We start from the raw sequence: 69,037 nt of genomic DNA on the forward strand, positions 1-69,037 counted from the left end.
AGGACCTACTTCTGCCCCAGCTGGGGAGCTGAGGGTGATGCACAGAATCCCAAAAGGGTGCTAGACTGGCCCAGCCTAGTGTCCCCATTGTAGAGGTGCAGGGGCTGAACCCCATCCTAAACTCTGCACTAAACTCAGCAAGTGTGCTGATGTAGAGGGACTTCTTTGCAATCCCCACCTCAAGCAGTTAGAATATGAATGATCACATCCTTTGCAAAAAGCTGAATTTTGTGTCTTAAGACCAATATATTTTGAAATAGCAAGAAATACTTTACTGCTAATGATTTAAACAGGTGCTTGCAGTATGTGTGTCTAAGGCAGAATACAACTCAGGAGTGTTTAGATAGACTTTGTTAGCAAAGTAAACTTAGGCTGCTGAAATTACCACACCTTCATGCTTTAAGCACAGTGAGTGTAGGGGCATCACACCTCCTGGATATCAGACAAACCCTGGTTCTGCACTGATCACCGTGCAGAGCAAGACAGCCTTGTCAGGGTGGGAAACAAAATAGTTCAGATGCTTTTATGTTTTCTAATATATCATAAATTCTTCAGTGAATGTCTCAAAAAACTGCTTGTTAAGATTGCAGAAAATAATGGGGCTTTCTGAGCAATAATTAAGTTGAAGTTGTTTGTAAACATTTTCAGGTTCTCTACTGCTTAGCTGAGCTGTCTGCTGTGTAACAGCGGAAGCCAGACTGTAAAATACTGTATGCTCCATTTCTTTGAAGTTCCATCAAAGATCACTCTCATTCATGTATAGCTGACTCCTGTACATCTGTATTGTTTTAAAATTTCAGATCAATATTCTGGATGCTTCCAGAGAAATTAATTAGTCTCACTGAGTTGCTTTCCTAGTTTGGAAAAAGCCCCCTTTGCTCCTGTTGGTATTGACTACACAGTCAACTGGATGGACACAATGTTTACCCTCCTAAGAGGTCAGTTTAACTGCTCCAGGCACTACAGCAAATGTAAGAATACACTTTTCTGCTGTTTGGTTTATAAGCATTGACCACACACAGACTCTTGGTTAAGTAAAAATGTTTCACGCTATTGTTTCACTACCCATTTTTTTGAATACCTATCCTTGATTCTAATATGATTCTTAAATTAGTAAGTTTCTGTTTAGAGATAGTCACTTCCCTAACAGCAGTATGTATAAAAAAATCTTTATTTATTTCAAGGGAAGCAGACAGATTTTATCAAAAGGAAGTTTTATGATTAAATAAGACATTTAAACACTTGAAATGATGGAATCCTACAATATGCATTAGAAAATAATTTTTGAGTACAAAACAAAAGCTCATTAATATAATTTGCATCTGTTGTCTCCACAACAGTACTAAGAATATTTATAGTCTCTAATAGTGTAGGAGTGATGCAATACTTTTCCCAGTCAGAGCTGTCCTTCACATTTTTATGTAAGATATTTCTGCAGGACTTCACCATGTAACTTAGTGATATGCATTTTTAAAACTACATTAAAAGTATATTTAAGCTGTTTATGCTTACATGGTACAGATTTTTATGAGAAATTGATGACTTCATTGTAGACTTTGGATGAGTGTTGCAGTGCATCCAGAACTGCAGTCCTCCCACCCCTTGGTCTCATGTAAAAAGTTTGGAAACTGGGAAATTTTATTTTGGTATTTCCTAATGAAATTGTTTTATTTTATTTATTTCATTTTCCATTTTCCGTCAGTGAACATTTTCCTAGAAAACACCCAGCAAACCCCACAGAGGAAAAATCCTAGCAAGCTTAAGTGGCCTGAAAATGAAAGGATGTTTGTTGGGCTGCCTTGCACGGGCTTATAACCATTGGTCTTAAGGTCTCCAGTTTATAATGTTAGCATGTCATCAGGAAATAAAACAAGTAGTGAAATTCTCCCCTTATCTGAAACGTCCTAGCTTAGCTGGAGTTTACTTCCCAAGAGATAATGTGAACTGTAGGACCACTGAACCCCTTGTTTCAGCAAATAGTTTGGTGTTTTGTGTGTCTCAGGAGCCAGTGAAGCTGTCCTTTATCTTACTGTTTTGGACACGTTCTGAGCAGAGAGGAGACATGGATCAAGGGCCCTTGAGCAGAAAAGGAACTCAAACACTGTTTTCTGAGGGGGAAGTTCTCTCACCTCTGGGGTCCTGCTGGCCAGGGAGGGACTGCTTGTGCTTTTTTTTTTTATTTTTTTTTCTTTTTTTTCTTTTTTTTTTTTTTAAGTCTTTGGTTATTTTGAGGTGAAACTGTAACTTTGGAAATAACTGAATAGGTCTTTGCCAAAAAAACACATTAACACATTTGATGAATGCTTCATTTGCTGAAAAATCCCTCAACTTTGTGTGAATAATTATGGATTTAAGTGAATTCTCTCTAGAGAGTATATCAGATAATTTTCAAGTGCATAAAGTTAGAAACCCAAAAAGTTCTGCAGTCAGCTTCCTGCATGTCTGTTAAAAGTGGGAAGCCCTGTTGGGTTTTCCTTCCTATGACAGCTTGCCCATAACTCTTTAATCAGTTTTCCATAGCTGAAAAGTGCTGTTGGCTTTGTTTATTACAGAGAACTGTGAGTTTGCGTTTTCTTCTTGGTATAGCCAACATGAATCATGGTTTATAAACATCCTGTTGGTATTGATGGAATAACTGGGGACTTAATAAGACTTTGATCTTTTCAAGTAGCTCACATATAAGGCACAATGTCAGTACTCTTCAAAGTGTTAACATAAAAGAACCAAAACCAAGAAACCCTCATACAGGAAAAAAAAATCCTCCTTGAGTGTAGGGTGTACACTGAAATGTTATTTCATGCACAGTGTTTCTAAGAATATATTTGAAACCCTCTAACATATTTGGATCCAAGGAATACAGAAACTGATTTGATTTCTTTCTGCTGTGAGAATATATTCAGGAATTTTGTTGCAAGAGGTATGAGAAGGATAAGCTATTTTGAAATCCAAAATTTTCAAAATTATTTTTCTGTTTTCTTCTCCATTTTTTTAATCTCCTATATATACAATGGCTGACATAATTTTTAGAAATGGTTATATATATATATGGCTATTTACATGGTAACATGATTATCCTTTAGCAAAGACCAATTTCTTCTTGGTTGTAAGGCTGGGAAACAGTTCTGCATGTAAAAACAGGGTTTTAAAATGACATAATTGATGATGCAAGTATTCTGAAAATAGAACATTTGTGAAGCACTCAACAGTTATGAAACAGATTTTAGAAACATCATTTACAAGGTGGGTTTTTTTTGTTGGTTTCTTTTCTGCAAACTTGACAGTCCTTTAAAGATGACCCTGTGGAGTACAATAGATGGGACAAACAGTGAGAGACAAGTTTCAGACTGCTTTTGAATAACATCTAAAGCTTCATGGTGGCCCCTTTGATGTGAGTCCAATGGGACTGACCACCTGTGTTGCTTTGTGCAGTGATGATTTGTTAATCAGGAAAACAAGAAATACAATACAGCCTCAAGTAAACCTTTAAGGAATCAGAGATTAAATTTAGTGTCTTTTTCATGATCTTTGTTGGTCTTTATATAAAATAAATAATTTCATCAACACTATTACTGCTTAATTCAGTGATTTTGCATCCAGACTTCCAAGATCATAGATTTTTTATTTTAAAAATTATTTTCCCTTTATCTCCTAGAATAAACTGAATAAAACAGGTTAGTCTTTTTAAAAGCACAATTAATGTATATGACCAGCTCCTTTTTACAGCTTTACAGATGTGAAATTTACTCAGGGATTTTTCACTTCACAAGTCATTACAGATTATTGAATATATTTCTGAAGGAGCCGCTACTATAGCAAAATTTCCCGTGGCCTGATTTGTTCCCTAAGAATAAACAAAAGGACTAACAATTATTATTTTACAGACATGAAGAAAGATGAAGTAACCTGATATTATAGGATAATACATGCTGATATCCACACTCTTTCTTGTTTCCATGGATTTCGATACTTATCAATGAGGCAATGACAGGTATTTTTCAATTTTTATACTGGCTGTAAATCAACAATTCTGCAGTCATCTGAAGTGGTAGTAAATACCACCTCTTTATAATTTCCTGAACATAAAAATTATATCTATTACTTCAACTAGGAAGTTAATGTCAAGAGGATATATTGAAGCTTGAATTTCAGTAATAGAGTGCTGGACTGGTGGGCATCATAGTATTTAAGATATTTGCCATTCACTTTTTCCTTTTCAAAGAGGAATTGCCAAGGGAGAGGGTTTGTTATAGATGAACCTACAGAATACTGTCTTCTAGAATGTGTAATGTTCTTTCTCTACAGAGAGTTCCAAACAATCAGTAATATAAGTTTTTCTTCAGTAATGACATTTTAGCTTGTCATATTTCTTTCTAGAACACATATCTGAAGGAAAGCTCATCAGGCTTAGGTGTATTTATAATGAGAAAGTTGCTAGGGAGTACTTAAACTACAGATATTCTTGGGTGAAGGGCAGAGTGATTGAGAAATGCCAGTTTAGTTCATGCAAGGACAGAGTTTGGTTCATGTCTGTAACCCTGGTATAAAAGAGGCTTAAGGCCACAGAGTTACACTCATTTGAGTGTTAGGGAGGAAGCATCAGTGTCCTCCAGACTTGTTTTACAGATTGCTAAGCTCCCGGGTGAATGTAAGTTACAAATGGCTTACAGGCCTTCCTCCTTATTCAGGACCTGAACTCAAAGCTATCTTTTAGGATTTAGGCTATTAAGGGACGAGGCCAAGAGGTTCTGTTCTGTGGTGTGCTGAATATCTGCTGAAAGAGAATATCCTAAAAATTCCTCCAGCTTTTGAGTCCTCACCATAGGGGCTGGGAGCAGCTAAGGAGTTGGGGCTGTAGCTGTCCTAGGTTGGCTATAGGGACCCCAGCTCTCAGTTCATGTCTCCAGAGCACTTTTAGCCCACACCTGGGAGTGCACATTGTGGCTCTTCAACCCAGACCTTGGAGCATTCAGAAACACAGGCATGGACAAATGTGGGAGCCCATGCCAATCAAACCTGTGTCTTTGGGTAAAGGACTTGGCTCCTTACAGAGTGGCAGCCTGCTTAAGAGGTGGGGTAGAATAAAATGACATAAGCACAAAAGGACAACAGTAATAAAATTGCACGGGCAAAGTTCTCTTAGTACTTTGTGCTGCAAGTTTATTTGTAGGCGTCATTCTTGTCTCAAAGTGTGCCTTTCTGATACAATTCCATGTCAAGGATATTCTACTGTCATCCAGATAAACATGTTTCTACCTCAGTGCTACTGCAAGCTCACAAATTCCACTTAGGATTTGTTTAGTTCTGTTTAGTAAATCTTTTCAAGTGAAGTGTTGCTGTTTTTGCCTTGCTTACTTTAAATCCACCGTTGGGATTAGTTTGGTTATTTACTCTTAATAATGGAAATAAGTCAAAGGGGAAATGCTTTTCTCACTGAGCAGGCACCATGTTCTTCTGGAATGAGCATTCTTTTCCTTTGTTTTTGAAACAATCTTTTGATTTCTTTGGTTTTCCTTTCATGACGTTTAGGAGAAAAGGAAACTGCTGTTGAATACGGGATGCCTGGGATTTCTGTTTTACATTAGGCTTTTTAAAATATTTGAACTCTGCTTTGTGACGGAACAAATTAGAGCTGAAACCACAGGGCGGGTAAGGAGTTTCAAGGTTTCCTTATTTGATTTTCAGGGGTCTATATTTACCCTACTCCATTTTATACTGTGAAGTACCCTTTCTGCTCATTCTAAACAGTCTTTTTATTGGTAGCAGGCTTCTAAACTCAGAGTTACCGGCACAGCAGCTGCCAATCGTCTCTACTACTATGTTTAAAGCAAACCAACCAAAAAACAAAACCCCAACAAAAATAGCAGATTTCTTCTGCTATGTGCTTTGGCAGACAGATGAAAACTTCCCTTATGCCCTGTTTCATTTTTGTTTATTCTCTCTGCCTATCTCAAAGCACAGTTTTTAGTAGCTTGATTTCAGCTCTATGAAAAGTTAAAGCAGTGTGTTTTCCCTTCCTTAGTAAGTAGCTGGTGAATCAGAGACCTGCATGTTGCAGTTTTGTTCAGTGGGACACAGCAGTGCTGGCACTGCAAACTGGTGCTTTCCCAGAGTCCCAGCAAGGCTCCATCTAGAAACCAGTACTCAGTTCAGATGCTTGTGACAAAGGGGGGTGAAATGTCCTTGCTTCCATATTGGGCATACTTGCTGCGTGATAGAAAGTTGAGAGAGATTCACTTGTTCAATAAAAAGGCAAGTGAGATGAAACTAATTTCCTAACATATTTTATCTATGCCAGCAGGTTGGTAGTTCTTATATACAGTAAGCAATAAAACTAGTTAAAAGATCATTAAATAACTCCCATGAAGTTATAACAATGCAATAAAAAATCTAACCAACACAGAGCACCTTGCATCATGGAGCCCTTTAATCAGTCTTTTCCTGGGCTGTGTTCAGACCAGTGACCATAAATCTATCAGCTATTCAATCTCCAGCACTGCATTTCCTCTTTTGCTCTGAGATCCTGGGCCACCATGGAAGGAGAGCTGAAATCTTGCTGTAGTTGCTGTGGTGTGCTAAGCAGCTGTTCAAAGCTAGAGAAATTGCTTTGAACAAGGCAGAGAGAAGTTCTGATTTTAAACTTCTATATTAAAGTGGTAATGAAATGTATTTTTGTACATAGCTTTGAAAATTCCCACTGTGGAATCGTGTGCTATCAAGGGTCATTTTAATAACATTGATTGTTAAAAGACACAGCTCCCAGTGTAAAACCAGAACTCATTAGAATTCAGGATAGAGCTGATTACAGAGGAATGCGTAAAACTGAATATTAAGAAGATTAAGAAGAGCTGGATATCAGTGCTATATTCCAAAGGGAAATCCACCATGTACTTACTGTCCCAATCAGTGGTACCCAAAGGCAATGTGTACCTCTGTGAGTGTACCCTACTGGAGAGGGAACTCTCAGAGTTTGGCCAAGGGTAACTATAAATATTAAAACCTTTATTAACAATGTTTGATAGAAACATAAAAAATTTATGGTTGTATACAAATTCTTTCTTTAGCAGAGGAGACACATGAGATTTTATACTGCTACAGTTAAGTCACTATTTTCTTTCAGACAAAATCTAATTATTTCCACCCAAATTTATTTAATTCTTTAACAGAGGTGGCATCATCCAAAAGAAGTAAAATAGAATGAATAGCTGAAGCCCTGTATATAGTTAAATAACAGATTCCATATCAAGGTCATTCAGATAGGCTGTTCTGCTATGTTTTGTTTATTTTTCTTTCCCCCCCCTTTTTTAGTTTCCAATCCCCTAGCCTCCCTGCCTCCTTTTGCTATTCAGTATGTGTTTGTCACAGACTCTCTCTTGTTTAGAAACAAATGCATTCAGACATTTTTGGTACTTGGAAAAGCAGTCTCAAATTATAGCAATCATTAACATACCAGGAACACACAGGAGTTATCCAGCATATGTAAAAAAAAAAAAACAAAACTGGGAAGATTTCAGTGCACTCCCTAACTGTAGAAGAGGGAAATTAGAGGTATCTACCCAAATGTGAATTTCCATGCCCCTATAACATGCAAATGGAGTTACTTTCCACATTGTTGAGAAAATTCATTGTGTAGATGTAGAATCTGAAGAGGGAACCTTGTCTTGTAGTGGGAAGCAGTATGAGATGTAGTAACACCAATGTATTTAAAAAATGATTATCAGAATTGAAATGCAGAATTAACCACCTTACACTATTTATGCTAATGGAACAATAAATGTAAACTTCCTGAAAAATACAATGTGCAGAGAAACTAATTTAGAAACTAACAGTCAATAGTGGCACTATATTAGTCTAGAAATATATTTCATAGCTCTGTTGTGAAGTATACAAAAAATCAGGACATACTGGGTTTCTACATTTTACTACTGTTTTCTACTTTCTCAGCTGGTGCCTTTGAAGTGGCCAGACAGTACTCACTGGGACCCTTTCCCCCTCCCAGCATCACCTCCAGGAAGGCCCCAGCTCGGCTGTATCTCTGTGTAACACTCTGCAACACATGCCAATATTCGCCTCCTTAGTTTGTTTTGGGCCCTCTGCAAGTCCAGAAACATTATTGTTGCCGAAGCATTTTAGAAATACAAAGAGGGGATAAAAAACCCCCAAACCAACAGAAACCAGACTTTTAAACTATTCTTCTTATACTATGCTGCCATGGTAGTACAGTTATTTTTCTTGTGGAAAATTACATGGATCCTCTTGGTTTTCATGCAAACTACACTGTGTGGCCAACAGAGTGTGAATTTTCATATAATTTGAGAAAAAATGTGCACCTAGTTGTGGCAATATGTTTGTAGTGACACTGCTATTGCACTAGTAAATTGCAAGATTAGTTTTACTTACATTGCTATAAGTTTATTTAATTTAGATTAACAAAAGCCATAATAGTATTAGGATAATCAAAACTATATATATAACTGAAGCTTCTTTTGAATAAATTAATTTTTGAATAGACAATCTAGGACAAAATGCTGTGTATAAAAGTTTCAGTAAGTGTCCATGGACAGTCTTTGCTGTAAATGAATGTTTTTGAATAACACCAGTAATCTGAAGGTAATGAAAGCAGTTTATGCAAGGTGCAATAAACAGCCATTGTTGTGTCTACAGAACATTACTTTATGCTACTGTGAAGATTATGTCTTTTTAGTCTTCCATCTGTTTTGAAAAAAAATAAAATTCAGAGGCCACTAGTTTGAAAGAAACAAGGACAAGATAATAACTAGAGACACAATCAATCCCTGTGCTTTGGAATAGGACAAACTGTTACAACAATCACAGCGAAAGCTGTACAGAGGTTACAGGAAGGCAAGTTAATGCAATGCTTAAAAAAGGGAACAAAGAGTGTTAGAAAGAGCTAAATTACTAAAGCAAAGAAATGAAAATACAGCTTAATAAGGAACAAATGTTGCATGCTGTGTATTAACAGTGGAATGCTTGCAGAAAATATGGAAAAGTCTTTGTTTACTCAACCCTGACTCACGGGCAAAGGTTTACATAAACTGAGCTTCTCTCCTGATCACAGGTATGTGAGAAGTCCTGTGGGGATGGGTAGTCAATAGGGCTTCTCACTCACTTGAAATCAGACAAACGTTTGGATTCAGTCACTCAGGGTACAAACTTGGTTGCATAATTGTCAGCAAAAAGCTCCTATTTTATCCCTGGGGCCAAGATCGCACCGGTGCAGCAGGCTCCAGCTCTGCTGCCAGCACTGGCTGCGGAAGGAGCAGCAGGGCGCTGCAGCCGGGGGCCGTGGCTGGATCCCAGCCCTGCTCCCGGGAGCTCGGCAGCGCACGGGGCCCTGCCTTCCCGAGCCGCCCCCGGCCCGGGCCCTGCCTTCCCGAGCCGCCCCCGGCCGGGGCCCTGCCCTCCCGAGCCGCTCCCGCGGCTCTTCTTCGCTCACTGACAGCAACGAGCTTTTGTCTTATGTGCAAAGGAGGAAATGTTAGCAATAAAAGTCTTGATTAATGAATATACAAAACACATCCTGCTTTCAGTCATGCCCTTGCAACCTCACTGAAGTTGAGGCTGTCTTGAATCTCATCAGGACTTTTTCAAGCCTACATCACCTCCAGAAATCCAGAGAGCCTTTGGGATGTTAAGGGCCAGGACCAAGAAAGCAGAGGTTATATAGTGGGACATCAGAATAGGGAAGAGAAAAAAGCACCTAGAAAGGAGCACAGCAGGTGATGTAAACTCTTATTACAGTCTAAAGCAATTTAATGAAAGTAAGACAGAATAAATAAAATAAATACCAGAGGTGGAACCAAGAGGTAGTTGACCCAGCCTGAATGGGAACTAAATTGCAGTTGACCCTATTGCATCACTAAATTACCCTCCTCAAAGGGAAGGAATAAAAGTTCCATGTTGTTGGGTTTTTTTCTGCTTTAAAAAAAGTTTTAATAATTCAAATAAATGTCTATTGTTACTAAATGTGCATGGTAAATACTTGATGGATTGAATTAATTCACCTCTTTGTGTGCTGACATCCTTCTTGCTGCATAGGGAGATCCTACAGATGTACAAAAATGCTGCACAGGATGGGATGTTTCTTTATGGCATTTCCTTGGGTTTAAATCTCTGAAGAGTTTTCTGTGTGTGTGCTTTATATTGAGTTGTTAAATACAAAAACAAACTTATTCACAAACCAGCTTTGATCTAGGCTTCCTGTGATTTATCTTGGCTGCCTATAGCATTCACTGAAATCCTACCTGCTTGTTATTAGCTCCCCAAATATTTATATCACTCCAGATAATCAATGCTTATCACAGCCAATACAGACGTTACGAATTCCTCGAAGAAAGGCACTGTCAGCATAATAGCATTTTAATTATTGCAGCATATGTTTTCAAATAAGTCTTTTCTTTCCAATATCAATTGAACAGAGTAACTATACACATCTTATTAATAGATGATGTTAAAAGCATTATACATGTAAATTACAGCTTTTCCCACTAAGTGTAAGAAGCAATAATGCAATGTCTTGGAGGTATTAATGTTCACTTAAGTTAAATGATGTTGCTAGTGCTGTTTTCTGTTCTCATTCCCTTGCGTTTGCACTCTCTACAGAATGTTTTGCATTCAACTGCTGTGTAAAACAAATTTGCTTGTGGGGGTTTGGTGATATAAAGTATCTGACTGGCACCAGTGCATTAGTTATTCTACATGTAACTGAAAACATAAATTCAATATTTGGAGAAGTAGAGATAGCAGCATCTACTGGTTTAGGAGATGCAGATGACATGGTTTTGGTTATCAAGTGTGCTGCAAGTTCATGGGGAAGTTCCATGGAGAACATGCTGAGCCCTTCTGTCCCTCAGCTTCCCAACTTTATGTAGCCTCTTACACCCTGCACCATTTTGAAGTTGTCCAAAAGGAAGTGAAATGCTTTTTTCTTTTTTTAAAAAAGATATTTCAGAGAAGCTAGTATTATTTACTTTGAAAGGAAGACCTGTCTCCCAAGAGCATCTAGGCTAGGAACCCTACGAAATACTTCTGTAGGTAGCATAGTCGTGCTTTGAAAAGGGGAATTGCTCTTTATCTCTTTATAAAAGTAATTGCTGCTCATGCAAGATATTAGGGACTCAGCCTGAATCAGAATTGTGATTCTGTCTTCTGGATAGATACAAATCAGAAGATAGATATACAAATTGGCATTAGGATTCTTCATGCCTAGACTACCTAAAACTTTGACTCTCACCTAAAAAAAAAACCCTACTAAATTAAAATTATTTTTGAAGTGTTTGAGCATATTTCTTTTATTACTGTTCTCATGCCATGAATCTGTAATTGTTTTCTCTCTGATGTATACAGAATATACACACATGTATATATATGCAGCCACATGCAGACATATAAAAGTTTGTTGAAATTCTTGGTTCTTCCAACTCCCTCTGAGTACAATAATAAAAAAATTTTCCTGAATATTTCTGTTCCTGAGGTCATTGGATTAGTTAAAAATTTCAGCTTCTGTTTGAAATGCAGGCTTTCTGCAACCTGAAAACCACCTGGTAAATTTGGACCTTTTATGACTGACTCCAAAAGCTGAAACGTAAGAGTATTAAGTTATCTGTATATTTAGACTGAAAGAATAATTTGGATAAACAGTTACTTGAAAGTTTATAATGCATCTGAATGAGACTTCTATTTTCTTTTGCAGGCTTACAGACATACCATTTTACAAATCATGCAATGTAATCAATGTAGGTCCCCACAGCCTATATTTCTAGTCATGTTGCCTGTGAAAGGCATGTTTCTTCTGCTGGAAAATATCTTATTTGTCATTTTTATTGTTACTTATTAGAATAATAAAATGATTTTGGTTAGAAAATACCTTTTAGCTCATTGAGTTCAACCGTAAATGAAAAATTTCACTGAGTGTGGTGGGTTTTTTTGAAGGAACACTTTGTTTTTCTGATTTTTTTGGGGTATTTTTTTTTTTTTTGGTAGATATTTTCTATATTGGTTTGAGGGTGATTTTTTTGTTTATTTGTTTTTTTTTTTTTCTTTTTTTTTTTTTTTTACTTTCCAGATTCAAAGTCATGGCTGGAGCTCACTTGTATGGTGATATTAGATCACTGATCACCATCACAGGACTGCAAACTAAAAAGAAGGCTAAAGTTAAGTTGATTTAATGCAGAATTGAATTGAATGTAAACTCTTGTTCCTAAAAAATAATTGCATGTAAGTGGGTAATTTTCAATGCAGTGAATAAACTTTATATTGAAATATATATATATATATATATATATATATATATATATATATATATATATATATATATATAGTGAATAAACTTTATATTCTTTCATAATCCATTTAATTGTTTCTGTTCAACAATCTGCCAGAGGACTCTGACAAAAGTGATACTCATGCTGTGTGAATGTCTCATTCATGTGCAAACTGTACCAATTCAGAGTAACAACCAGTGGGAATAAAGCACTACCTGCTGACCTATAAACATAAAGAGAAAAGAAAATTGGAAAATAAAGGACCATGTTGGTAATGCACATTCCATTTCAGAATTAAGGAAATAGTCACTGGAAATAGTTGTGGTTGAGAAGACTTCACCTCTGTTGATTTCTATTAGAAGTGTATGAATTATTTCCTTTACACCATTGAAATGTAGAAAAGGGGTTTTAATGCAGACAGTTAAATTCATGGTAAAGGGCAGAGGTGTACCTGGGAGCAATATCCTTGTGACTTGGTCTGTTGCATGGATCTCTGCGGACAAAAAATATCAGGAGATTCAGTGCCACTTGCACACACTAAAAGGGCAGTGGATTAAAAGTTGATCCACTGTTTTCCTTCAGCATAAATTGAGTCTCTTCAAGTAAAGTTTCACGTCACTTCTGGAGCATCACTGCAGGTAAATGAGCTCTGTGTTTATTAGTCTCTCTGGCAGATAAGGAGGTTTCAGTTTTAATGACTGCAAGATCAAATATTTGACAAAAAGTGAAAAGCAAAGACCGGACATATATATTCTGAAGTGGAAGAGGGAGGAGAATAATGAGTTTGAAAGGAATAAAACACAGGCTGCTCTGTGGAAAAGAATGCTACAAAGGTCTCTGTGTGAATCTTCGGTTCCTGGAGTTTCTGCCAATTCCTTTTATTACTATTTCAAGTAACCAGGTACATATGGCATGTTTGTAAGTAAAGCAGTCAATGAAGTTAGTTACACCTCTGCATTTATTACCCTACCCCTGAGTATTATTAACTTTTACATTCCCCATAAAATATAATTTATCACTTAAATAATTTGCTTTGTGTCAGGGTTCAGTGTGCTCCAGTGCTTTCCTGCTCATTAAATGAGATATTTTTACTTAATGAGCCCAGAATGTCCTTTGCATGTAACATTAGAATTGATTTCAAACACTCCATTTTTCTAACATATTTGTATGTAATTTCAGAATGTGGACTTCATTCCTCAGTCTTACTCTGAAGAAAAAAGAGCTACAAAGAATAATGACCCATGAATTCTGGAGAGGAATGCAGTAAGTATGTGTGAATATTTAAAAAAAACCCCTGTTATCTGCCTCCTCTTTGCATTCTTTCATCTAGTTTGAAAGTCTGAGTTAGTATTTGAGCCTGATCCTGCAGTTATTGCAAACATAATACTCCATTAGAAAAGTGTTTTTTAGAAGGGACTGCAAGGTATGTATTTCCCTGAAATTAACAGCATTTAAAATAACTCCACTCTTAGATGTATGTGTGTGATGCCCTGATTGATATAGCAGACAGCTAGTTGTTCAAATCTACACAGTTCACATATAAAATATATATTCACAGGATAAATAAATATCATAGAACTCTAACAGTGTGCACCTAATGGGATCTGGCTCATCTCTTCGCAATTGCAAATAATCACTTTGCAATTATTTAATAAAATCTGAGTAGAGAAACCCTCTGTTGTGCAGTAAATCATTTGCTCATAATAATCACTGGAACCAAAAACCAGCCCAAACCTCTGAGCTATCTCAGCAATTCCAGGATAAACACTGTGCCGCCACACTTTAAATGGAATTTTGCCACCAGCTAGGTTTCAAGGAGTCAGTGAGTAGTATGTGATGGATTCACAAGTGGGTGTTCATTTGAGTCCATTATAACAAATGTGACCATCTGTGCATCAGCTGTACACCACTGACATGCAGGGTGCGAGTCTGATCAGGTGCTCAGGATCTATGGCAATTTGTATGGCATGAAACACTCAATAAAGTACAGGAAAGCTGAAATTCAATCCCATAAAAATGCTAATATATGTAATATAGATTTTTTTTTCTTCTGTGTGAAAAAATATTAACTCGTGAAATAAGCAAAAATATATTTAACCGAACTTACAACTTTTTTTCAGAGTGTATTTGGCCCTCATTAAATTTCATATGCACATTTTCCTATGGTCACTTTGTCTCACCTGATTAAGAGCTTGGGGCTGTCTTTGTGTTTGCTCCTCTGGGCTGGGTTCCTTGGCTGATGTCTGTTTCCTACAAGGCACATGCAGCCATGTACCTGAGGTGCAGGTGTTTATTGTGGGATGTGCCGTGGCAAAGGAGCACGAGTAGGAGGTAGCAGTGGGTAGGCAGTCTGCACCTTGGTGTAGCAGCCTTCTTTAACACAGTCATGTTTGCCAAAGGAAATCTCAAAATTCTCATCAGACTGACAGAACCAGCCTATTTGAAAAAAATGTTTTTAAAATAGTGTAATACTGTTTCACAAGACTGGATCATGACTTGTAGGTCAAGGATAAAAAGAATATTTCCCTGATTGTGGCAATAGGAGTTAACAGTAGTGTGATTAACCATACAAGTTAATGAAATGTGAGATCTTTGTCATACAGGGAGAGAAAAACAAACGAAAAATTGGAATCAACTGTTGATTATAATTTAGTGAGGGGTGAATACACCCAGGTTGTTTATTAAGGCCATCTCATAATTGAAAAGGCTACTAAGTAACATAATAGCTCTGATACAGATTGGGGAAACCAGGTTACTGAATTTGTAAATTATGAGAGAATGTGTACTGTTCTCTTGCTGTTACCCATCAGAGGGTGCATCACATACCCCTAGGAAATCAGTTTATTTTCCTTTTCCTTACAGTCCTTCATCATTTTGTCCATTTGAGCTGCAGACAATTAAGGTTGGTGCACTCAAGCTGAATGTGCTTTTCTTTTTCATATTTTTTACTGTAACATGAGTGTTGGTGTTTTGTTTTATGCTTTATTTTGGTTATGTTCCCTCTCATTCCTTCCCCCGCTCCCCAAATAAAAAATAATGCTATCATTTACTCCAGGAAAATAGAGAAATATGACTTTAGATACTGAACTCTGTAATATTGTAGCATATTTATATTGTCTGATTAATTCTCAGTTGATAAGAGACTTTTTTCCCTTCTGATTCTATAACAGCAGTAGACCTGCCCTTCATTTCATTTTTTAAAGATAGACATGAAATATTTTAAATTTCATTTGAATTACTTTTCTAGATGATAATTATAATTGATTGTTATGTTTCAAATTCTAATGTCAAAGAATTGATTTTTAAATGAAAAATAAGTGATTTCAGTAAAATATCATTAAAATATCCAGCCAAAACAATTAATTTTTAAAATATTTTTTTATCTTCTGCACTGTGAATGTTTAGTTACTCTGGATGAATAATAGTTTGGTTGTTATATCATATAAATCCTGATGATGTCTCAATGTCTGCAGAAAGGAAAATGTGATGCACTCGAGAAATTTCTAAGATGGATCAGTAAGTCTTTTGGGAATGGGGGTTGCTGTGTTGGTTAGAGTTGAGACTGGACCTACTGGAGGTGCAAAACTGGAGCTTCCTCCCCTTTAGCATGTACCACTCCTGGAAACACATTATATTTTAAGAAAATTCAGGTATATTATAGAGGAGTCACACCTATAATATTTCCTTTATTCCTGCAATTCACAGTTTGCATTTTATTAGTATGTATACAGCTGATCTTGGCATGGGTATTAGGAAATAATTATTTTCATCAGGGAACTACCAAGGCTGTTGTTCTAGATCCTAAGCCTGGGGAAGAGCACAGTTTGTCGTGGAAAGTCTGTGGCCAGCAGTCACATGTGAGGTATTGCAGAGCTGCTCACTGGCACCACTGAAAAGGCACTGACAGGTGCCTGCAGCCCTGCTGAAGGGTGCTCATATGGGGCACCTCAAGAAAGTGAGGAGCACAGCAACCTAAGGTCATACTCTGATTTTTCTCTGATATTTGAGACCCTTGTCTGTGACTAGAAATGGTTGAAGAGGGAATAAATATCAGATGGATACAAGTGTCATTTAAGGGATAAGTGACATTGCTCTACTGGGCTTGTATCAAAGGGTCCATTATATGCATCTGCAGGCAACAAATATTACTTAAATTTTTTTTAAAATAGACTATTTGTATTTGAGAAATAATATCTGTCGTTTCAAGAGACGGTGCAATAATGGTGCTTATCAGATTCTTTTTGGGAATGGCAGTATTTTATAGCTAGTTTCAGTTAACATAAACTTTCCATAAATCAGATACATAACTTTTTACACATGTAGACTAAGGCCAAAGGTTCTCTTCACTCTTTGAGAGCATTGACATTAAAGGTTTTATTAGTACTCAGGATGAATAATGCACTTGACTTCAGTTTTAACAGTCCTATTGAGAGAAACTACTGCATGTTTCTTGCAGAAGTACCTAAATAGCCATCTTTAATGCTGAATAAAAGTTTATTTATTTATTTTTTATTATTATTATTAAAATTAATTATTTTCTCAGTTCATTACCTCCTGACAGCTGCAGCCTTTCTTGCATCAGTGTTCTCTGTGTTGCTGCCATCATATTGTGTGTTCATGGCTTGCTTTCAAGCTATCATTTCTTTGTGTCTTGGGGCTGTGTGGCATGGTTTTACAAAGGGATCCTGGATCTAGTATTGCCACTGCCATCCACTTTACCACTACTGTGTATACTTGCAGATGTCCAGAAAGTTTTGCAGAGAAATGTAAATTGTTATTCTTACACATAATCACAGATTTTCATATTACATACTATTGGCCACTGTGCCCAAGTTCATCTGCAGTTATTTGGGCACTCTCCTGCTTTTATAGCTCAGATTCTTCACACTTTTCTATTTGAGTCCTGTGATGCTTTGACTTCTCCGCTATGTTTGGGATGCTCTCATATTGTTTTCCATTTGGCTGGAATAGCTTTGCTTGCTTGCAAAATCCCAGGCTTTATTTTAGATCTTTGGTACACTCTTTCCATGTGATTTGATACACTCTCTGAGTGTTTTATACCAAATCCAAAGAACTATCCAGCATTCTACCAGGAAGCTAACCCTTCCCTTCATATTGTGAGGTTTATTGCAGTTCAGATCAGTTAAAGGCTTCTCTGTGATTTTTCTCTCCTTTTCTATTGCTTGCTTGAAATTGAATTTCTTGGGTTTTTTTGCATGGGAGTATTTTACATGTAGCCTGATTCATATCTCCTAACCACTGTAAGTTTTAAATGAGCATTAAATAGTTGCTGAAAGTTGTGAGTGGCACAGGGCAGATTTTCTTTGCATCCTATGTTCCTGGGAAGTTAAACTGCAGTAAGAAATTCTAAGCAGTACAAAACTTTAACCAGAACTTCTGAATTTTCTGATCTGTCATCTGAAAATTGTAACTTATAGAAAATAAAACCTCTGTAAATGAAATTGGTTCTGATGTTCATGAATCAAACTTTACTATTCTGCAAGTCTCCTTTTACATGTGAAGTGCAAAATGATTCCATGAGGAAAATGAGCTTGAATCTCATTAGACATCATCGTGTATTAATGGAACTGGTTCACTCATATTTTATTCATTAAATAATATTTGTCAATGTGTTTTTCTGTTTTAAACTCTTACTGTAAAAGAGAGCATTATCACCTCAAAGTATTTGTTTCCTAGAGTGAATGCCAATATTATCCAGTCACGCCATAGTCTCCTAATTATGCTGAGGGTTTCTTTCCTAACGGCATTTATTTTCGGGTGTCAACAATACTTCAGTTAAATGTAGTGTAAAGTGCACTTATTTAGCAAACTTGTCCTTCAGAAAAGGGTTTTTTTTGTCTTTAAAACACCACCAGGTTGTTTCTTTCTGTCAGCGCATGATACAATAGAAATCTTAAATCAATAACACTTCTTATTCCTATGCAATTGATGCATAACATCCTTCTTCACACACAGGTTTAATGTGTTGTAAATTAATTATCTGGAATGCATAGAGGGTCAATGGACCTTGGTATGACCAGGATGTAATGTTAAAGTGTTCCATTTCCTTCCAGCCCTGCTCAGCTCTCTTGCTGACTCTCTCTGTGTCAGCTCTGCCATCTTCTGCACTTTGGTCCCTTAAGTGTTGTTAATGCCCCTCGAGGGCTTGATCAATAGGAAAAATTTGCTTTACCATAAATTTGTCCAACAATTTTCTTTCTTCTGAAGATGGAGTGCCTTTCTAAACTGGGCTTGTATAATGTTCCTTAGTCAACTATTCTTACTCTCAGAGAAATTTAAAATAATAGCCTTATTTTAAAACATAATGAAATTGCAGAGATTCTGCATTAACAAATGCAGATGTAATTTTTGGTTTTTAGGTGCCAAGAAATGAATCAACTATGCTTCAAATGTCTGTCAGGAGGAGTTTTGCTTTACTGTATCTACACATTGAACCATATAGATGACTAAAACTGTTATTAACTGTGAAGAAACGCTGAGGGAGAGATTCTCAGCCATGAAGAGTGCAATTAAAACATGCATTCACTGGGTTTAAAATAGCCAATTTCCTTTAAAAATCAGAGAGGCCACCTCTATTATGATTTTTGAAGCCAGCTTGGCTATTAGTTGCTAGGGTAACAAGATCTAAGACAGTGAATGAGTCCTGTCCAGGCAGCACAGTGTTATGGGTGTCTGAGAAGAATGCAAAGAAATGCTGGTAGGAACATTCAGTTATGGATTAATATAATTTTTATTTACCATTCTTTACCTTGTAGTCCCTGACTACAAGGATGGTCAAAATATGTATATGTTTGTAATTAAAAAGGTGCTAGTTTATTTTAATTGCCTGAGTAACAGATTAAACTATTAAAGCAGAAGATGCTTCAAATCTCAATAAAAAAAAAAGAAAGAAGCGCTATCTAAAACTCCCAGCATGTTGGTGGGATCAATTTAATGTCCTGTGCTGTGTCAATGTCACTTTCATAAACTTTTGCTGAAGTGCTTTTCCTACTGTATGTTGAATGATGTTGTCAGGACTGTGAGTCGGGGGTATGGTGGATTTGAGTCTACTTTACTTCCCTTGATGAAAAGGTCACTGCCACTTGTAAATCTGTTTTACTCCCTGCACAGTTGTTAGTGTCAAAGTCTGTCAGCTCTGTGGGATGTTAAAATTATACAACTGTGGTAGAAACAAGGATCACAAATTCCCAAGTGGTACATCCCAAGAAAAAGTCTCTGATCTTTGTGTAAAAGTTCTGTGGAAAGTTTTTCATTCAGGATTTTCAGCTCACTTTGGCTTGATTGCAGAAATAAACAAAATTTCTGTTCTTCCCATCTGGTGGGCCTTCCCCACTGATAGCTCATCACAGGGCCACTTATGTCTGCAGCTCATGGTTGCAAGTGAAAAAAATCTCTGCTTTATTTTTTTAAGGCTGCAAGGGCTCCAGTTAAAGCACAATTAAAACCTGGCCTGTGTTGTGTTATATGATTATGTTTTGACAAATCATCACTTTAGATCAGCTTCACAATTATTCATAAGTTATTTGGAAAATACAAGGAATAAACACAAAGTAAAACAACTGGCCAATTTAAGCAACAACACCTGACCTCCAAACCAAGCTTTCAACCAATGTAAGAAATGCAAATGAAAAAACCTCCAGAAACCTAAACTCTCTTTTCCCTTACTCACAGCATCATAGAAACTGTTCTGTGTATATGCAAAGACAGTTTACTCAGCACTTTTCTCATGTGAGTTGTCATACTTTGCTAGTATGCAGCAAATGCAGTGGGAGCACAACCAGCTGGAGTGCCAAGAGCTGTGGCTGTGTCCTCTGAGCTTGATTGATTGCAGCATGGAGTTTTTGAAGTTTTATGTTCTGGCTGTGCAGGAGATGGACACAAAGTTCTTTGCATGTGAAGTATGGCCAAAGCTTTTAGGTGGTCAATTGCCTGCTTAATCCAAAGGCCCTTGCTAAGACAGAGTCAAGCTTTTCATACCGTGAGCTATTTCCATATGACCTTGCGACTAAATTGATTTTTGAACGGAGTAGTTTGCTGCTGAGGAGACAGAATGGGACCCGAAAGGGGCAAACACTGAATCTTTTTGGCTTGACTTTCAGTCAAGGTAACTCACTGGGGTCCTGAAGGTGATGCAAGTAAACATCTGCCAAGTGAATCTTCGTGTCAAGGCAGCCATTGTGGGCAAACTGGGATAGGCAGCCGTGGGTAAACATATATCAGTGTGCCAAGTAACCATCAGCATGATGGGGAAGAGGGCACACTATGATGCTGATTTTCTTTTGCTTTGACTGGAAAATTCTCTTTATGTGCTGCTGAATCTGATCTAGAAGCTGTCTTGGGCACTCTTTTCAGTGATGTGAAAGCAAAATCTTTCATATGCAATTTTTCTTATTGTCAAAGATTTGAATGAGAGGCAAACAAATGAGAGAAAAAAGAATAAAACCTGAAGCTTTAATTACTCTGAGAATAAAGTGACTGCTATCTCTATCAATCACTATCTTGGTTTTATAGATATCTTTAAAAATGTCATCCAATTTGCCTTTAAGATCACAAACACTTCTTAATTCTGCTTCCCTGTCTCCCAAGAGAATTGCAGCATAAAAATTCACCTATTCTTTTTCTTATCAGATTCATTTCTACTGTTTGAGATTGTCAAAATCCAAATGGCAGATATTTGTACTTACGTAATTAGAAAGCTGAATAGATGCCTGTCATATCAGTGCTCGTGTTTTCTGAAGGCTCACAATGTTAGACAGAGGACATGTCTGAGGATGTAAACGAACATCCACCTTATCAGGACTTTTACAACTGAGAAATAGAAAATAACATTTTTTTTTCCTACCCTCTGCCCTCCCTTATCCCTCCAATTCTCTAGACTTTGCTCAATTTTTTGCAGTTTCTAATTTTCAGCTTCTCTAGGCACAGGCAAACAAAGTACAATTACAAACTCTTGGAATGTTTCTTTTAAACAGGAAGAGTGGTTCCACACTCTGATGTCTGTACACACTTATATAATGGGTATCTGATATATAGCTGCTTTTTCACTCTGAAATGAAATAATGTGCATATGGTAATGCATCTGCATACACATCAGGGATATTTTTATTCTTTATAAAAACAGATTATCAAAAACTGATGATATTTCAAGATAAAAATCAGATATCTATGATATAAAAAATCAGATTTATTTAATTATTTTCTTCTGGACCAGTCTTCTACATATATTTCTAGGCAAAAGTAAATAGAGCTTAAAACAAAGACTCTGCCAGGATTTTGAGAGCTTTGGAAAAGTTACTTAAAGATCAAACCTACCAACTTATCTGAGATAATTTACAGACAAAAAAAAAAGAAAAAAAATTAAGGCCTTGTGTAGCACTTTTAGCCTTTCCAGAGAAAAACGTTGCCTAGTTGTACAAATACTCAGTATCAATGATTTAACCTTTCTCTTAGTAAATTAATTTGAAATACTGAATTTTAAAATGATTATAACACATTGTGGTCCTTGTGATAAAAGAGACAATATTTAGGTGCTGCTTATTCTTTGAGTCTCATTTAGCCATTGTAAGCATCGTACAGATGATCTAAAATGGGCTTGTCAAACACCTGCCCATGAGTATCTCCCAGGTATTACTGGGCTTTTTGCTTATGCTTAGCCCTTGCCTTTCTTCAAGTTTTCAGTCATGTTCTTACTGCTCCCTTTCATGGAAGACAAAATTGCATCCCTTTGGACTTCCTAAATGTATGTATTCTACATCAGCCTGCAGAGCTTTCCTATTTTCTCAGTCTCACGGTATTATTATGCATTGCATCCCCTCTCTTTTATTGTATTTTAAATAAATATTTCAACTTTTCTTTTTTTTTTCAATGCACTGAAACACCCTTTCACTTTCATCACAATTTTCCAGATCTCCCATCTGCTTGCACAGTCTGTGCTGTCCATGTCACAGCCTCTTCTCTTGGTATTCCAAGAAGGCACTTTCTCCTTGAAGTTTGTTTTTGTAAATCTTGCCTGGAAACTTTCCTTTCCCTCTTGGCTTACCAGGCAATATTTTGGGATATTCTGTCAGGTAGACTAGCATGCACTACTACTTTATTTTGTGGATCCAGTGACAGAGCCCAGAGGAGTGCTACAAGGTAGTTCTGTAGGTCTCAGCTGTGTGTGGATGAAGGCTGTCTCTTGTTTCAGATTATCTTCTGATGCTGGGGGAAGATTTCCCTTTTTTCTTGTTTATTTTGTTCTAGTCTCCAGACTGAATGTTGCCTTGGAGTCCTCTTCAGGTAATTGTTATTTTTATTCTGAGAATGAGGTCTTTTGATATACATGAGGTGAATCAGGCCAGGTATGAAGTGCTTTGCCCCAGTATGGGTTCATGTGAAGAATCCTTGTGTGGGTTCTCACAGGAGCAGCCTGAAGAACCCCTTAATTGTATGTCCAAGACTAAAGAACTTGCAGTAAGTTTTGCAATATCTGATATGAAGCATCAATATATTTGTGTTAGGCTAGAGGACTGCAGGGTTTTTTTTTGAGAGAAACAGATGTATCAGATGTGCATCATGTTACCCGTGGTAGCATGGACAGCATTTTTTGAAAAAACTTCAGCTCAAAAATGTGGCTTAAGCAGAGGCTGAAACTGAAGCCTCTGCTCAGCTGAGATGGGAAATTGTATTTGGAAAGAAGTGAATAAATACCCATGACAAATCTTCAGCTGCTCTAATTCATAATGGAAGTTCATTCCCATAATGGAAGATCATTCATAAATGATCATTACCCCAAACAGAAGCTCTCAGTGGCAAAAGTAATTAAGGCTGTAAGCAAAAACTATTATGTTAATCAAACTATATTAGAGGAGGAATTCTATAAAATTATCAATTTGTGACAGACTTTCTGCTCTGAAAAAAGGTTTATACTGATACTTAAATTTGCAGAAGCATATAGTCTTTATAAAACCCCAAAGAACCCCTAAAACCTTTAATGCTTTACCCAGCCTCACTGAATTGCTCTTCTGCAGAAATTTTGAAGGAAAAACAATTAAGAGCTGGTGTATGCATAAGTGCTACATGTGTGGAACATTCCCAGCCACTGCCACATGACAGCACCCCTGTCCCTGGGGTCAGGCTACTCACTGGTAAATTCACTGTGAGGAATCTCTGGGACAGTAAAGCTGCTGAACAGGGGAAAACTGGTGATCTGCCACTCCTAAACCAGGATATACTCTGCTCTTATACTTGTTCATTCAAAAATCTGTGCCACAAATCCAGATAAAGTATCTTTACTGCTACGATGCAGAGCTGAATAATTTTATAAATTAATTCTTTTGGAAACATCTTTCTAACTGCTTCAACATTTTCATTGTTTCATCTGGAAGCATTGTGTCTACCTCACAGGTGCAGTGGCATTCTGCATTATTTATATCCAATATTTGATGTATCATTTTTAACGCAAAAAATTGGTGCTACATAAGTTCCTTTATATAGACCAAAAAAAGGAAGGAAAAAACCCTCCATCATTTCCACATGCTCACCCTCCATGTTCAGTTATCATCTGGGTTGCCCCTGTTGTTGGTTAATGTATGAATAACAGCTTGCATTTCCCACCTGCGATCAGGTTTTACTGCAGGAATAAAGCAAGGTCAAAATAATATCTAATGTTTAGACAGCATGCTGGTAGTGTCCCCTTCAGCAGACTATTCTTAAATAATAGCAACAAATTAGCATTAAAAGCTCTCCACAACAAGATGTGCTAAAATCATACTGGATGCTCAGTGACCTGTGCAAAGAAAATGTAATATGCTGCTTTCTAGTGCTCTCAGCCTCAGCTGCTGTAGTGTCGATTATGTCACTACAGCTTTTCAGAGGTGGAACCAACATGACTCAAGAAAATAAAACAATAAAAGAAAAGAAGAAAATAAACAAAAATAAACTCTGGATGCAAGAAGAGAGAGGGTTGCAAGCAGAGAAAGGGTTGCTCCAGTGCTGAGTTTGAAGGGGCTGCCCTCTTTAACACAATGGGAGCCAGCTTCCCTGCTGTGTTCTCTGAAGTGGTTCATTGCAGCACAGTAATATTATATCTTAATAAGCATAACACTCTGAACTGAGGCATATTTTTAAGTCAGACACATGGGAGGGAAACATATCAGAGCAGAGCTGTGTTATTTTTAATGGAACATGTGTTTGTCTTGTAAGTGTGTCAGAAGAAAAGGAACAGGTCTCAGGTTTCTTCTCACCATGTCTAATGTAGGATGGGCACTCCAACTGCCTCTGTAAGCGACATCAGTGGTCTTTGATATTGCAAATGACACTGGATGGCCAGGACTACACTTGTACCTCACATTCAGTGACACTGAATACACATTGTGTGTTTCAGTGCTCATTGAAGCTCTCCTTCAGATGAAGCTCTTTGAAAACCAAGATAGTTTTCATTCAATAAACAAGATTGTCAGAAGAGACTGTCCTTTTCCCAGATGTGCATGGGTAGGTGGTACAGGTGATGGGGCACATGCAATGCAGGAAAACATTTCCATTTACATTCAGCTGGAAAGTAGATCTTGCAGCGTGGAATTGATAACTGCCATGTGGACCATACTGCACCCCATGCCACTCACCTCTCATTCTTAACATCAAAAACAATATTAGAGTAAAAATGTTTGCAATGAAATTCCTAAGGAAATTTTACATTTCAATTAATATTTATAATGGGTTTTTTAATAAGTTTTAGGTCAAGATGTTTCATAAATCTATTTTCCACAGAGCACAGAAAATATATACTTATTGTGTCTTTGTGGTATGACCGGATCTAGTCTTACATCCAGCAGCCAGCTGAGGCTGCTTGTCTATTATAGTCTCTTCCACCATTCCTGACAAATGAACAAATAACTAGATGCCCTGTGAAACATTTTAAATAGAACTGTCTCCTGAAAAAGCCGTTACTGACAGAGACAGGTTCGATCCAGATCAAGGGAACCTGCTGTGGAGTAGAAAAGATCAATACTGGTTGCTGTCTTTTTTATTTCAGATTTCTTTTTTTTAACTAAGTGTAGGTAAAGATTATGATGACTAAAGTAAAGCAGAAAACAAGCAATCTATGAACTGAAGTGCATCCTTCTTATTAAACCTTATTGTGCTCTTACAGCAGTAGCTGAAGCTGTTGCTATGAACTCTATCATGTAAGAGGATTTCAAAACAGCATTTAAAACTATGTATTAGCTAGAAACCACTTTGCCCACAAATTCTGAAAGAGCTGAAAGTAGGTTTTGAAAAGGAACCAATGTATTTCATGGCAGAGTAAATTAGCTGCTCTTTTTTACTTTTGAAGTATTTGATCAAAATCCAGTACTGAACATAGTGTCTTAAATTAATTCTATTTAGAGTGCTCCTCTGCTGGTTACAACATGGATCCTATAGCACCAACTACCCCCATTTCCTGTTGTGAAACATGCACAAGGCATATTTCCAACGCCAGCTGGAGGCGCTGAGGTCTCGTTCTTATCTTTGGAAAAAAGGCATGGGGTTTGTGGACAGATCTAAAACGTGATAGTTTTTATTTCTTGTATTCAAATAGCATCATCCACTCTGCTTAGCAATTGAAAATAGCAATTAAAAGTCGCCAAGACCAAATCAGCCCAGCAATGAAAAACTTTGACAGGTTTTAGGAAGCAAGGCTGGCATTATAGCCACCATATTCTTAATAGCCTTTGGCTAAGTCCAGGAATTCAGTTTGCAATAAAATCAATCCCCTACAATCCACAAGTATTAAATTCATCATTAGAATGTTGTTTTCCCCTTCTCAAACCTTCCATGTAACAAGCAGCTCAGTAAGATGAACAGCATTTGTTACTGAGAACAGCCTTAAGGAAAGCAAAAAGAGCAAATCTGGAAAACAGATTCATATTTTTCTGGAAATGGGTAGTATTCAGAAAGCATTTAGCAAGTTCAAGGTCAACTTGTTCTCCTTCTGTATACTATTCATAACAGGCATTTGACAACTCAGTGACAGTCAATCTAGCAGCTGAACTGAATATATTGGGCCATCCAGTTTAAATAAAAACTAAATCTTCATTGTGAAATGAGCACAACAAACCCAAGAAGAGCAAAAGGCTTTCCTGTTTCTGAAATTCCAAATAAGATCAACAAATTACAAATGAGTTACAAATGAGAGGAAATAGATCTAATTTGGATAAATAAGCAGATGTATGTATAAATGGCAAGAGATCATGATCCTTCACACCATGGTGGTGTTGTCTTCTCACTTAAGCAAAATTTAATTATCCTGAGCATTCTGCAGATTTTTTTGTCAGTATACGAGGTCTGCAAAATTATTTAACGTCAATAAGATATTTACATTTTGCAGTTACAATTACTCTGAACTTGTTTTTTCGTTCCCTAAACAAGACCCCTCTGGAGTTTATTTAATATTGACTGTTTCTCAATATGCTCTGGGATACAGTAAAAGGTATCCTCAGTTGGCTGTTGTCCTACTGGGAAGTGAGGAGATTACACTCACTCATTGGATTGGAATAATGAGATTTTCATCTGCCTTCAAAACTTGGTGAAAATAGCTGCTCAGGGAGCCACAGAGACATATGTTTTGGAAATCCTGGGGATATTGAGTTTTGTGTCCATGCAAATTCTGAGGTTGGGTCCATTTTCAATTCTAATACTTTTCTTTTTAGTTATTGTTATCATGGGTCTTAGAGAACTCTTTGTCATGTACAATCCAAAGAAAATGGATAAACATAACGTATACCTATCTTTTATAACAAATTCTTCTAACTAAAAATTGATCTTAAATATGGTGTATGTTGAAGAGCAAATAACCAGCTTGTACCATCCCTCCATCACTTCCAAATGGCACAGATATTTCTAACAGTGAATGTGCATCATATCACCAATTGCTTTTTCTCTTTCAGCAAGACATACAATGAAAATCAACTAGCAATTGTTTTGTGGGTGAGTTCACAGATAAAAGATTGACTATAAGTTGAGAGGAGTATCGAGTTCACAATATACTTGGCTCCTTTTTGGAAACCACTACCTGATTTTGTTTTTAAAGCTGCCATGGGTTTTCAACAGGATGCTTACTCTAAGCACTCAGTATCTTTCATCAGCTAGCACCCACTGAATGACTACCAGGGATGTCAGTGTCAAATTCCTCTGCAGATGTCCAGCTGGACTCTCTACAGGGATTTATCTAACAGGGCTTGCTGCAGGAATGATGTTACTAACAGTTCCACCTTCCCTGCTTTGCATCTTTCAAATATCATCTATAAATATTTTGAATATGCTCATTATTTAAAATTTTAGACCTCCTCCCCAATTTTATCAAATATTTTAGAAGGATTTCTGCCTACAGTTATAATGTATGTCTGCACTCCAGGAAGACAGCTGAAAGCACAATGGCTCTGCCTCTATATTTGGAAACATCTGCTGTTTCATTTCCATGATGCACAGTGATGTGCAGTCTGAGAGGAAGAACAAGTCTGGCACAGGAGACATTAGTCTAGGGTTAAATATTTTGATACTGAAATTGGGATTCCCTCTTATCTAACCCTCTGCTAGTACTCCTTCTTTGAGTAAAGAGTGCTGAAATAGTGGCTCAATGGTCCTCTGACTGTTTGTTATGGAAATAAATCCCCCCCTAGTGAGGCAGCCTTTTCAGGTATCAGCAATCGGCTTTCTCCACATCATTTTGTCATTCTTGAGAGAAGCATAGAAACAATAAAGTGTGATATGGAGTGAAAACAACTAAATTGACTTAGGAGGAGCTTTGGTTTGAGGAGTCTCTAGATTGAGGGCGAGATGTTGAGGATGTGGGAGAAGATTTGCTCTATTAGAAGTTCTATGAAACAATCGTGCCAAAACTCCCATCATATAAAAGCCTAGTTGCATATTCAGGAGAAGTGCCCTTTGATGAGTTGAGAAAGCCTGGCAAAATTCTATTATTTATAGTGGTTTATTGTTTTTAATAGCCTGTCAAATAATTTGAGGAGAAAGTTGTGTGAATAATCTCAGCAACTCTATATGGGGGGCTAAGGCAAGTTGTAGCACTGGGTGCTGGGAATAGTTTTGACTCTTATCCTCAGCTGACCTAAAAAAGGGCCCTTTCATAGATATTTCCATGATCTTCCTGTTGGATCCAGGACCTGGCAGCACCATTACACCTATGGACATTTGTTCCAGATAAAAGGCCAGAGTTAAATCTTCCATGGCCTCCAGGCCATGGGTTTCATTCTTCCCCATAGTGATTATCAATGGAAAATTTAAGTTAGAGCCAGGAGAGGGTGTGGGGGCTTAGGAGACCTGGAATAACACATCTGGGAAATTGTTATTTGAGGTTGAGTATCTTCTGAGTGTGTCTGTCTGCAACAAAACTGTTAAGTGTACTGTAAGAAATTTTGGAGAATGTTAAAAATTTTATTTTTGAGAAGCCTTCATACAAATTGTATTTAAAATTCCCTTGTGCATTCATTATGTAGGAACTTTGTTATGTGTTTTCTTTTAGAGCAATATAATTCTATTGGCCAGGAATTCCAGGTTTTAAAAGACTGGGGCATGAAGAACTGCCTTATTTCTACAGAGAGAACAGACTCTTTTTTCCACTCTAAAATTTAGAACTTGGTGGAGTCTTTCTTCAGCAAAACTAAAAAGGTGCACATTTTTATCTGACAGATTCAATTTGATTTGTCGAATTTTCTGAATCTCTGTGATCAAAGCAACAAAGATCAAACTATTCCATCACTTGACCTGAAAGTAATACAATACAGTTTAATATAGCAACAATATTTTGCCCTAGATGTTATGTTAAGGCTGTCTATCAATAATTCAGCTCTTATATAAAATATTCTTGCAAATAAGATATTGTACCTTAAGAACAAATGATCTGTGCAGATATATTTTCAAAGAGTACCAGTCTCTCTGTTTATGCCAGTGAAGAGTGAAAGAAACCCAAGGGTGAGAAATAGAACAAGACAAGATTTAGTGAAACATGTGAGCTTGGAAGGAAAAACTATGAACATTTTGAGCAGTTGGACCTATAGCATGGATGTGTCTCAATAACTCTATAGGTTTTTTTTCTAATGTTTTAAACCAATGTTCAACAGATAAAAAGTTATGAAATACACATTCATGGCAAAATATCCTTAAGAACACAAGAAATTTAAAATAAGTGCAGTATGTGTGTAAAATGTAAAATATGTGCAGTGTAAAATGGGATGATCAAAGGCAAGGCACCTAACCTGAGAGCTAAAAGTGAAAAAAACAAACAAAAAATTTACTTAAATCTCAATTAGGATATACAAAAGAATCAATACCTTGAAGAAAAAAAAAAAAATAAATCTATGCATTTGCCCTGAGGTGAAATGCTAAGGTGGGAACAGCTTCTATTGTAAGATGATGATATTATACCCCTGCATCTTATAAAAGAATATTCCATGATATTTTCTCTTTACAGGTTGTTTCATGTTTGCTTACATTATTCAAAAACATTTTGTATCTTCACCATCTAAACTGGCTGAAGAGGCATTGTCCAGAAATCTGTGAAGACAGTAGTGACTGAGTATAATATCACCGATTTGTAAGAGGTATGTTTGGTTTTGGAGTGGTGAAAGTTATGTCCCAAAAATTGCAGCATTGCCATCCCACACTTCAATAAAATATGTTTTAAGTATCTAGAAATCATGAGATTCACTTCAAAGCCATGATTTTGTAGTTTGGTGAGTACATTCGGTATGTCTGGTCTAGCAGGCAGTGTTGGTTTAGAAGTCACTTCCTAATGTTTCCTACAGTCATGAATTGAGTAGTTTTAAAAAAAACCCTGGCATTAAAAAAAAAAAACCTGGATGATTTTACAGCCATATGACTCTAGGAATTGATGTTTAAGTATGCCACAAGGAATTCAGGTACTACAATAACCAGTGCTACTAGTGTACTGTTTGCTCACAGGATTTTAAATGCCACCCTGAAGGAGAAGGTTGAAGACACCTAAATTCTTCCTGCCAAGGCTGTTTTTGTTTCTTAGAGAGGTCAGAATGAAATATCCCTTCAGGTCATTTTTTTAAACAGCCAGATCACTTTAACCACCAGCTCTGACAGTAAAATGATTCATGTCTGTATAGAGAATAGTAAAGTTAAGACCTTCTGGAGAAGAAGCTACCTAAACTGTACTCTTGTCCCGCAGGGTTGTTTTGGTGGGGTTCTGCCCCAGGTATCTCTTCAGGTGGGGAAATGGAAATTTATCCTAGTTCCTGAAAGCTAATACTGATAATATGCCTTTTTATCCAGACTCATTTGTCTTTCTAGAGATCACCAGTAGTATTACTGATACCACAACTTTATATTGCTCTAGGCAGCTTGTCAGCTTTACTGATCCTAACAATAATGAATGTAGATTTTCATGTGGGCAGGAGGCAAAAGGGACTATCACCTGAAAGTTTCTGAAAAGGGAGAATAATGGGAACTGCCCCATAAGTGAGAGTTAATATGTGGTCTCCAAGAGCCCCAGCAAACTTTCCTGAGGAACAGCTGCAGAGCAAATAATCCCAGCACCAGATTGTTTCTCCAAAGTGAAATAATCAATGTGTCAATAAAAATGTGTAGGCTAAATGTACCATTGAGTACAGATGAGCCCCCTTCTTATTCCAAATAATAATGGTATGTTTTCAGATTTATGGTGTTGCTCCTTTCCTTCTCCTGCTCCATCACTTCACTCTTTCCCTCCCCTACCCTGATGGCAGATAATACATAATCCATAAGATGTATTGGTGTGGATATGATGCTGAGATGGGATTTTTGTTTCTTCATTCTTTTAGTAAGGGGATCTGAACAGACACATAGAGATAGATGGGTGAAGTGAAGTAGAATATTACTGAATAATCTTCAACCTTGAATGTGGAAAATGAGATACAGGATGCCTAATGTTTCATTGACATCCATGAAAAGAGACATGAAAACATCCAAACCTCTCTCAGTGGAAGAAAGTTAATGGGACCACATACAAAACCACAGCTCCAGTGAGAATGGTGATCCTGGCAGGACAACAGGGATCCCATCCATGCACCTCTCCTTGTGTGGCCACAGGGAGAATCAAGAAGAAAATCATGTTTGGTGAATTCTCACTGCAGTGCTTTCCTTCTATTCCTGTGCAGGAGGTAACATAGAACTCCATGTTTCTTAATTTCTGTAGTAATTTCATGATTATGTTTCCAAAAGAAAGGACGCCTTCTTATTTTCATAATTAACAGGAAATACATGTTATACATTAAATGTGGCACAAGAGAGATGAATTATGCAGTAAATTCTGTGTGCTGATCAGCACAAAGCCCAAGGCACATTCAACAGAGTTGCTGTGAAAATCTGTAATGAGTTTCAAGTACATCATTTCCTGATGGAGGGTAAGAAAACATCCATCAATGCTAATTTTCCCACAGTTTTTAGCTTTTTATGAATACTTTACAGCTTATAAAAGAGATGAATTTCTAAAGTGCAACTTGAGGAAACTCTCTTAGTAATTAGAGAGTATTCCTAGCCAAAACTAATGAGGTCTGAACCTTAAACATGGGGATGGTTCAAAGTTGACAGCCCCAGCCTCCAATTCCTTCAAAAGGTTAAATTAATTCCTCAAAACGGAACATGGGTATTTTCTTTTCTAGTTGAATTTCAAACCTACCATTGTGCCTCCAAACATGCAGTATTTGGGTGTCATTCCTGATTCTCTAGTAGTTTTGTACAGGATTAAGTGGTCTGAAAAAGCAAGCTCCAATGAGATTGGGGCATCTTTACACCAAACTCAAGGATTTTGTGAAGTGTTGCTGACTTTGTAGTGGAGCACATGACCATGCACACAGCTCTGTTCTCCTCAGCTTCTGTCAAGATGTTACAACAGAGCTGTCCTGACATTTTAGAAGTGAGAAAATGGGTTTTAGATACTGGCAAGGAGGGAGGGACAACTTTCCTGATTAGGCAGTTGTCCATTTTATATTGAGAACTATCTACTTGGTTGCAGGCTTCAAAGAACACAAACATAATGTCCGGGAATATTTTTTCCAGCTTATGTATGTTTTTTACTTAGTGATAAAACATTAAATATATTAATTCCATGGTTAATTAAAAATAAGTATTTATATGTTGTATAAATAACAAACATAAATATATTAAATAGAAAAAAATTGTACCTGCTCTACCAAGGTGCTTAACACCTTAAAACTCTGGTGTTTTTAGAGAGTTTAAGGGTTATGAGGTTGAGTTGTGAAGAGTTTCAATATGTGAGGAGGATAAAACTTCTTATTAAAATTTACCCTCAGTGGGAGCATCAGGTTGTTGTTTTACTGCATGTGTATCCTGATTATGTCCTTCAGTTACGTTAAATGAACACTCTCTCAGAGGAGATCACCACTCTTATTCAATAAGAAATTAAGGGCTTTTTTCTGAGATAGAATTTAAAATCACTGTTCAGGTTTCTTAACAGAGACTACTTTCCAGCACCTGTCACTTGAATTAGAAGGCTTTTCTATATCCAGAGCATATTTATTTGATGAATCCCAGAATCAAAAGCCATAACCTGAACAGCCTCAGGGCTGAAGTCTGAACAGCAACAAGCAAGATAATTTCTGATATATGTGAATAAATTGAAGCTGTGCTTACAGAATCTAGAGCCACTTGAATTCTGCAAGACAATTCTCATTCTTCAGTGTTACATCAGTTCCAAAGCAGAGTTTGTTTCAGTATGCTTTTGTCAGCATTTATACTCATAGGAACAGATTTTTGTTCACAAATGTGTTTCAAGGAAGAACTGTACCTTCATGAGGTGCAGCTTTTCATGACCAACAATACTGCAGAGACACATTCATCCTCTCTGAAACATTTCAGCTATTCGAACAAGACAGAAACAATTCCCTGTGACTGCATGACTAAGTTGTGAAAAGTTAACAAACACTCTGGATTAATCTGGTTTCTACAAAGAATTTAAGTAATGAAATTTTTTTCACCCTAATTAAGCAGTGATCATTGTGAATATTCAGACAAAGAAGGATAGATTATTTCATGTGTTGTTATTATGAAATAAGAAAGGCTAATTTATTCTTGCTTAAGGTAGGCAAAAATAAGTTGTTGAGCTCTAGTCCTAATACAAAATTATTTTATGATCCAATAAGGGATGGGAATATAACACTGAATATCATTCACTTATCTTTGTAGCAAACAAAACTTTTATAGTCTAACTCTACACTCATTTCCCTGCTCAGTAGTTAGCTTGTCAAGTGTTCACATTGGACCTTAAAATGAGTTAGAAAGCTCAGGAGTATATCAACATTTGCAGCATAAAACTGTCTTCTCTTTGATCATTCAAGCTTTCTATCACTCTAGGTGGTCCTAACTAATAAGGAACTGTGATCCTCTTCACTACTTGATTCCAGTAGCCACACAACAGACCACATGCAGTTAATGCTTGCCATTAGTGTTTCAGTCAAATACCAACACTTATCTACAGATTTATGATCCTTTTAATTACATATTTATAAATCATGCCACTATATGTATGGGAAACACTGTCTCTTTTAAGGATTTGAAGATTCTTCATCTTTTTGTTTGGGATATTTTTTCCCCTCAAGACAAAAACCTGTGCAAGTTTTTAAATGTATCTGATATGTGTTATTGAGTAGGGGCACTGCTCTACATTCTACCTGAACATGAACTATGAAATATAGAACTCTGATTTTCTCCAGCTATTTCTATGAAGTTCTTTGTATAAGGATCTGGTTTACAAATCTGACATACCTGTGCAATGCCCAAACTGTCAGCATTCAGTCCCATATCTGTGCTTTAGCAGCTCTTGTTTGCCAGGTTGCAGATGCCGAGCACTAACAGCTCTTCTCACTTTTTGTGCTGAGAGCTCTGAGAAACATACCTGCAGAGATAGAAGGGGCAGCTCAGAATCAAACACATGCTTCTGGTAAAGCTCTTTTCCCAGGCAGCTATTCCATGATAAGTTTAATATAATTCTGAATTCTTTGAACAGTGATGATTGCACACAGAACACCATTTAATGTGTCCTGTCCCAATAAAGGAGAAACTGAGGCTATAAAATAACAGTCCCATGAAACAGATACCCAGGTGTGGGCAGAGATGTATGTATGTCTTGTTTAGGTATTAGGATTTAATGGCAAATTAGAAGGGCTGATAATGAAATTCTTGTGATGAAAATTAATTCTGAATAGAGTTAAAAACAGTTTTAACCAGGCAAATCCTCCTCAAATGTCTATCCTGTGAATATATATTAAAAAAAAACTGCTAAATTTGAGATTTTTGAGAATGAAGATGTTGCTGAAGGGAAACTTTGTTTTGTAACTGATCTCTATGAAGCTTTAGGCTCTGTCTTACTTTGATTATACGTTGTTTGGCTGAACTCATAATCTTAGAAAATATATATCTGTTATTGGGTCATGGTCAGCTATGTAAGTTAAAGCAAGTCCTTGTAATGCATAAATAATACCTATTTTAAAGGTTTATGATAGTAAACCCCTGTCCCCAAATCTTGTGCAGGCAGGAATTTGTGCTACAATCTCCCCTGGACAGTAATTGGTTCCTCTTGTAGTATCTACAGCACCTACTCCCAGCCCATGTATTCCTTTGGGATGCCTGCTTAGGCTGGATTACTCACAGTGGGTTTTTCTGGGGCTCTGAATGTCTCATGCAGAGTGCCAGCAATCTGAAGCACTGAGCACTAATTGTAAGCACTAGTAAGATGAAAAAAAAAAAGAAATTAAAAATGTGACCTTTTTAGTTTCATTGCCATACACAGTCCCATAATTCCACATACTCCTTAGAGTTTGTGTTAAGCCCCCCACTGGCAGCTATATGCTAGTGAAGCATACAGTTTTGAGACCTTCATTTTCTCCCATTTTCATATAGGAGTGCAAATTTTAAATAATTGTGAAAGATATGAACTTAAAAGAGGGAAGATATCTGCTCTAAGAGTGGAATAACAGTAGATTTGCTCTGAGCTGCCTGGGATCATTTAAAACCAATGAATTAAAAATCAGATAGTTGGTGAGGGCTATAATTTACACTACAGAGGTGATAAAGCCTTTTGTGTTCCTATTTGCAAAGAAAGCATTAAACTACAGTGATTTTTGATTTTTTTTTCTTCCCACCAGGGAGAAATGTGAAACTCAATTTTACCCCCAATTGGTAAGGTGCTAATTTGTCTGACAAGTTGTTGGAATCTCAGCATGTTTGAGGTATCCTTGATGTATCAACACCTTCATGCTGAATGAAGAATGCCTTTAATGTGTAAATGTTTAGTACATATCCTTTATCTAATTAGCCAAGAACAATACAAACCACACACAGGCAAGAATGGTCAGAAGCAAGCTCCAGTCAAAGAGAAAAATCTTTTATGTTCTAATTAAATGAGCAAACATTTGGAATACATCTCTTTTGCAAATACTTTATCAAAAAATACACTTGAAATTCGCAGCCTCACTTGAGTTCTAAAGCCCTGATGAATCTAATATCAAATGATACTTCTTACTGCATGCAATAGCACAAATTATTAAGATTAGTAGAAGAAAAGCTGTTGTTAATAAACCCACCAAGCATACTTCTCCAAACTATGTTAGTCTAAACCTTCATAAGTTTTATATAAATTTAGAAATTTAGCTTCATGACCCTTTTGTGGAAATGAAAAGTTTTCTAGGGAAAGCTGAGGGGTGATGGTGAGTGAAGTGAGTTCTTTGCTGGATGCCTTCTAATCAGATTTACCTGATTGTGAGATGAGAAAAGGGATGGCTCTGAGGATGTGGAGGATGTGTTCATACCCACTCACATGGTTCTCCACCTTGGCTCTGCTTCAGGGGATGCCTCTTGTTCTCTCTGCACCAAAGCATAAGGTGAACATGGGTCCACAGGGAGAAACACAGAACTTCTGCTCCATTTGGAGCCCTTGGAGGTGGACACCTGTCCTGCTCAGCCTTTGCTGTGGTCCTTGCCAGCATTCCCTTCCCTGCAGGGCACACTGGTGTGCTGCAAACTTCTGGCTGCACATGAGAGATTAGAGACGTTCTTTTCACTACTGTATCTCCACATTACATTACATCAGTCACATGTTTGTCACTCAAAGTTCACTTGCAATTGAGCCCTGGTCCTGGGTATGGGTTCATTCCTTCTTTCTGCTTTTCTTTTCCAGAGTCTGATCCCTTTGGACTGTTAAACCTGATGACTTGCAATCAATAGTCTGTGGAACAATAAGGTCAGCAGTGTGAAGATTCAGATTTTCTGCCTCTAAACGCAAACTGATCTGCTGGAACACTGAGGTGAGTCTGACCTGAGCTCATTGCCTGATAGAGTAATGGAGTGGGAGAAAAGGGATTCTGAGTACCTGGAGACATATGGAGCTGTTTATACACTGAATCCTCTTCACATAAATAGCTGGGGAAAATATACTGTGTAAACTTGCAATAGATGTGACTGACAAATGTCAGTTTCTTGTTAAATGTTAAGCACTGATGGGCCCTGAGACTGGAATTCTAAGCCCCGTATGCTACCATGCAACCCTGCAAAAATATCAAGAGCATATACAAGCATAATCTTAAGATCAGTTTGTTTGGTTGTTTTTTTGGTTTTGTTTTTTTTTTTTTTTTTTTTTTTTGGTGTTTGTGTAGTTTTTACAAATATAAGAATAATGTATTTATTTTAATCTGGGGAAATAGAAATTTGCAAGACTTGCATGAATGACAGAAGTGTTATAGGGTGACATGCTTTGCTATGAAATGCAATTTTGGATTCAGCTCCTCCTAGACACTAAATTGAGGCTTCTCAGCTGGATCTCAAAATACAGCTGGTGTAGGGGCTTTAAACAATTTGGGAGAATTCTGTGCAGATGAACACATTATATGGGCTGTACAGAAATTGGAATCACAGTTACCCTGTGGTCTAACTTGTCCCAGGTGGATCAATGCTGGTTAATAGATCCATTTAATTTGGTTTCCACGAGTAAAGCAGGACCCCACAGAGGCTCAATTGCACCCAAGTTTTTGTGGCACTCTGAAAAGAAAACAAATACAAGGATGAGGCATTTAATTGCTGAAATAACACAAAGGGAGAGATTTCCCCCAGATTTTGATAAACTGGCCTAAGTGTGATCCCAAAGAGCTCTGAGATATTCAGATATCACACACTTATATTCATATAAACATATTCTGCTGTTCTCTGACTACATAACAGAGAGTGTATCTGTGAATATATTCACGCATACACAAAAATAGGAGGGACCTGTCCAATATATGACTGGCCTGGGCTAACAGCACCCAATGAGAGCAGCACTGGGTGCCTGGGTCTGTGAGTGAGTGGCAGAGCTGGGTGGGGATGGTTTCATGGGACCAGCCCACGGGCACTGTGGAGTCTGGGTTAGAAGGCACAGTGAGCTGTTCACAAGAGGAACTTGCACAGAGCACTTAGCCCTTAGAGAAAAGAAAGAAATTGGTACTTGGCTAAAGGATTGAAACTTCTTTTGTGCTTTGAGGCTATCTCCTTATGAGCAGTTTGTCTGAAATTACAGCTAGAGTGATTACAGGAGTGTGGCAAGGATTCCAAGTTCACAAGACAAACCCTGCATGAACCAGCCACAGCAGCTGTGTGTTTCTGTGCCTGGCTGCTGAAAACTCTCTGGATTAGTTAGCTTGTGTAAATACTCATGATCATGAAGTTGCTGTAGGCTTTCTACTTCTAAAACAATTTTCTAAGTACTGTTAAATATTTTCCTTGTATTTGTGTCTGGAACTCAAATGTGACAAGCTGCAAGAATTAGCCAGTCTTGACAAGATTCAATTTCTGCCTGACATTATTAGTTGGCATCAATTAAAAAAATAATCAAACAGCAAAACCCTACTGTAAATGAGGATTTTTATTTGAGAGTGACCAAAACAGGTCACAGGAAGGAACATGACAAATAAGCAAAGATAGAAAAAAAAGGCTAGGAAGACAGAAGCAGGTATGTCAACATAGTTTGTATGGACATTTTGACTTTCTTGCTATATTCATTTACTTTGTCACACTGTTTCATGTCACAGTAGAAGTAATCTTAAGAGGAATAAAATTCTGTCGCTGACATAAAACATCAGGAAAGAGATTTACGCATTTAGCTTCAGTTTAGGTGCCTGTACTGAAAACAATGAGACTTGGTGAAACTTGAATATACTTGCAGATCTTGTGACTGTTCTGTTCAAACACAATTTTTCAACTCTACAGATAAAGCTCTGGTTTTGTTAAGGTGATGATCACAGAACACTTGTCTACTCCTAATTGACAGAAGTAAATATTAATTTCAGATCTGAATCCAGCCCTCAGATACCTAGATATTTCTTGGTGCAGATATTGAAAAAATTTGCAGGAGTGCACGTGCAGAATTGGGAAATCAGACCAGCATCCTTGGAATTGCTCCTGGGCCATAAGCATATGCAAAGAAGAGCACTGCTGGTTTCCTCTGGCTCATTTCTAGTTTTGGGATCCCAGTAGTTCATGCTAAATGCAAACCCCTCAGTGCTGACCCCTCCTACATTTCCATTTGCAGCTGTATATTCTGAATGCTGTGAAAGCAGATCTCAGAACATGGTGTGATCTGCAAACATATACATGATACATGAGCCACAGTAACTGTCCAGGTTTGCAGTGGGAATCATAGACAGCTCACTAAAAAAGCTGTATTTTGAAATGAAAATGTGAAGATGTATGAAAAGATAAAAGAGCACCTTGGCTTCTGTGGAGGATTTTGCCCCCAGTACCAAAATGCCACTGCCTACACAAAGGCACAGAATTTATTGTCCCTATCTCTCATTAAGAGTGTTTGCCTGCATAATGTTTGGACCAGCTGTAGCTAAGACAAAAATCACACTTATCCCAGATCCATCTTCTACCCCAGTGCTGCTGGGAAGATCTGGCTAAGTCTTTCCTTGTTTCTGGACATTTTCCATTGAAGCATCAATGGCACGTTCAGGTAACAATTGTTTGCAATGCTGAAAGTGCTGCCAGTGAGAGCTGGATGAGCTTTCTGGCTGCTGCAGCTGTTTTTCTGTCAGGCTCCTGGCAGCCTCATGGGGTGCACTGGGATGTTCACGTGGCACTAGGTGCATGATAGTGTTGCACAATCCATGTTCTGCTCCTGGATATGTCTCCTCAGCTCCTTGCTCTTCCCACATAGCAGACACTGGGTTACAAATCTCCTATCTCTTTTTCTTTCCTATCGTACAGGCATGTGCATGTATTTAACATCAACTTCACAAACTATAAGCCTTAGTGCTATTACATTTTCCTACCTTAAAGAAGCATATTCATGGCTAACTGAATCTTCAGCTGATTCAAAGCACTGCAATTCATTGACTCAGCAACATAGTTAAGACTATACCCCCTGCGTGGTTATTTTTTCCCCACAGAAGTTCCCAGGGCACAGAGGGTCATTTTCAAGGCTTGTATCCATCTAAGGCATTTGAAGGTCAAGCCCAAGTGGTCTTTGGAACTGCTTTGAATCCTGAAATCAAATTCTTCCAAAACTGGTATCTCCTGGTAAGGAAACAATCTGCTGGATGTGGATTAAACAGATGTCTGAATGAGGGGCCTATTTCTCTAGGGTTCATCCTTGGAAGCAAACAGGGTGACTTTTGTACTTCTGAAGACGAGGTCTAGGATAAAATCTTTTTGCTAGGGAAACCAATAAAAGATACCAAAAATTTCCCCCTAGCATAAAAAAAAGGCTTCCTGGCAACTGAGGCAGAGCCTTACTAGTGTTGAACAGATCCCCTGGTGATTTTAATTCACTTCAATCTGAAACTTCATGTGTGGGAACAGTACTCAAAGTAAAGGATTTTGTTTTCATTTTTCTAAGGGGAAAACTGGATAGGACTTATGAGATAAACCAGAACCTGACTGCTTGGCATTGATGCCAGATTTTTACAAGGTGATAGCTTTTCATTAGGCATGAAGGAAGGGACAGCTAAAAGCTTTCACTACCCAGAGCACCTCATGACACTTGTGGACAAGCCCCTTCAAATCTCTAAAATTTCAGAACATATTACAAAATTTTTGCCAATGGCCTATAAAGACCAAAAGGGAGCTGGGCAAGAGCTGAGCCTGTGAGCAGCATACAGACCCTCCCTTCTTACTCCCCTCATTCTGTTCTGGTTCCCTCTAGCACAGAGGAACTGCTCTGGTCTCTCAGGGACAGCATTTGGTAGTTAAATTAATTTCTCACAGGGGCCTTCCCTCTTTTCCAGGCTACTTCAAAATGACTGGCAGAACCAAAATCCCATTCGATTAAAAACAAGTAAAAAATGGAGATGAACTCCTAGCAAACAAACAAAAACAGTTTGAAATTTTGACTTAAAAAGCACGGCAGTATTTTACCAGCAAGGAGTGAATTCATTAACACTACCTTATTTGTCCTGCCATTAAGAGTTGTTCACTCTTTCTGTTCAAAAACATTTTTAGAACCTGCTGTTTACTGCTTTGATATAGCTCTACCCAGGAGTGTATCTTTGCATTTATTTTCAAAACAATCAATTTTTCCATGTGTAAGACTTCATGTAAGTCCAGTCTTCAAAGACAGTAACACAAGGCTTCCTTATTCTAGACCACTTTCTTCTTCTGTTCCTCATGTCCTCTCACATTTCCTTTACTTATTTGTTGTCCAGCAGCAGTTCCTATGGTCGTGTGCTGGGGTAACATGGACATGCATGCCCTTGTACACACATATGAATAGGCTAAAAAAATACAGATCAGTACCTTTTAACTCCCCTATAAATTCTCAACTATTTTTATTTCTCCATATCTTCTCTTCTTTTTTCTATTTCCTTTCATTTTTATCTGCTAGTATTTTGTAGTGCTATTCAATGCTTTGATATTCTTTATCCAGAGTTTACTGCAGTCCTGAGGTGCTCTCATTGCCAGTACATCTTGACACTGAGCACTGTCACTGCTTTTTGTGATGCCGGAGCCAGAGGCAGAAGCCTGTGACCTCCACGATATTATCCTTAAACCATTTTGACCCAAACAAGTCCAGATTTTGACTGTTATTTTAGTATGACAGCTGAGGCCTGATCTGTAAGACCACTAAGAACATGCTGGATGTTGGAGCTGGGGTAAAAAGCATGCTTTTGTTCTGAAAAGTGGGAGTCCCACCACAGCAGGCTCCTGTGGAAACAGAAATTGAGATGGGCTCAACCACCTCAGCACCTCTGAGAGCCATTTAAACCTCTTTTTGAGACTTTGGCAGACATGTGTTACACAGCTATCTGGGTTAATAATGTGAACAGACAGGAAGCAAGAAACATTAATGCTGTGTCAACAGCGTAGTTCTCATCGCTTCCTTGGCAAAACCCCGTGCACACCGACAATCTGACAAACACATCCAGCTCAGGGGAAGGTTCCTGTCCTAAATGCTTCTGTACCTTTCAGACATGCTGGTTTACAGCTGCAGACTCTATGCTCAAGTAAAGTGCAAAATATTGGTGAAATAATTTAGTAGGATTTAAATAAAGAACAGAGGAAAAATAAACATGGAAAACCTAAATGGGTTTCCCCATTCTGGCTGGGGATGTCATCACAGCCCGAGGCAGAGGGTGTCACAGCTTCCCCCTTCTGAGCAGGGCATATGAGAGACTTCGGTAAGCAGTCATACAGGTGAGTGGCAAAGGTTCAAGTCGAAAGGTTAGGGGATTTTTCAGGATGGTTGTGTGATAGCAGGTAATGTTTTCAAGTGAAGATAACGAGCTCGCGGTAGATGCTGAGGGAATGGTTTTCCCCTGCCTGTGGCGCAGCGGAGGCAGGAGCACAGGGCCGCTCGCAGCCCCTGAAGCCGCGCAGCAGCAGCGGGACACAGGACGGGCCGCGGGGATGGAGCCGCTCCCGGAGCGCCGCTCCCGCAGCGCCGCCGGCAGCGCCAACCGCGGGCAGCGAGCGATGGCGCCGCCTCGGCCGCCACCTCGCGGCCAGCGCCGGAACTGCGGCCGGCGGCGGCAGCGACCGAGCTGATTGCAGAGCCGCAGCCGGGCCCGAGTCACGGAGAGCGCCGGACTGTGCCTCCTCTTCTTTCCAACTGTGAGTTAAATCCCGTTTTAATTTCATTTTAACAATGCAGGCACATTGATCGTGCTGTTAATAGGCCAGGACCCTTTGACACCATGTAACAAAACACAGTTAAAGCATTATTTCTTAATTTCTTTTATCACTTTTTTTTCTTCTACCAACCTGAGAAAGGTACTAAAAGTGGAAGGCAGAGACCCTGCATGCTTTTCTATGGACAGGCTTTATTGCTTTGAAATGTTAATAGAAAAGCAAGTAAAATAACAAACTACATCTGCTGCATCTCAGTTGTTAAACTGCTGCTGTCAGTCAGTGTAATTCCCACAAGCTAACAATAAAAATGTTTTGACATCCAATCTCATACACACTTCAACAATAGTTACCTAACAGGAATTTTCTATTATGGAAGTATTTCTTTCTCCACTCAGAATCATGAAAATGTTGATGTGCTACAAAGTCCCATTATAAAGGGCACCCTGTCAGGGACAGCAGTCACCAGAGCAGCTCCGTAAATTGCGCTGTACAGAGCAGTCATGTACAATGCAACTGTTATATTTCATACTAAAAACCAGCTTATCACCACGGACAGGCAGCTCTGGTTTCTTAAAAAAATACCATCAGACCAGACAGTGCTTGTAATTGGAAATTTAGTGTCTCCTAGTTCTTTGGCTAGTTAAGCTTTGTTCAGGCTGTACCCTGAGCAAACAGGGGAAGGTTTTCTTTGGGCAATTGCAGAGCTAATGGGTGCCCAGCTTATGCTTAACTCCACAGTCATTAACAGCATCCAGCACAAAGAGAGTCTGACAACTCCTGTTCCCAGCTCCAGAAGGCAACTGAAACCACAGCAGCCTTGAGTCACTTGAGCTGCGTTTGCAAAGCAGCTGGACTGTGCAGAGGAGCTCTGCTGATCCAGACTCTCCACCACACTTCTGCTTGCAAAGGTCAGGCAGGGATGTGGTTTTGATTCTGTGTGGAAGGAAACTGTAAACGATTTGAAGGTTCGGAGTTCAGGGCTGGTTTGGAAAAACACCCATCGGACTGCAATGCCCACAGGGGAGCTGTCTGGTTTGGTAGGGTGTCTCTGGGTATTTCTGGCATTTCACTTCCTGGCTGTAGTCAGGAAAACTCAAAGAAAGAAAGAATATGGAAAAATACATCCAGATACTTCTGAACATGGAAACCGGTTTCCTAATGTTTAGTCAAAGGTAGAAGTCAGTTCTTATTTTGCCCAGCCTCTTTGAATTAGAAAACATTCAGTGCATTATTAGATAAGGTGCACAAATAGCTGCCCAAGAATCAGAAGCATGACTAATTCTTGTTCATTAGATGTGCAACATAAATAACTACTTGTTTTACTACTGATTAATTGCAGTGAGATGCCTCCAGCTCTGTCACATGCATCGAGATCTGCTTCCACACTGCCTCCTTTGAGTAAATCTGTGTCATCATTCTGCAGACTTTTGCCACCCAGAGGAAATGGGAAAGGCTGGGTGCCAAGGGCATCTGGCTCTGCAGCTCCTGGGGATGTAAGAAGTAAGAAGAGCTCCAGGGGGTGAGATACAGCCACTAGTTCTATTACTGGCATAACCCCCTGTACAAGGTACAATTCCCACATGGCTTTCCTAGGTCATCATGTTGCAAATATTTCTGGGGAATTCTGTAATTTGCCTCAGCAGTATACACAAACATTCCTTAATGCATGACTTTCATACTGTCTGCCTGCTTCCAGGATTTTCACTGGGTCACTGCGTTGATGCTGATGCATTCCCTGGGGCTGCACATGTGTTGCCACACTGCCAAAGGCAGGAGAAACCTTGCTATTTCAGGTCGAGTTGATTACAGGTTTTTGACTGAAACATGCTTTTTCTTTTTTTTAAAGAAAACACTGAGCCACAAAAACTTAAACTTACCTTTTAAATGGATTGATTTTGAGGGGAAAGTTTCTCAGATGTGGTGGTCTTTCTGTGTATAGGAAAAAAGGAGATCTTCCATGACCAGGGCATTTCTGTGTGGGTGCCCTGTAACCAGCAAAGTGCAGTGAGTTGTGAAATAACAGTCACTGAGCCTGAGAGGGAATCAAGCAGGGCAATGGTTTGGATCTACTTTGCAGAATAGTTTCTAAGTCTTTGGGCTGTGGTCTGCGTATACTCTGTCAATCCATTTTGTAGAGCTAATTTTGTAGAGCTAAGTTCAGTGGATCAAGGAGAAAACATCCTAGGCTATCATTCAGAACAGCTGGGTGAGATAGGACCAGTCACACATCCAAGCCAGACGCAGGAATGAGCTGTGCACAGATATCTCCCATGCAACAAGCCAAGGGTTGATGCTACTCTTTGTTCAGCATGACATAGAGGCAAACTCAAAGGCCTCAACTGTTTTTTTTTTGGTTGTTTTTTTTTTTTTTTTTTTTTTTGATGCAGCCTTCCTTGTTTCTTTCTACCCCAATGTAACACAGATGAATAGACTTAAAAGTGGGGCTATCTATTTATAATCTCATTTTCCCCTACCTTCATCTTGCCTGCTTTTAAATGCTTGCATTTTAAATGCTTGCATTCCTGTGCATTGAAATGACTAATTTTGTTTAATTTCAAAACTGAAGCTGGTGGGAACCAAGGATGGCCTGAAAGTAATTGTGTTAACAGAAAGTAGTGCTGTGAGGTCAGGGGAAAGTGCAGGACCCGAGTGCTCAAAATACCATCAGCTATGTCATGAAAACAGATGTGCTCTGTAGGTCCTTTCTGTGTGTGGGGAATAGGCTCAAGATCAGGGTCTACTCTGAACAGCTCAGCAAAGGATTTTGTCCTGTTCTTCTACTTTTTACCTTTCCTTTCAGAAAGGAACCTAGGTGGTGGGTTTTTTTGGTTTTGTTTTTGGTTTTTTTTTTTTTTTTCTTCCCTCTCCCCACTTGGTTTTCTGGTCACTGTGGAGGACTCTCTGAAGTTAGTGTACAGAAATTCTGACTGGTTTTAAAAAATCCCTAAACACCAAAGAGCCCAAACTGTCCTATTTCCTCTATTTAAACCACATGTTGAATTATAACCATTTAAGTAGGAGGAAAACAAAAACATATTTCACTGGGTTCCAGAAAAGGTCTGAATGGATGGCATTTTAATCAAGGTTTTATGTGCCCTATCCAGACACCCAAAAAATTGTGCTGTACATCAGATTTAAAGTGAGCTGTTTTATTATGTGTCCAGAAGTGACCGCCTCAATGGCAACGTGCACAGCTTGTAGTCCCAGCCTCAGGATCCAAGGCTGAAGCTCTGAGGTGAGATTTTGGGTGGTGGAGAATGGCTGGTAAGTTTTCAAGATTCAAAGTATTATCAGCTATTTCTAGTGCATTTTAAAACTGCACAGGATGAGCTCTTGAGCTTCAGGTAGCAGCAATACAAAATACTCCTATATTTTCTCATGCACTCAAAATAAATGTGAGTTTGCACCCTAGTCTTCCTCTTGGGTTTGGGGCTATCATTGTCCCCAAAAGGACTACTTGCAGATGTACCTATCTTTTGTTAATTTGGTTGGGGCTCAAGTTTATACTTGAATTTGATTTTAATTCAAATCTAACCTCACATACTGTAATTTTTACTTTTCCTGGTAAAAAAAATTACAGATAATGTAACAAAGAAGATAATGTAACAAAGTTAATGTTACAGATAATGTAACAAAGAAGAAAAGGTCTAGTTTGCAGAAAAAAAAATGTCCTGATGCCAGGGAAGCGAGGGAGTCTGACAGCCTAACTTGTGGTGTTCATTCTTGCTCAGCTACAGTGAAGACAGATTAAGGACAAATTACTCAGTGAACAAATGTCTTGTTTTCTCCGTGACTCCACCTCTTTCGGGCATCCTGCCTATCCCCACCCCTTACACTTGTCTGCATGTCTTAATGGCAGTATTCATGCAGCTGGTAATTTATGTGTTTGAGAGATAAGATTTACACACAGCCTTCCCTCTGGTTATACAGAAAATTTGAGATTCAATTGTGTATGTGATTTGTCAGGTTCCACACTTCAGCTTAAAAATCATAAACATCTTAGGGGCTGGACTTGAGAGAAATTTTAAAAGGAATAATTTCAACTACATGTTAGTTCTTAGGTCCTCACTTTACACCTAGTTACAAAAGTTTGTCTTCAAAATAAAGACAATGCCTATTGTAACATAAGCACAGAGTCATCTGGCTGTGACTGGGGCAGTTTGGTGTTGTGCTCTGCAAGAACCACAGAGCTGATCCTGTTACTGAAATCTCCTTGATTCTCTTGGTGTCTGGTGTCATAAACATGAATTGTTAATTTCATATTACTCATAACAGGCACACTGTGAATGTTTGCAGAGTTTATAGGGGATCAGTTGCAAATGTGATTATACCAGCCATTCCTCAGGACTGACACCAGTTTCAAATTAGAAGCTGACAGGCCTCACCTGCTCCAGAGTTCACTGACAGGTCACCTTCTTGTCATTTTGGCTATCCCCCCATCAAAATGACACCTGTGTTCATAAAGGGACAGCAAGGGACTCGAAGTTGTTAGAATTGTTGCAGAATAAGAATAAAATGTCATCTACTCCAATAATGTAGTGCTCAACTTTGGCCTTTCAGACAGCTTGATGCTTGCAGCCCCTGACAATGTTTCCAGCTACAAGAATAGCTGGATGTAAGGGTCAGCAGTTGTTCCCTCTTCTCCTTGTGGATGTGAGGCATTCAGCTCAGCCCAGGCCACAGGGCACTGACAACCCCAGAAAGAAGCAAAGAGCTTGTAAAGTGCCTTTGCTTTTCTTCATGCAGGACAATACATGTAGATAAACAAACATTCCTTACAGAGGCTGGCGTTACACATCCATATTTTTAAACAATGTGTGAAAAACAAAAGGTAAGCATTGTTAAGCAACTGGATTAAAAAGTGAAACTTAATTTTCAATTTGTTGAAACCTATTTCTTCATAATAGAATATTTCTTACATTCACTCAATTTAATGGTACAGAGCTAGCTAGGTCAGTCCAATTCCAACCTTAAATTTCTCAAAATTAGGAAAATAGACTGCATCTTCAAATAAGAGACTTTGGGATTACCTCTTATATCTGTAATTCAAAAATAGAAATATCAGATCCCAACAGTGTCAGACTTTGCTGATTAAAGATTGGTGCTCTCTTGAATTCCAAGTGTAGTAAATAATTATCTAGTGTATGTGTGCCAGCTATGGAACAGTTATACAGCTGTCTTCTTAAGGCTTGGCTTTTCCAGGAAGTGAAGGAAATGTAGGTGTATATAATCCCACTGAAATGGGATCATATACACCATCACTTCCTTCACTGAAGCCTGGCACATTGTGAGCAGAGAGGAAGGTCTCTGAGTTGGGGGATATTACAAGCTCTCGTAAGGCTGCTGGGAAAAGAACACAAACATACTTTTTAAGAGAGAGGGTAGCCAGGGATGAACAAGATGTTGAATTACACTTTGCAAATGAAGGGCTCAGGGCAGCCAAGGCAAATCTTTTTGTTTTCCTCTCCCTAAATGAGACCTTTATTCTTGGCCTTTTATTTGTGGCTAGCAGACCTGTAAAGACATTGACTTATCATAGTTGCCATCATTCTCTGAAATCTGTCCTTGGCTTTATTTGCTGGTCCAAGTAATATAATACTATTGGCATTTTATCTCTATTAACTAAACATAAGACCAGATTCCTCATGGTGTAAACAAGCATGACTTTTGGGAAAGCAATGCCAATTCAGGCCACCTGAGTGTCTGATTCTTAATATAACAGGGACCGCACTACAAGAAAGTGAACAGAAGCAAACATTTGTTATAGAAACTCATGTCACCAACAAAGACTCCCCCCACAGCATTCAGCAGGGAAAAAAATATAGCTAAGGTAGATTTACAGAAGCCACCACTTTTCTTTTAATGATTTGGATATTGATCATTTTTAATCTTCTTCTCAGAACAACCAGAGATCTATTACAGCTTGAGCCAGCCATGAAAAGCAGGTCCGTTCTTTAACCTGCCCCAATTCACTTGGACATATTTTATATCTCCAGGGATTCAGCCACGAAGTCCATTAGAGCATCAGATGCAGTGAGGTCAAATCAATTGTCCATACTGCAGACAAGGTAACCATCATTTACTGTAATTCTCCCCCGTCATGGTAGAGGAGAGGAAAGGTTAAAAGCTGTATTACCATGAGGCTGTCTCATCTATCTTTCAGTATATTGGTAATACCTAAACATTGCTTAAAGAACTGAATGTACAATCTTAAATCTGAGCTAAACTGGATTTAATGGTTAGATTGCCAAATCAACAAATTTGCTAATGATTTTTTTCAGGTAGGAGCAGAAAAAAAAGAGCACTTTTAAAACAAAATGCAAAACCCTTTAAATATATTATCACATGTGATGCAACACATCCAGCGCTATAATGGAGCGTTCATCTCAGGATGCCCTGAATGACTGATATTTATCCTTCCTCATATGTAGATATATTTACCTATGAAGTAATTTGCTGTCATCCCTTTAAGCTGGAGATGCTATGGCAGACCAAAAATAAAAGAGGAAGTAAATTCAGGATGTATATTTTGCACTGTAAATCAAGTCCTTATGTGTTTGCACTGCAGGATGGGCAATAATAATTGACTGAAGCAATCACTGCTGTGGGAAAACAAACGTGCTGGCCATGTCGCCTCTGAAGGTCAGGCCCGATGACACAGTAAGCACCTGAACTCTCCCTGACTCCCGGGGAGCGGCGGGTGCCGAGCGCCGCCCGGAGCTCTCCTGACAGGGACAGATTTACGCGGCCGCTGGGGCCGGGATGAGGATGCTTCCCGCTCCCACCTCCCGCTGCCGGCTCTGCGGGCTCGTTTATTTCCATTACGGTGCCATGGCAGCTCTGACTCCTGCGCTCCGTGTGGTAACTGCAAGAAAGCGGAGAGAAAAATGCGGTTCTGGGCCAGACTGCCCATTCCTCCTCCTTGGAACCACTGCACCGTGGCCCTGACTAATGTCACAGCGGCTGCTGTGCACACTGGAGACCCTTGCTGACCCCTGTCCCACCTGTGACAGCTCAAGCACCGTGGCCAGGCCCTTGTAGGAATCCTCTTTTGAAGTGAGAAGTGACAATGAAGCTCAGATTTATTTACTTGCTGGTCTGCCTTTTCTAGGTTAATCTTTTCTCTTTCCCTGGATTTCTTTAATCCTGAGATTTTTTTTTTTTTTAAGTACGTGATTGAATGAAGGAGCTATTGAAATTTTCTGTATTTCAGAAATCTCACAGCTGTAGAAATGAGTACATTTACTCGTGTTTCAGAGGCTGACTTGCTGAGCAAACATACCCAGGTATGGGAAATAGAGCTGAAGTAGTAAGAAGGTAATTAAGCACTATTATTCTGGTATAAGTACATCAAATGTATTTCTGTGGATGACATACATTCATGATATTGTTTGTGGCAGAAAATGTGATGAATGTAGTAGGAGTGTAAGAGTTGGTGTAGGTTGCAAATTATTAAATATTTTTATTATTAAGCCTATTTTTAAGACCTTAGTAAGGTTTTAAAGCCCTGTACAGGAAATTTTAACTTCAGATAATGTGAGTATTCAGTAACTGTAAAAAGAAACTAGCAAAAGTTTTGTGTGTGCTGAAGGAAAGATAAATGTGCTTTAGATTATGTGTTACATACCATTCACTTAACTACTTTTCCTCTTCTGCTCCTTCTTTTTATGGTTTACCTTAACACAGAGTCTATGTGGGTCCTTTTCCTCAGTTTATGTTACATTATCACCTCTGAATTCATGCTTCTGAATGTCTCTTTCCAGGTCCTCTGCTAATGCTCACAAAAGTGCAGATTGTAGTTGTTATTCAACAAAAGTAATGCCTGTCTTTAAAAAATTAAGCATTAAATCAGGTAAGGTTTTGTTCATTTTAATATAGAAACTCAGAAATAAATAATGGGAATTTAAATCTAGGAAGAAATAAATTGATCCAAGTCTGGAAAGAAATGAAAGATTGGAAAGTTGCTTTACTTTGTAATAGCTCAAAAGTAGGGGCTCAAAAGTAGCAGCTTGCATGGTCTGCTGGGTTCCTTGCTCTGGAGCACTCTCAGATAACTCTCAGCTAAGCAGTCCCCTCTCTGCTGGCACATATTCTGCAATACTAATTCAGAGAAGGGCCCACTGGGTTATTTAACTGAAACCAGAGTCTCAAAAAGATCAGACAAGCTTTGCTGTTCTTTGGCTTCAATGAATATCACAGCCCTGACTGAAAGAGCACTGAACTTAATAGAAAGGCTTTGGATCTGGAAAAATGCTTACTGAAATCATTGAAAGAGCTTTAACTCCAGCAGTTAACACTTCGTCCTGGCCCTTTTCTCAGTAGATACAAAAATGGGCTCTCAATGCCCAGTCATGTTTCTCAGATCAATATGACAAACTAAGAGATGTGTATTTACTATCTGCTCTGGTATCATCACATGTCAAATCACACTTTTGAAAAATAACTCATTGATTTTATAGTAATTCTACCCTGTGCAGCAAACAAGTGTATTTTGAAGGAAATCTGTTTAGGAAAATCACTAAGGATTACTCACTCCCTAAAAATTATATATAGCTCTTAGTTGACAGACTTCCTTAAAGGACTCCTTTTTCTATGTCTACAGTAATTAAATTAAAAGTTGTCTTTTGAGTATTTGATGTTGGCATGTTGAATTTAGTTTCATTTTCTCCAAATGCTAAAGAGGTTGTGACAATTATGGGGAAGTAGGTAGGTCTTGTAAACATGAGAGAGGGTCAGAGTCTCTGAATTTGCCATAAGTTAAAATAGTCAAGAGGCCTTTTTGGTTCACCTGGTCACTTTGTGGGGGTGTAGGAATTGCCTGCTCGTTGTATTGGTAGTCGCTGCCCTGAGGTGGAGCTGGTGGCATCACAGCTGTGGAGGTACAGAGGACATCAGTGTGGGGCTTTGGGGATGAAATTCACCTTTAGGTAACCCAAAAAGATGGCTCTGATTACAAAAAGCTGGTGACATTAGGCAGAACTGCTCTGGAAGCAAGCAGAAGAGGAGTGTGTTTGAGAGCCAGTGTCACCCTGGCTGCAGCCTGGTTATGGCACAGCACAACTGCTTCATGTCCCAGATGGAACAGGAAAGCTCTAGCAGGAAGTTACCCAAGTAGCTCCTTCTGTTCAAATTGAAACCGTTATTCATGAATAGCAGCTTACTTCTGTATAAAAATGTTTCCTACAGTGCTATAGGCTGCCAGAGAAAACTGTACTGCCCTTTTCCCTCTCCTTCTCTTTTCTTTAATAGGGTGAAAATTAGTAAGTGTAGATTGCCTGGCCTGGTGTTTCTTGGCATGTACAGATAAAGCAAAACTAACCTGAAGAGCTTTGGAGCTTCTCTTCACATAAGCATGCATTTTTCTGCCATGTGCTGAATCCAATCCTACTCTTTTCAGTTTACAACATATGATTCTCTAATATGTCACTGTGAATCTTATTTATAACAGTTTATCCATTAGTATTTTCTGTCTGAACCTCTTGACTTCGGTGCTCTCTGATGTCCAAACTGGGTGAATCACAGAGAAAAGCTGGAGCCCTCATGCTTTCATGAGGCTATTTAAACCTTCTGGGCCTGGAATTAGAGATAAAAAAATATGAAAAATTAAAATTGGATATATAGTTTTAATTTCTGCAGATTTCCCAATGTTCACAACTTTAAAAAGGCCCTGGTATTTGTGACCAGATGGAAAACAACCAGCTTAAACAGAACACACATGCAAAACAAGCCAAAGAGATTAATTAAGCCTTTTGGTATTTGCTTTGGATTTGGATTTTGAGCTGAAACTTGTTGTAAAAGTTTTTCAAAAGCTGAAGGAGAGGTACAGCTACCAGTGAGGGGAGTTCTTGCTTTACACAGATCCATCTGCCTTGCCTACAGATCTGTTATTAACTGCCTTAAATGACCATATTTGTCCAAACGAGCAAAATTATGTGAACATGTATTGAAATGAAACATTGCACTGAAAGAGCTCCTGTTTTCTTACAAGTTCATTTTGAAACAATTTTCCAGATCAATTCAAGGACAAAATTTACCAAGATTTTGAGAAACAAAAGCACTGGAAATATTTCCATCAATTAAAAGAAAGAAAACTATACAATATTGTCTTCAATGTCCTGATTTCCAGCCCTGAGTTTAGTGTTACTGCTAGCTGAGTGGAAATCTCAATGAGAAGTTGGCTTTTAGAAAAGATAATTCAACTAATTTATTTTCATAACGGAAGCTGAGGAAAATTCAAGCTATGTGACAAGGAAAAAGTTATATTATTGGAATGGGAAACATTTATGTAAAAAAAAGAAAAAGGTAAACCAGGAAAACCCAAGGAAATTAGATGTGTTTTAAATATATTTTTTAACCATGCAAGATATCCCTTTCAGCACAGCATGGGATGTAGCATTAATCTTATTTGTCTGTGATTTTAAAAACTATTTCCTCATAGTCAGGACTTTGTTACATTACCTCATTTTTACCCACAGAAGCCAAACTACTGATTTTTTGGAGACTGTAAGCCATAAATTCTTTTCTATGACAATTAGTTCATTACTAATCTTGACTGTGTATCCAATGAACTAATGAAGAACTTTAATATTGAAAAGCACCTCATAAATCATATACAATAAGCCAGAAGAAATATTGAGCATTTGTAAATATGACTTCTCTTTGCAGGATTTGACTCTCTTTTAGTTTTTCTTCCTGAATGTTTGCTACAATTATCTTTAAATCTCCATGAAAGAAACCAAAGAAATGGCAAATCAGATTTGTAGTAATATTAGTCATTTTACTAATGTATATGCTCTAGCTTGCCTTTTTTTCCACTTCCTCTTACCTGGTCCTTTCATAACTCAGCCAGACAGACTCTTAAATACCCTTTGATTGGAGCCAGTGGGTCTTACAAATGTAATTTATACAGGAGTTGATGATTTAAATGGAAAAAACCCAAAGTCTTGTGCTTTTAGAAAATGTAAATCTGTCTGGATCTCATTAAGGAAGGTTCTTGACTATAGGAGAAACTCTCCTCCTTTTTAATTTTTTTTGAAAGCCATAATTTTATTAATGGGATTCAGATCTTCTTTAAAAAAAAAAAAAACAAACCAAAAAACCGAAAAAAACCCCAAAAAAACCAAAAAACCCAAAAAACAACCAAACTTTGGAATAATGGTTTTGTGTGTTGGTTTTTGTCCAGCAGCCTCAGCCAAAACCTTGCCAGAGGTGACATGCAGGATGCTGTCAGCAGGGAGATGCCATGATGACCTCTCTGTCAAGAGAGAACCACAGTGCAAACAGTGCATAACACAGGAATTCCAGAGACCAGTGCATTTATCTTAACCCTGACTCTGAGAAACTTCTACAAATGTTAAAAAAACCAAAACCCAAGCACCAATAGTTAAAAAGGGGAGCTAGGTATAAATCCTTGTTACTTACCTGGTACTGTATGGCAATTAAAATGTGATAACTTTGCCTCAGCCATAATATCTCAAATCCTAGGAGAATGAAGGGATAAAGCAGCTTGCCTCCATCTGCGAGCAGCTGGGGCTGGCTGATGGTAAACAGCTCATGTGTTAATTCGTGGGTAAAGCCCTCCTGATGCAGGTTGACAAGTTGTTTATTAGTGGGGTTGTAACTTGAGGAGAGATAAGGGTTCTCTGAACTACTCCCACCATAAATTTCTGCAGTTATTCTATGAAGGTCCTAAATGCAAACTTGTATTGGTGGCTAAGTTTCATTTTTCCAAAAGGGAGTGCCAGTCTCTCTGTGAGGGACAGGCTTACTTAATTTTATAATTTTGTGAACTCCACCAGTGTCTACGCCTTTTCTTTCAAATTTGGGATAAGGACATCAGATAATATGGTTTTCTTTTTGCTTTATCCTGCGCTGTCTTGCAAAGATTATACTGGTGTTCTTGAGTGCTCCTATTGATATTTCAGATCTCTCAAGACAGAGACAGCATCAGATACTAGTGAACGTACCTGACACCTCCTTCTGACACCTGGAAGGAGACAGATTTTCTTTTAAGGAATTAAAAGTACTGGAAAAGTTCTTTAACCTGAAGGTTCTGAATAGATTCAAGCCAGATTATACTTGCTTCCACTTCTTGCTATGTTCAGTGTATTATAACTGTATGAGAAATGTTCAAAAAGAATGCCTAGTTCTACAATAACTTAAAACTTAGCTCACCAGTTCTGATTCACATACCTGCTGGCTTGGAAATAAAAAATGAGCAATGTCTTATTTGTAAGCCAAGTATGGAAATTAGATGTGGTTTCTGCCTTGTTTCTGCTTCTAGTTTTCTTGAGTGTGTGTGGAGAGGATGAGAACAAGACAAAGACATCTACAAAGAGAAGAGGGATATTTCCTTGAGACCTAAACAGAAATAATTTACTCCTAGTGTGTATTTTTAGGTGGCTTAGTTGATGCCATATTTACTGCACACAAATTTGGAGGCACCCCACTTGTTACTTGTGATCAGAAGTTTTATGAAAAAAAGCAGGACTTTATTTTCCCCCAGAGGATCCCTGCTGATATCCCTGCTGTGCCCAGCCCTTGGCCTTGCAGCACTGTGCTTGTATCCTGCTGGAATCTTTCTCTGGGGGTAACTGGGAGATGACAGTGAGAGAGTGGGGAACTTGGATGAGCCTTGAAATTAAGCTGTGCCTCCTCTCTTCCTTTTTTACTCACTTGATCACATCAGCTTCTGGTTTTAAAATGATGACACATCATTTTAAAACCAGAATAATTTTATCCCTGAAGTAAATTTTCTATATATTTCTATTTAGTACTATGTTTAAAGAGATAAAAAAATCATGAAAATCATACTGACAGAAGACTTCCTCTATCTCCATCGCTTTCTTATTTGCTCTTATTTTCATCTTAAGCACCTGAATTACTGGAGGAAAATACATTAATCAGACACTTCACAAGCCAGAATTCTATGTAGCTTGATCACTTTTGGGGTAAAATTCAGCTAGACTGCCTAAAAATGATTATTGGTCTCTACGGATTTGTGCTGAATTTATTTAATACAAAGTGTAATATAAAAAGCCTTTTCTGCAGTTAATTAGCCTCCAGGTTATTGCAGGCCCTAAGGTATTGTATTTGAGTTGTCATTGCTACTTGCAAAGATCAGCAGTACTTAATTCTTGTGTTACACAAAGTAGATTCCCTATGCTTATCTGGCTAGTATTAATTCATTGTTTCCAGACTCTATTTTTCATTTTCTTCTTGGCTGTTAAAGATGGTGCTAGAGATGAGGAACTTTGCTGGAAGCAGATGTATTACACTGAGACAGTACCAGTTTAAATTATGGCAGAACTTAACTTGAAGGAGGTTCTTCCAGAACTATGTTATTGTAACTGAGAGCAAGACTTGTTCCTGTTACATGATAAAAATAAAACAAATAGAGTTCATTCAGACTCCTTTGGGATATGGTAGATGTAATATTATTAATTATTCCTGTTTTCTAAGGACAAAACATCAGGTTTCCTCCACTTGGTAATTCTGTTTTCTCAGAAAACATTTACATATGTTCCAATACCCAGCTAGCCCTGGCAGGAACTCTTCAGTGGTTAGAGAAGTGGCAGAAGGTTAAATCATCTGACTTTGATGTGATGTTGATTGTTTACCCTTAGTGTACAGAAATATATTAAAAAAACCAAAGCAAAGTGGGTGTATTCATTACTGGCCAAACACAGCTGACAAGTTAAGGAATATGTGACGCCCCTCAGCTGAGACCAAAGTGCTTCATTTTAATGGAGATTACCGTAAGAACCAAATGAAGTTGTCTGAGGGAAAATGATGTCTCCTGAGCCTTTCTTCTGGTTTGGCCACAAGTTAATAACACAACCAGCACTTAACAACAAAATGCAGGACTGTATTATCTTTTAGCAAATGCCAGTCAGGGCAATCCAAACAGGTCAATTACTAGCAAATCTCCAAAGATCTCCTGAAACCTCAGAAGAGTTAGAGATGCCAAGAAAATGTCTAGATGCACAGAGACACAGGAACAGAAATAGGGCACAAACCAATTTGCAGAAATGGAATTTAACCCTTAGAGGGAAGAACCCAGCCTGCTACATATTCATTTCCACTTCATTAAATATTTATGGCGAGACATGCATGTAAAGTGATTCTGCATTATGGAAAAAGCACAAACGGAATCTGCGCTGTTTCAGTCGTTTAACCTATTTTTTCAGTCTTTCTGTATCTTGCAGGTATAATGGGCAAATGTGGGTTTTTCTGCCACTGACATTTGGAAATGAATGTGTTCTCTTGAATAATCCTAAATCATCACACAAAAAACAGCATGTAGAGGCCAGTGACAGCCTATTCTTCAGCTCAATAGCATGTCTATGACTTATTAATATTAATGAAACCTGCGCACAAGCATGTGGGGATAATTGACCCCATTAAATTCCATTTACTCATGAGCTACTTTGTAAGGTTTGTTTCTTAGTTATTGTAGTTTTTATCAAGGATAAAAGTTGGAACAGCATTTATGCCAACAAAAGACTATTTCAGAAGTAGCTTTGTGGGGAAAAAAAAAAACAGAAAAAAAGGAAGGGAAAAAAGTCTCAAGAAAAATGAAGTACCACAATATTTTCATCCAAACTTTAAACAGCTAATGAAAACAATTTTATATTTGCTTTAAACCTTTATTGGGACAGGACATCAAAATCCTTTAGGAGATGAAGGCATCAGCCTGTGTCTGTTTTTTTTTTGGGGATCTCTGTTTAATTTTTTCATTTGCAGGACTTTGCACTGAGCTGGGTGAACATGGGAAGGTGGAAAAGTATTTCAAACACATACTTGGAGATCTGGATCCATTCAAGGCCAGGATGCACAGGACTCAGAGCAGCCTGATACAATTGAAGATGTCCCTTTAGGGTACTTTCCAACTCCAGACCATTCTGTGATTTTATGGTTTAATTTTTTTCTCTTAAATTCTGTTAATTTTGCCTCAACTGAGTTTTCTTTCATGCTTTTTCTATTACTTTTTCTGAGAAAGGGAGTAAAACAAGATAGTCAATCTGGCCAAGAATATCTGATCTTTTCTTTAAAAGAATTAGCCCATGATATGAAATTGGTTTTGCAAAGTTATGTACAACTATAATCTAGACAGACACACCAAGAAAAAATACTTGTGTTAGAAGTTGCTATTAATTTTGCCATAACTACTGTTTTGTAGTAGATATTATTTAAACTAATTTCCCTGACAGTGATTTTACAGTTTCTTGGTAATAATCTCAAACAAACCTCTTTGAACAAATCTCATAATGATCTTGCACAACAGGAGTACTCAGACAACATGAGTGGTTGTATACTTGGTATTTTGTATCAAGAAATTAGCTTTTGTACAGTCTTAGCACACCTTCAAAATCCCCTTGTTCAGGGCTGCAGGGCACTTGAAAAAAGGTCCAGCATCACATTTGGTGTCCCCAGACCTGAACTGGGTGCACACAAGACCCAGTGTATCCACCAGCTCCAGGCTGACATGCTGCTTGTTGCACCAGAGCAGAATGAATAATCTCCAGACATGAGTTACTGGCACAATTAAGGCAAGAGCACAGCTGACTGACATCGTGAACAAAAGACCTTTGGCAAAGCTTCCAGTGCAAAAGCACAGAGAGGAAATTCACTCTTGGCGCTGAGTACAAGCAGGACGAACTGCTGATTAACAAGCTCAGACTCAGACCAAATTCCAAAGGATGAACAATGGCAATAACATTCTGTTATGTCTCTCTACAGCATGCAAGCAATTTTTCATTATGTTAGAATCCATAGGCAACTCCAGCAGTACATTTTCACTGTCTAATTGATACATATGAGGTTTGGCTAGCAGCTTTCAAAAGAATCAGAAATACAGAGAATTCTGTACCATCCAGTAGGTTTTGATGGCTCTAACAGAGCTGGGTCATTCAATAAGGCAGGCAGGACACAGTTGTGCTTTGGAGGGTGCACACTGAACTGGGCTGCTGGGGTTTCCTCATAAAAATGAACGTTCCGATCCCTTCATGGGACTCTAGCAGGTTTGGGGACATGATTTCTTCTACAACAGTCAGTCAACCCTCTTTGAGTGACATATTTTTCCCCACATTGATTTGATTCTTTTTATAACTTCTACCAGTTTGTTTGCTGCAGCACTTCAGGTTTACTGGTCCTAAGGTCGCAGGGTCACCTCTGAGCCTTTCTCACATATTTTCCCCTTCTTTTTCCTTGCCTGTGGTAGTGAGGTCAGTGCAAATAATTGATTATACTGATAAGTACTGGGTATTTCATATTTGAGGGAATCTCCTCTGTTCCAAGTGCAATATTTTTTTGACACTTTGATCTGATGCAGTCCTGGAGATACTTTTGGTCTCATATAGGAACCTCACTGTCCTCCCTTACTGATTATTGATGCAAATAACATGTTCAGGTTTCCTGCAATGGCTTTCTCTTCCAGAACTGCTGCTTTTGTACCTCTGTCATATGTTGGCACCATTAGTTGACCAATTACCTTCTAGCCTGAGGTAAGTGAATGCAGTTATTAGGTTTGTATGTTTAACAAGTAACTCTTCAAAGTGTTATGGGCCTATTTACAGTGGTTTCAGTTAACTTCTCCAAGTCAAGCCTCTTATCTACTTTTCTCCATAGAACAGGACTTGCTTTTTGAAGGATGGCCTTTTTTAACCTGATAACCATGTCTCTGCTCTTTATACATGGTAACTATATTTGATATTTGAAGAGACTATTTAATGGTATACATTTAAACTGGACCTTTAGTATGTCTTTTAAGCAGACTCTACATGGATTGTGCTAGCTGTGCTTTTTTTTTTTTTAATTAACTTTGCCATTTTAAAGTAAATTTCTTCCAAGCCTGATATTTTTTTACTTTATCCACCTGTGAGGATTTGAAGTTGAGAATGACAATGTCAGGATATAATTCTTTTCCTTACATTTAGAAAGTTGGCAGCTTAGCTCTGCTGAATGTATGTGACCAGTAAGAAGTACTGGCATTCAGGTATGTCAGTCAGTGTCTTACCTCAGCTCTGACTCCTCAGGGGAGCTCTTAGAGGATCTCTGCAGAGCTAAATGGCTGGTACACACTATAGCAAATGGCACACAATGCTATCCTCTCCTCTGGTAGCTGTGAGAGAACCCTCCAAGGGACAGCCCATGGCCAGAGAAGGGTTGTGGACAAGTGCACAGTCTCCAGCTGAAGAAGCTGCAGACAAAAATATTACCTTGAGTTCCAAACTATTCAAGTCCATGGAGAAATGGAATTTAGTCCTTTGCTGAACCACACTGTTCCAGGAGAGGTTTTCTGAACTCCATGCTGTTCTATCACACTTGACCTGCTAGCTGAATAACTCAGTGTGGCATTATCTGATTTCTCCAGTGCTTACAGCAAAATGACTTCATAATAAAAGCATTCACATTCTCCTATACAACTTCAGATTTTACCAGAGTGTTATGTTTCTAATAATGAAAAACATGGCTTATTTCACATGATAAAGTAGCCATAAGTAAAGAGCTCACAGGAGCAGGCTGACAAATAAACTTTTTATATGTTGGGTATGCATGGGGATGTAGTTTGTGATGACAGCACATTGCTCAGAAATGTAGGTCATATGCTGCTTCCTATTATACCAGTGTCAACCCAGAGAATTTCCATTGCCTGTATTTCAACCAGTTCAACTAAGATAAAGATCTTTGCACAGCATTTCATAGCCTTTTTGCCACTGTATAGTATTATTAAAAAAAGAAAGTACTGTAGGGGTCAAATTACTTTCAATATTGTTTGTGATAATAAATGCAGTACAAATGGTTGTGTTTCATCCATTAATCATAATAGAAGCATAAAAAAGGCTGAAATAGATTTCAGTAAGGTATCAAGCTCTTCTCTTACAACATTTTGAAATTTAGGTATGTGGTACAAGGCAATGTCTGTCACTGTGACTGTCACTGGAAACCAGACACTTCAGGATAAGCATTGCCATTTTATGTTGCATAATGATAAGGATCAAGTCCACTGTCTTTAGACTACTTGTAGTAAAAAGAAAATAAGATGAAATAATTGAAAGGACAATAGAGAGGATGGTTCAGAGGGACAAGTGAAGAGGTATTCAAAAAGCACCATGCCCCATGCACATACCCAAGAAGAACAAGAACAAAAGGGGAAGCTCTGTGCAGGACTGGGCTGGCAGATTGCACACAGGTCTATACCCAGAGTGGTTCCCAGCCTCTTCCCTTGCTAATCTCTGGACCTGAGTAACAGGGACAGATGTGCTGGGAGCCCTCCCAGTGCCAGTAATGGGGCACTGCTGGCCTGGGCTGGCTGCACTCAGCAGCCCTTGCCAGGGCTGTGATCCCAAAAGTTGTCCTGACCTGGAGGGCAGAAGGAAGTGTTAAATGTGCCACAGTTTGGGGAGGCACAGCAGGTGTTGCTTTAGCCTGGGAGTGATGCTCCAGCCAGCCAGAGCCCTGTGAGGTTCACCTACCTGGCAGTCCAGAGCAGGGGAACTGAGCTGAAGGCTCAAAGAGCCAGGGACAAAAGTAGGGCAACATCCATGGACAAAGCCTGAGCAGCTTAACTCACACTAATGGAAAAAGGGATTTGAGTCGCTAAAATCTGGTACATTGAACTGAGATGAAAATATAACTCCAAGTATTTATTTCTGGGCTGAAAGAGTGCTGGGAGAGAGGAGAAACAATGCCTACAATACTCCTGTTCTGGAGGATTTTTTTAATCCTCCTATTTTTTAATAATACAGATGTTACTTTCAGTCTAAATATTTACACTTTTTGTATGCAAACTCAAGAAAAATTTGAAATCTGGCTGCAGGTTTAAACACTTTTCACACACATACATGTACTAAACCCCTGCTCCCATATTTCTTCAAATATCTGTTTCATTATGTGCTCTCAGAAAACAACAGCAAACAGCTACACAGAAAAAAACCTTTCTTGTTATTTTCAAAAAAATTAAACATAATATAGACTCTTTCTAAGAGATCAATATAAAACAGATATTTCATGACAATCAAATGCTGTATGTGAAAGGGTAAAATGCAGATCCTATTCAAATTTGTAACAATGTAAAAGAAAACCCAGGAAAAAAATGCTGTTTCTCTATTCTTAAATAGCACAGAAGAATCTGCCATTCTTCTGTAATAGAACAGCATGGAGTAATATGAATAATTTGAATTTCAGGAGCTTGTTTCTATCTGAGCAGTCTCATTTCATAACCAAGTCGGATGAGCTCTACCATCCTCACTGGAATGGGAGCCATGTAGGTTCATTCTCATTTTATGGATGAAATTATTGAAAAAGAAACATGGTGACTTGCTGGTGCAATGCAGAATATTGTCTAAAGAAGAAATGGCCCGCAGGTCTGTGGCCATCTCGTTGTGTGCTTTAACCTCTAGGCTTTCCAATGTGTAATAAAATGAATTTTCTGGCTATTCAGTTTTTTTCTTTTCTCAGTGTCAGTATAACAGTAATACTTCTGAAGATATTAGCATTATTTATATTAAATAGGAGATGGTTTTTAAAGCCAATTCATGGTTAACTTCCTCTGGGGCAAATTCTGCCTGTGTTTTCCAATATTCAGTTTATGCTGGCATCAGTAGCACTTCCATGGGTTGACCTCTCTGGACTGGCAGGAGGATGAGGGGCAGGGAATAGGAAAACCCATAGGTTTACCTGCTCACTTCAGAAAATGAAGCTACACCCAATCCCTTGCCCTTCTTCTGGCCTCCCATGAAAGCTCATCTGAGTACAAGCACCACACACTAAAAGACATTTATTCCTTCTGCTTCATTTGAGCTGTGGCAAAGCTGGTAGAAACTGTCATATTATCCTTGGAGAAAATTAAGGATCTCCTGGGAAAAGCAGAATTTTACTACTTTAGTCTACCTTTCTCAACCCCTGCTTAAATGAAAACAAAAACTCATAGTGGTTTATTTTAGGGTTTTTTAAGACATTGGTTAAAAAGTTGTGCTGAAATTCAGATAAGCCTTTTCTCTGAGCAGTCAGTGACCCCAAGTCAGTGCCACCGTCTGTCATGCAGTCCATAGCAAAGCTAAGAACACGTTTTGTTCTCTTTCCCTTCTCTTTGTGGCTCAGCACAGAATTCAGTGATACAAATGCTAGAGCCCAACTGCAATGGTTGTGACAACTGTGGGGAAAGGCTGGTCAGCCCTGTGGCTGAACTCCTCACCCGTTCCTGTGGGGAGAGGGTGCCTGGCAAGCACACAGGTGGCTCCTAAAGAAGGTCACCAGAAGTGTTCATGCACACCCTACTTATTTCTGCACAGTATTCATTTATTCAAAATGCTTCTGAGCCTATCTCCTTCCTTCTTGATTGAATTTTTATCATGTTTTTAAATCTATGCCGATTTCAGTGTGGCTGCTTTAATTTCACAGAAAAGAAGTGTGGGAGCAGCAGTCTGGGTTCCCCTGGATAAGAACGGGACTATGTGCTACTTGTGTTTGACTATGTCTGCTGTGAGCCCTCGAAGTATCAAGTCCTTCCAAGCAAGACATAAATCTTTTGTCAATGAAAAGGCCACATTATCTCAGCTGTTTCTTTTCAAAAAAGCTATCTGATCAATAAGATAAATATTCAAGAAGGTTATTTAAAAGAAAAAATAAAAGTAAAGCCAGAAGACTATTTCTTATGTATTGAACATTTATGAAAATCATAGAGACTAGGCATCTGTCCTCATGGCATGTCTCAGGTCAGTCTAGAAATGCAGTAATTCAGGAAAAGGATTTTTAAAGGGGTAAAGAACTTAATAATACATTGGCTGGAATATAATTTTTACCTTCTGAGCCAGTCCCTTGCAGCGAAGCTACAGATTAACTCCTAAAACAACTGGGTGCAGCTTTCCTGGGTTAACCAAGATAGAACAGGGTCAGTCCAAGTGTGGGATTGTGAAGAGTGTCATGTTGAACTGGGATCTTTATTCTCAGTAAATATCTTCTTGTTCCCAGGTATCTTCATACTGAAAAGTGTGAAGAAATTAAACTGATGACCAGCAAAAGGCAACAGATAAAAGAGTCATGGATTTATTATTTCTCTATGAATCCAGTTACTCTCTTTTCCAACTTCTGTAGGTGTTGAATTATAATTTTGGTACTGTTGATACCAAAACAGGGCAATCTCAGCTGTGTATGGGTAAGCTGATACAGTTTTCCAGCATGTTGGCCTTGTACTATCCCAATCCCAAAACAACCCCAACACAGAGCCCTACCTTTCTCTGTAATTCAGCTGTTTCTCATAAAACTCCTCCTTAACCACCTGGGAATTCCTCACAGCTCCACGTGAGGTGGTGCTTACCCTGTGATCTGTCACATCCAGCAATTTCTGATGCCATATTCAGGAGTTTCTCAGGCCATGCTCTGTGAGGTGTGTCCCATCCCCTGACCACAGCCCTGGCACTCAGTGGCACACCCACAGCCAGGGAGAGAAATGTGTGCATTCTGCTCAACCAAACCAGAGTCACCATGGTATGCAAAATGGTTCTGGGTTGATGTGATACTCCTTTTCCATGCTGCTTAGTTCCTGATCACTGATGGAATGACTTACTGAAAGAACAAGATGCACCATCTGGTCCCAGACAAAAGCAGTTAAATAAGAGCTTGAAAGGGACATAAAGATGTTTGTGACAGCCTAAGGGATGGAGGCCACTGCAAGAAGAATGATGAGTTCAGAGATGACAAAACAAAACTTTGAGTTGAGAATGTGTAGTTTAGGAGAAATGTCTTTAAATGAGGAGGATTGGAAAACTAAACAAAACCATGATAATCATTGGAACTGTTAATAAGCTTACTTATATTAGATTTGGATAGGTCCTCAGAGGAAAATAAAAACATCTTGGTGTAAAAAAGATCAGCCACAATAGCAAAGTGGATAGTCCTGGAAGTGCAAGGGCCTTTTTATGTGCAATTTTGGAAAACCAAACTATGAATATATGATTTGTTGCATTTTTTGTTATAGAAAATTTTATCCCATTTTTATGATTTTAGGATTAACAAACAATATCCAAGTCAAGCATAAAATGAGCAGCACCTCATTCAGCACATTCACTGGAATTTCCAGCGTATGTATAATTTTCTTCTGGGAACATGGATCTAGAAATTATTAGAAAACAATATGGCAGGAAACTCTTATGTTAAACATTTGGGTTATGTATCACAGATTGTCTCAAATTCTCTGACTTTTCAGATTTAAATATTTTCAAAGTTTTTTCTGAAGCTTTTAGCATATTTTCTCCTAAATATGTACAAGCAAGACAAGATTAATGGAGGACTCTGCTCTTCTGTTATTGTTTAAACACTGATGCTTAAGGTTTAAATTTACAGAGAAAAAAAAATTCTACATCAAAACTAAGGTGTTGCATGTTTATTTACAGACCAAGCTCCAGTAGTAATGTCTATTTGTCATGGAAACTGATTTGAGTTTAATTCTAGTCTCTCTTTTGCACTAGGAAAATGTGAGTTTCATTTTACTTGTCTCTGTTTCCAATTATAATTTGACAAAAGAAATAACCACATTACCTATTTGATTTGCCAGAACTTTATCCCAGCACCACCTGTTGAGCCCTCGGCACTTGAATTCTGACATAGAGCAGAGAACAAAATTATGCAGTTGGCATTCTAACCAGCAAGGATGCCAACAAAAGCATAATATAGTCTTTGTGCTCAAAGCACAACAAAATATATATTAAGCTACCAACTGCAAAGGTTTAAGCAAGCCACATTTAATTATACATGAACATATCTTTCCGACAAATAGCTCAGTAGAAAAAATGCTATGGAAGTTAGAAAGAACCCTTTTGGTTTGCTTTGCTAAATATTGCAAGCTTAAAATAAATAAAGTTTCACAATGCCATATAGATTTATATCAGAGATGGCAAGAGGACAGCCAGCTGGTTTATTCAAATAGATGGGTTCAACACTATCAGCTTCCCAGCTTAAACAAAACAGCCCATGTTCACATCTGGCAAGAGATCTGACCTGGTGCTGCCCTGGTATCCCAGGAAGGTGGAAGAAGAGGCTGCCAGCACTTGTCTGGATCCAGACCTCTCTTCTGCAAGTAACTGGGAACAAAATAGAAAGGATCAACTGTGTCTTTGATGCATATTTCTGAAAGCAGCAGAAGGGCTACCAGTAGTTCTAGCAGTGATGTTACAGCTTCCAGAATTCGTTAAAAGATATGAGTCAAATCACTGCACACTTTTTAAGGGACCATTTTAAAATACTGGTGATAGTGACAATTCTCAGATTTTTGTCACCTCCCCAATAAGTCTACAAGAGATTTAACTGGTAAAAAACCCAACTAATTTTGTAAACAAGGGAACAAACCAGCCATAAATCACAAAGTAATGGAAAGATTTTACTTACTGTGCTAACTTTTGAATCCTGAGCGACTTAAGTAATCTCTTCCACAGTGGGCTCATGTAAGCCTAAATGGAGGAGACACCTCTAGATACCTGTTAGATTCCCCCAGGTACAAGCTCTGTTGCCTGATTCCTGAAAGGTATTATATTCAAGCCAGAAGGCTAAGTGAGAACGTCCTCTGATAGGAAGTGGAACATTTCCTATTGTGTTCAGAAAAGTGGAGAAAGTTTTGCCTGTGGATTGCTTTCTTACCATGCGTTACAGCAATCAGCACTCAGCAGAACTTGCAGAATCTCCATCTTTGAAGGGTTCAACTAGACTGGACACAGCACAAGTGACCTGAAATAATGAGACCTGTGTTGAGAAGGGGATTGAACCACCTACAGAAGTTTTTTCAGCATATTTTATCTATGATTTGAAAACTGACCTAATGAAATCAGAAAGGTTTCCCTTAATGTTATTCAATTTTAAAGAAATACATTTTTGTCTTATATTTTAAAGATTGGAATAATGTAATTACTATTTATAATAGCTTCTAAAATGTACTTTGATTTTTTTTTTTTTTTTTTTTTTTTTTTTTTTTTTTTTTTTTTTTTACTTTGGGGATTGATTAAATAGAAGCACATTCATAAATTGTCCCATAAGTATATTGGGTGCCTGTGGTGTCATTCCAATCAGCTGATGAAAGTGCTTGCCTAAAACTCTAAAATGGGGGCTTGAAACTTACCCCAATATCCTTAATTCTTCTGTGCTGAAAATGTAACCTGACAATTGTTAATGAGAAAACCTTTCCTTCAAATTTGTAACAGAAACTGTAAAACACTTTCTAAGAGACAGGCCATCTTTATGAAAGCCAAATCTAGTTGATCTCTCCTTCTCAATTGCAAATATCCCTTGTGGTAACCACATTTCATTCAGGAGAGTAAGACTACAGGAAGTACACATATGACAGATAGTTTGGCATCTTCCACTTCTGGATTTCTCAGATGTCTAACAGCCAAGAAAATGTTCCATCCTTTTAATTTCTTTCAAATAGCTGATCCTTTGTAGTACTTACTCTAAATGAGAGCTTCAGATGGAGTATCTGGATAGTGTTTCAAAAGGGCTTCAAAGAACTCTCCTGTAATAGAATCCAGCATCTCCTAATTTCTCCCTTGTTCAGAATAGCTACAAATGCTTAAATTGAAATGTGGATAGAGCTTCACGTTTTGAAATCATAAACTACCAGAAATGCACTGTGTGGTTTACTGCCTTCCACAATCTCTCTAGCATTCCTGGCAATTTGCTGCCTCACAATCGCCTTCAAAGCTACTGGAAACCTGGAACACTTCCTTGCCCAGCAGAAACACAGGAGAGCAGCAGGTGGATTGATGAGCTTGACAAGTGACTTTTTCACCCTTGACTGCTGTTCTGAATTTAATGAACCCACCCTGAATGTTAGAGGCAAGCATTTCAGCTTGAAATTGATGTTCTTGCATGTAAAACAGATAGGAAAATTATGAAGTTCTACAGGTAAATTATAATGACCTATAAAAAAGGCAGCACCTTTTCAGGCAATTGTTAAAAATCTGCTTTGAGTAACCCAAATGCCACAAATACTGTTTAGCTCCTTTTTCACTCAACAGGTAATTTATATTAATGCCTTGTATCATTATATAAAGTGAGATTCACTATTGAATTTAATTCCACTTAATTCTGGACCATTTGGGAAGCATTAATGGTTCTGGAATGAAATGTCAATGTTCTTTCATTAGTTTAGTGTTTTGTGTCTGCAGCACTGCTGCAGTGGAATGCCCTCACTTTGCATCATGCTTCTCTTTTTTGAGTATTCTGATAGTGCACACACACCCACACCCCCTTCATAAACCACTGACCCTAGGGATCTTTTCACTTTAAGCTGAGTTTACCTGTCACTGAAGGTGACTGAGGTCAGCTGGCTTCAAATGACTGATCTATAACCCACATTTCCTGAAGAGATAATTTAAATCCAAAGAGAGAGTCTCATAAATTCCCAGGGAGATCTTAGTATCATAAAAATAGCCTTGACACGACTCCGAAGTTTAGCCTCTGCCTTGACAAAGAAGAATCTAAGTCAGCTCTGGAGCAGATCCTTCACAGGAGATACTTCTCAAAGTTGTCCTCAGCAGTCTGTGTCTTCCTTATCTTTTGGCACTTGTCACTGATCCCTCTGCCAGCTTTAACTGATAGTGAGATACTGCAGCTGATGAAGGTGGGAGAGAAAAAGAAGTTCTACTTCTCTGTATCTCCTCCTTGACATCATTATTTGTGCAGGTATTTTTGTAGAACTGTGCTCGGGGTGATGCAGGGCACAGACAAGTATTTGTATAGGAAAATCCTACCACAATTCTATAGAAACAGCTCTAGGAGTTTATTGTATTTGTAGAATGAATCTTGTTATATTTTTTAAATGACCTATTAGAGATCTACACCAAGCACAACATTTGCTATTACATTCTGTGGAGTTTTTGCTGGAACTTGTCCTGTTCTGCTTCATGCCCATCATAATCACATTGTTCCTTCTGCAACCTGAGCCCTTGACTGCTCTGAAAACTGGTTGAGATTTACCCAGTACTGCTTCCCAACACAAAGTGATTTCCTGTCTCAAATGACTAAACTGTTGCATTGAGCAGAGAAGGACTCTAATTTCACTGTCGCCCTCTGAGCTGGTAAGATGATTTATCCGTTTGTGTATGTGCTGAAGGCTGCCTGTGAGGAGCAGGCTCTGGGAAGGGGCACGAAGGCAGGTGATGATTTCATTAGGCAGCACCTAATACTGCCTGCTTTCATTGGCACCTCCCCATGTAGGCAGCTATGCAGACCAGGCAGCATAAGAAACACTCATGAAATTCCTATCAATTGTCTTCAAAGAATTGCCTTGATTCCTGATTGCTTTAAGACATATAAACACATTTTACCACAGTGATATTGCCCATTACAAAGGGATAGCCAATGCACAAGGAACTTCTTCCATTATATGGCAGTAAAGCCAAACCACTATGGCTCTTGCCAAACTTGTTCAAAGTTTACATGGATTTGGTTTGATGAATGTGGTGGAAAATTATATCAAATATTTTGAGTACTGGCCCACGCACCTCCTTACATCTCAGCAGTGCTTCTTTCAGCTTTTAAAAAAGATTTCTAAATTCAGTTTCTTTTTATTTGGATTATAATGTTTAAAAAATAGACCACATTAAATAGAAAATAATTTCCTAATTGGAACCTATAAGTAGTGATTTGTG

General features: G+C 38.3%; 3 long non-coding RNA genes across 4 annotated transcripts; 2 read left to right on the forward strand and 1 right to left on the reverse strand.

Moving 5' to 3' along the window:
* Positions 1-13,526: 13,526 nt before the first annotated feature.
* LOC110479968 (uncharacterized) lies at positions 13,527-29,812 on the forward strand. Its single transcript, XR_002467035.2, has 3 exons — positions 13,527-13,544; positions 15,144-15,183; positions 29,749-29,812. It is a non-coding gene; the product is annotated as an uncharacterized LOC110479968 (long non-coding RNA).
* An 18,623-nt stretch (positions 29,813-48,435) lies between these two features.
* LOC110479839 (uncharacterized) lies at positions 48,436-49,630 on the forward strand. The gene is made up of 3 exons (XR_002467005.1): positions 48,436-48,463; positions 48,964-49,037; positions 49,609-49,630. It is a non-coding gene; the product is annotated as an uncharacterized LOC110479839 (long non-coding RNA).
* A 1,808-nt stretch (positions 49,631-51,438) lies between these two features.
* On the reverse strand, positions 51,439-68,363 carry LOC110479830 (uncharacterized). 2 transcript variants are annotated; one of them, XR_002467002.2, is made up of 4 exons: positions 67,685-68,363; positions 66,030-66,116; positions 63,200-63,379; positions 51,439-51,968 (listed from the first exon to the last, which is right to left on the reverse strand). It is a non-coding gene; the product is annotated as an uncharacterized LOC110479830 (long non-coding RNA). The 2 variants fall into 2 exon arrangements; XR_002467004.2 differs by lacking the exon at positions 63,200-63,379.
* Positions 68,364-69,037: the final 674 nt, after the last annotated feature.

Source organism: Lonchura striata, chromosome 9 (genome assembly GCF_046129695.1).
Source record: "Lonchura striata isolate bLonStr1 chromosome 9, bLonStr1.mat, whole genome shotgun sequence".
Taxonomy (NCBI): domain Eukaryota; kingdom Metazoa; phylum Chordata; class Aves; order Passeriformes; family Estrildidae; genus Lonchura; species Lonchura striata.